General features: G+C 32.2%; 2 protein-coding genes and 1 pseudogene across 2 annotated transcripts; 1 reads left to right on the top strand and 2 right to left on the bottom strand.

Moving 5' to 3' along the window:
* The first annotated feature begins 2,993 nt into the window (after positions 1-2,993).
* On the top strand, positions 2,994-10,392 carry LOC114188453 (annotated as a pseudogene).
* Positions 10,393-12,800: 2,408 nt separating this feature from the next.
* Positions 12,801-15,215, bottom strand: LOC114187702 (60S ribosomal protein L18a-like). The gene is made up of 4 exons (XM_028076020.1): positions 15,080-15,215; positions 14,733-14,848; positions 14,229-14,292; positions 12,801-13,404 (listed from the first exon to the last, which is right to left on the bottom strand). Exons 1-4 carry the CDS (start codon positions 15,092-15,094, stop codon positions 13,063-13,065), a joined length of 537 nt encoding a protein of 178 aa, XP_027931821.1. The 5' UTR covers positions 15,095-15,215; the 3' UTR covers positions 12,801-13,062.
* Positions 15,216-23,840: 8,625 nt separating this feature from the next.
* On the bottom strand, positions 23,841-26,151 carry LOC114187701 (aspartyl protease family protein 2-like). The gene has a single exon (XM_028076019.1). The coding sequence runs from the start codon at positions 25,805-25,807 to the stop codon at positions 24,137-24,139; it is 1,671 nt and encodes a 556-aa protein (XP_027931820.1). The 5' UTR covers positions 25,808-26,151; the 3' UTR covers positions 23,841-24,136.
* Between the last annotated feature and the right edge of the window lie 35,172 nt (positions 26,152-61,323).

Below are 61,323 nucleotides of genomic sequence, written 5' to 3'. Positions count from 1 at the left end.
TATGTGGGTAACACCACAACAACAACACCACCTACCACTACAATTCTTCTGTAAGTAATACTAATGAACCAACTCAATATATGACTATACACTTTTCTACCTAATTACTTTTATTTCTTAAGGTCAAACTTCTATAAACAAAATCTAGTTAAATGTCATTCTTTGCCTACAATCATCACATAACTATCTGTCAAAACTTCATGACCCAACAAATGTTATGACAAATAAAGTTAACTAATAACAACCATGCCTACCACGAGGATTCAAAATAGTATCATGTGTTCACATTTTCTCTTGTAGAAATCAGTATCATGCAACAATGTATAATTCAATCATCACACTAGAAATCAAAGTTACAGGTACCCTAAGTTAGCAAAAATATTCAACATAGCCTAAGTCACCTAGTGGGTCAGTTCTAAATAATATGAATTCAACACTCTAGTATGTGGATTGTAAACACCTTCAATCTACAAATTTATATGGTATACCCTAAGTCGCCATTTATATACATTCTTGTCTCTGAATTAGAGCAAGGTACACCTTTCGTGCATGATGAAATTAACCACAATCTCACACCAACAAATCAACCAGCCAAATTTCAGACTGAATGGCATAATCACACGCATACATAAAAGGGCCAACAAGTACCAAAAACCATAAACAAATTTAACCCCAACAACAAATCTCAATGCAATAATTTTGGGGCCAACAAGAACCAAAAATAAATTGACTACTATAACCCTAACCTCTAAAATAATCATTTCAAACTACAAACCCACGAAGTGTTTGACTTTTACAAAAACGAAAAAAAAAAACTATAACTTGTGATACAAAAATAACACACACACAAAATTAAACCTTCCACCAAGCACAACCATTAAGGCTCCTTTGAACTAACGGAAGGGAGACACAAACCTAACACAACTCCAACGACAACAAAAATCCTTGCACTGAATGGGTTTCCGTTAGGGTTCAACAAATACAACACTTGCAGAAGGTTTCAAGAAGAATTTGATTTGAAAACCATGTTGAAGACAATAGAGACACTCAACTTCAGTGATTGGAACGACAAAGGTTGGAAAGAGACACTATTTAATTTCATCTTCTCCATCACCATTAGTAGTGGTCTGCGAAGAGAGAAATAATTGAAAAACCACATTTCCCCCTCTTCACTTCTCACTATTAGCTGCCACAATGTCTTTTTGAAAAAAAATAAAATAAAATTAAAATTAAAATTCACGTCAATTACCATTTTAGAGAGTAAAATTGTTGTAAAAAAAAGAGTCAAAATATCATTTTCTTTTTTTCTTCCTAGACCCCCATAAATTATAATACTCTTATTTGACCCTTCATTAAAAAGATATTAATATATTTTTATCTAAATTTATTTTATCCTTTCTTCCTCAGCGTTGCATACTAACCTATGTCTTCTCTTCTCTTACTACAAACCACTCTTTCTATTCCTTGATCCTTAACCACCCAACCATATAAAGAGAAGAGACGTGAAAATGAAGATGGATGGTAACCATGGGTGGTGAAGGATCGAAGAGAAGGGAAATTTAGAGAAAAACCATGGTGAAATAATCTGTTTGATGTATTTAAAAGAAGAAAAAAAAACTTCAAAATGTTTTATAAGGTATTTTCATATCTAGAAATATCTTTTGAAACACTCATTCTCGAAATACTTTCCTAAACACTCATTCCAGAATTTATTTTATATTTCAAAATGACTGTTTCAGTTTTAGATTGTAGAAGATATTTTCAAATCTTGAAATACCTTTCAAAACATGTATTTTGAAAGAAAATAAAAACTTCAAAAACGAGTGTTCTGATTTTTTTTTTATATTTTCTGAATTTTGTGTTTTCAAAATTATTTTTGAATCTAAAAATAACTTTGGGAACTCTCAATCCAAAATTTAAAAATATTTTTTCGAAAGAGATATTCCAAAAATATTTCTAAATTTATAAATAACTTCAGGAAAAGTGTAGAGGAGAGAAGATATGATAATTGTAGCGAAGGAGTCATCCCTACTATTTTGTTATTTTCCTTCTTCTCTTCGGTGTTGACATTGGCATGGAGGAGGGGCTCAAATCGCAGATAAAAACGATTAAGAGTTTTGATATATTTTTAATGAAAGGTAAAATGGAAATATAATACTTTATAATGGTGCAGGAAGAAAAAATAGAAGTACATCAAGAAAGAAGCACCCGAGTTAAATTATCTTACTAACATCAAGAGATCTACCACTACTTTGATCATTTTGTGCTCATACTAAAAAGATAACATAATTTGTCTTTGAAATAAGTTAATCTACTATAACTATAAGAAAACAATGTACAATTGAAAAGACCAGAATACCCATTATTATTTCGTTGACAGCTGTCCATTTCGATGGTTATTTTGTCATTTTGATGTGGTTTGTGATATCTTTTATACTTTCTTTTATTTTACCTTTTTAATTTTTTTCAATCTGACACAACATTGAAATTTCCAAACAACCCATAGTTTCTTCTTTGCAGTTTTTGTCTGTGATGGTTTTAATGTCTTTTTATTTTGTTTTGTTTGGCGGGAGTACTGTGTATGTATATGATGTATGTGATTGACGTTAAGTCGCTGCTTTCAGTCCCTGTGTGCATTTATTTGATGCTTTTCATTTGAGTTTCTGTATTTGGTTTCCTTCCCAGTACATAGGTTCTTATTTCTGTCCACCACCCTCAAGTGCAAAGGTAAAAATGTTAGGTTACTGAAATTTTCATTTAATTTTCCGTTGTTCTGGGTTTATATAAGGAATGGTGACGGTTCAAATTTGTTGGGTCAATGTTTTTATTGCATGTTAGTCTTTGCGTCTTTGTTTCTTCCAATATTGTAAGACACCACCACAACAACATCCAAACTTTTTTTCTTACTTATAATTTTTTTTTCTTATGCGTTGTGGGATAACTTTGCCACAAACTTTTTGAGTAATTGGAACTGTAAAACAAAACCTGAAGCAATGGCCATTATTTTGACTGAAGCAAAAATCAAACCTCCTTCAGGTAATGGATGATTTATATTTCTTTGGTTATGAATGGATTGTCTAATATATTTAATATTTTAGGACAATGGCCGGTTTCGTATTTAGGATGGAGAAGATGATCGATATGTTTTCCGGATGACTTGAATGTGTTGTTAGATTGTACTATTATATTTAAGGTCAGAATACAATCAAGAAATAACAAATTTTATGAACTCATATTTTTGGTGTGGATAGAATGTTGAATGCAGTGCAATAGCTATTATTGATTTAGGAGCACACACAGATAGTTGTATTATAAGTATAGTTATATAAATATACTTTCCCAACAGGGTAACTTTGAGAAATTGGTCAGTTATACTTATATTGCTATTGTATTATATATTGCAGCATAGTTTATCAGTAACAACAAATCATGATCCAGAGGTTCTCTGTTTAACACGGACTAAAAGATTGTGTACTGAGGTTAGAAATGATGACCAAATATCAGAGGAAGTTCACTCAACCCAATTATGTACAAGCAAAATTTCCATGGCTATTAAAATAGAGAAGGATAGGTGAAAGGATGATGTAATATTGTCCCGAGCTTTACCAACTTATAATGTATTTTGGAATCTTCTCATCTGTATTACTATAATTAGTGATTAGGAATGACCCAACTCCATGAGTAGAACAATATAATTTGTCCAAGTGAATATAATTTGTCCAAATCAATACTCATTTTAGATTTGTAAGAATTACATACGAAGAGAAATAATAGTAATATATATTGACTTCATATTTTATTATATTTCCATATTTTCTTTTATGAGTCTTTGTAAAAGTATGAAAAAATTTTAATGTTCTATATGTTATTTCAGTGATTTTTTTAATCTTATTTTCATATTTTAGACTTTTTGAGCTTTTATTGTCAAAAAGAAATAAGATCTAATTATAAACCTGAGTCTTATTAATTTTAACGCCGTGTACTTATTGTATTAATTGATGCCGTGTACTCATTGTATTAATTGATTAATGTTTTATTTTATGTCTAGGAATCCTTTACAAAAAGGAGAAAACTAATAATATATAATTCTCTCTTATAAGAACAATTAAAACGTTAAAGTGTGATCAATGAATGACAAATGTGGCATACTTCAACAATATATATATATATATATATATATATATATATATATATATATATATATATATATTAGGTATGTATTAATGCAAATTTAGTTAATTATTTTCTTCAATTGTAATAATTATGACAAGTTGTAGTAACATCAGTAAGTCATAAAAGTAACATCAATACAATCACAATTAAATTCTGTAATGAAATTCTCGAATATCCAAGAAATTATCTCATTTTAGATTGCCGCGCTTTTGAAAATATTTCCTCATGCCAGAAAAAATATCTCTATTAAGTTATCTTTCTATGAAAAAGGTTGAGTTACCACTTAAAATACCAGCCAAATAATATGAACTGTTATCTGTAAAAAAAATTATCAGCTTCGTGTTACGAATGATAGAAAGATTGAACGGAGCTTTGAGGAAAAGGGCTGAATAGAGTTCTCCAGTGCACTACTACAACATCATCGGTGCACTACTACAAGATCATAAAATAAGAGGTTAACCTGAATACTTTTTTGAAATATACATGTTTCCATTCAAGATATTTTCTTTCATGTATAAAACATTTGAACTTTTCAAAATTTTTGGATAATGTATCGAAAATTCATTCGGAATTTATGCTATCATTGTTTTTGCCTTTAAGCCAACAAAACTTTTTACTCATAATTATGAAAAAAATTGGAGAATATACTGGCAAAGTATATGAAAAGTTTTGTTTTGATCTTTAGTTTAGTATTTTCGATTCTATCTTTTTCAATATTTGGGAATGCAGTTTAATAGAGAATTTACAATAAGCTTCATATTTGACATGTTGAGATTATTGTAGGAGTTATTTAGAGATTCATTCGACGTAGTAAAGCTTTGATGACATACTCACATATTATATGTTTATCATTTCAGTTTGTATCCACCCTCTTATGTACATATGGAAGAAGAAAGTAGAAAAAGCAATGAAAAATTTGTAACAGCAAGATTGAAACGAAAAAATATCATTGCTCAGAAAAGAACAAGAGTTAGAAACATCGTACCTGAGGATGAAGAAGTTCACCCTGTAGACAAAAGAAGACAGTACACACCACTGTTAGATGTTACATTTCGCGTGTTAAATCAGTACATGGGAGAAACTAACTCAATGGATCCATGTCATACTAAAAATACATGTCAGTCAGCAAATGCAATCCAATGTTCAACAATTTCCCAAAACCTTTCACATAGGCAAAATCTGATGGATAAGTTTGAAGCAGTTCATCAATCATATACCAAACCGCCTCAAGAATATTATAATACATCACATACCAATCCACAAGGTTTATTCAATTTCTTACTTAATTACAACAATAAATTGATGTCATCTCTTTATAGTTAACCAATTTTGAATATGTTTATGTTTTTTTATATGAAGATGTACCACAACATTCAAATTTCATGCCTGATAATGATGAACTACTTGGAGATGAAGATCTACAAACAGGACTGGATTCGTATGTAAGACAAGATGGCATCCTTATTTCTCCCAAATTACATTTATATAACTTCATATACTGATTACACTTTTACCTTTATAAGGGTTATGAAGATATAGGTGATCCTCTGTACCAGTGTCAGCATTGTAAAGCGAAGATGTGGTATCCTGAAAGAATAAGAAAAAATATAAATACAAATAATCCAAGGTTTCAACTTTGTTGTGGGGATGGAAAAGTTGAATTACCACTGCTAAAAGAAGCTCCACCTATACTACATGAGCTTCTGACTGATATGACTTCAACACAGAGCAAAAGATACCAGCAAAATATTAGAACATACAACATGATATTCGCATTTACTTCTCCTGGAGCAAAGATAGATAGGTCAATAAACAATGGTCAGGGGCCACCAAATCTTAGAATACAAGGACAATCATGTCATAGAATTGGAAGCCTTCTACCACCAATTGGTGCAGTACCTAAATTTGCACAACTTTATATTTATGACACTGACAATGAAATACATAACAGAATTCAATCTTCCAGGTCAGATTTAGTTTTAGCACATATGTTGAAATATACATAACTATCATTCATTATTATAATTACACAATTTATAGTTACTCATCTATACTTTTTTTACGATTGTAGGAATCAGAACAATGTTGATGTTGAAATTGTCACAAAACTAACAGAGATGTTGGATACACACAATGTACATGCTAAATCTTTTAGAATGGCAAGAGATAGATACAAACACAAACCTTTTGATGATCTTAAGCTGAGATTGATTGCAGATAGGACTAAAGATGGACGTATTTATAATATCCCTACAGTAGCAGAGGTAGCAGCACTAATTGTAGGTGATGTTGACTCCGCTTCTCCAAGAGATATTATTATGGAAAATAGAAGTGGTAAATTGCAAAGAATAAATGAATTGCATACAAGTTACTTAGGATTTCAATATCCATTACTATTTCCTTATGGTGAGGATGGATATAGGCAAGATGTGATTCATCGGGAAACATTACCTTCAAGAGCTAGCAAAAGGAATCGACTAACAATAAGAGAATGGTTTTGTTTTCGTATCCAAACAAGACAAATAGAAGCCAGTACTATATTGAGATCTAGAAGGTTGTTTCAACAATTTGTGGTAGACGGTTATACCATGATAGAGTCAAAACGACTATCTTTTATAAGGAACAATCAATCAAAGTTAAGAGTTGACAAATACAACAATCTCTCTGACCGAAGTTCGAATTCAGAAAAGGAAGGGGCAAGCAAAGGAAAAAGAATAGTGTTGCCTTCAAGTTTTGTTGGTGGTAGACGATTTATGGATCAATTGTACTTTGATGGAATGGCCATTTGCAGTTATCTAGGTTTTCCGGATTTTTTTGTTACCTTTACATGTAATCCTAAATGGCCAGAAATAACAAGATTATTGAGTGATTTAAGTCTCGCAGCATCAGATAGACCAGATATAGTTTCAAGAATTTTTAGGATTAAATTTGAACAACTATTGGAGGACTTAACCAAAAAAGATTTGTTAGGGAGGGCAGTTGGATGTAGGTATCATGATTGTGTGTTCATAGAATTGTTGTTACAATTTATAATTGACTATGATAACAATAAATATTATTTTTTTTCTTTTGCAGATATGTACACTATTGAGTTCCAAAAGCGCGGACTACCTCATGCACATTTATTACTTTTCCTACATCCAACAAGCAAATATCCTACTGCGACTGATATAGACAAAGTTATCTCAGCTGAGATACCATGTCCTGTAATGAACACATTGTTGTACAATTGTGTCAAGGATCACATGATTCATGGACCATGTGGAATAGCCAAAAAATCATCTCCATGCATGAAGAACGGAGTATGCTCACGATTCTATCCAAAAAAATTTCAACCCATGACTGTTATAGATGAAGATGGGTTTGCACATTACAAAAGAAGGGACAATGGTGTTAGTGTTACTAAGAATGATATTTCATTGGATAATCGTTATGTCGTTCCTTACAATCCGAAGTTATTATTAAAGTATCAAGCACATATCAATGTTGAATGGTGAAACAGAAGTACTTCAATAAAGTACTTATTTAAATACATCAACAAAGGATATGACAGGATAACAGCGGCTATAGTTCCTAATCATCATGATATGTCTCAAACAGTTGAAGATAGAGATGAAGTCAAACAATATCTTGACTGCAGATATATCTCCCCATGTGAAGCATGTTGGAGAATATTTTCATTTCCGATTCATGGAAGAAACCCAGCTGTAGAAAGGTTATTTTTCCATCTACTTGGAGAGCAGTCCATATATTTCAAAGATGATGATGATATTGAAGAAATAGTGGGTCAACCAAGTATTACAGAATCAATGTTCACAAGTTGGATGGAATGTAACAAGACATTTCCAGAGGCTAAAAAATTAACATATGCTCAATTTGTTTCTAAATTTGTTTATGTAAAGAAAGATAGACGTTGGAAACCGAGGAAGCAAGGAAACACAATTGGGAGATTGATATGGGTACCACCAAGTACAGGAGAGCTTTTTTATTTGAGGAGGATGTTAACAGTTGTAAAAGGCCCTTGCTGCTACGCAGACATAAGAACGATCGACAATGTAATATACCCAACATTCAAGGAAGCCTGCTTTGCATCAGGATTTTTAGCAGATGACTTAGAATACATACAAGCTATTAAGGAGGCCAAGGATTGGGGTTCTGGACATTTCTTAAGAAAGTTGTTTGTGACAATTCTTTTATCTAATAGTGTTAATAAACCAGAAGATGTGTGTAACAAAACCTGGGAATATCTTGCTGATGGAATTCTATACAATGAAAGGAAAATGGCTGGAATACCAGGTACAATATATTCATATAGCATATAAGTCATCTTATAAAGTATTGCATGACTATTGAAATACATTCTTTTTTTCAGAACTGAATTTAAGCAGTGACCAGTTACAAAATTTAACTTTGGTGGAAATAGAGAAGTTGTTGCAAACAAATAGAAAGAGCTTAAAGGACTACCCATGTATGCCGTACCCAAATAACTTTGTTCAAACTCTGTCAGGAAACAGATTGATATATGCAGAACTTGATTATAATGTAATTGAGCAACAACAATTGTTTCAATCAAACTACAAATGTTTGACAGGTAATTTCTTCTATATCTTAAAAATGTCAAATTTCGTCTTTAAGGTCAGAATATTAAATTCATCGTAGCTCATATACTATATTTTTATTTTCCTAGATGAACAAAGAAAAATATTTGATACAATAATGTTGGTTGTCAAGAATAATAAAGGCGGAATGTTCTTTCTGTATGGATACGGAGGAACAGGAAAAACTTTCATGTGGAAAACATTATCAGCTGCCTTACGTGCTGAACGCAAGATAGTTTTAGCTGTGGCATCAAGTGGAATAGCTTCATTATTGCTTCTTGGAGGAAGAACAGCACATTCAAAATTTAAAATTCCAGTCCCTACACTAGAGAACTCAGTTTGTAATGTTTTACAAGGATCAGATCTCTCACAATTGTTAAAGAAAGCTGATTTGATAATTTGGGATGAAGCACCAATGGCGCACAAATATTGTTTTGAAGCATTGGACAAAACTATGTGCGACATAATGAGGACAGAAAATAAATCTAACACGATCTTTGGTGGCAAAGTAATTGTTTTTGGAGGAGACTTCAGGCAGATTCTCCCAGTGATTCCAAGAGGGAGCAGATCTGATATTGTTCATGCGACAATTAATTCTTCTTACCTATGGGATCATTGTCAGATATTAACTTTGACAAAAAACATGTGTTTAGCACAAGGGGAATCACAAAGTCTGAATGATACTACAATTAAAGAGTTTTCAGATTGGATAATAAAACTAGGAGATGGCAATTTATCTGAACCAAATGATGGTGTAGTAGAGATACACATACCATCAGAATTCTTGATATTAGAGTTCAATGACCCTATTGAAGCTATAGTGAAGAGCACATACCCATTGCTAGCACAAAACTACTCAAATGATAAGTTTCTACAATCGAGAGCTATCTTAGCCAGTAGAATTGAGACTGTTAATGAAATTAATGATTATGTTTTGTCTTTGATTCCAGGTATGATATGTACATTAATTAAGTATTGCATATACTTTATATAAATATATCAACACTTTTATTATATGACGTAAATTGTATGAACCTTTATAGGTGAAGAAAAAGAATATGTTAGCTCTGATAGCATTGACAACTCAGACCAAACAGAATTTGATGCATATGAGCATATTACACCAGAATTTCTGAACTCATTGAATACATCAGGTTTGCCAAACCATAGTATCAAATTGAAGATTGGGGCACCCATCATGCTTTTGAGGAATTTGGATCAATCTGAAGGTTTGTGTAATGGAAGCACATTGGTTGTAACCAGACTAGCAAATCATGTTATTGGAGCAAAAATTATCACAGGAAGTAAATCAGGTAATGAAGTATATATTCCTCGAATGTCTATGTCACCATCACAATCACCATGGCCTTTCAAGCTTATTAGAAGACAATTTCCAGTAATATTATCCTATGCCATGACAATAAACAAATCACAAGGTCAATCTCTAGCATCAGTAGGACTGTACCTACCGTCACCAGTTTTCAGCCACGGTCAACTATATGTGGCTGTGTCTAGAGTTCAAAGCAAATCTGGGTTGAAAATACTAATTCACGACAAAGAGAAAAGACCTCTCAATTTTACAACTAATGTAGTTTTTAAAGAGGTTTTTCAGAATTTGTAGTAACTAAGGTCTTAACTACTTATAAACTGTAATATGTCATTTGAAACCTTATTTGGTTAATGTTATTAATATTTTGTACTTGCTACATATTCGTAAATCACCAATTACATCATCAGTTTTACATTTCCACACATCCTCATCTGCAATATTTTCTCTCAGTATGACTAATATATATATATATATATATATATATATATATATATATATATATATTTCTTTTGTTTCAGAATGCAATTGCCACCGAAAATCCATCTTAGCTTCATCTCAAACCAACAACACATTAAATCTTTTTGTACACACTTAGGATAACTTCAAACACTAATCATTACTTTTTTAAATCTATTAAATATAAATCTTCGATTAAAATTAATGAAATTTATAATGTCTTACATATCATAACTATTTATCTTAACCAGTACATAACTATCTTTGCTCAGAATAATTATAATTAATATGTAATACAACAATTTTGCTAATATCATTTAGAAAATGGTTATAAACATCTGCAGATCTACTCAACAATAAAAAAAAACAAAAAACAGAATGAGCAATTATTAGATTTATTGAAAAACAGCAAAAACAGCAATTGTGAGTTGTGAAACAAACTAAACATATCAATTATTGAAGTAAATATGAAAATTACCTGCCACAACTCTTCTTCACAGAGTATGCCAAATTGTGTCATGGAATCCACATGTTTTCACAAACAGCGGCTAACCTAACGAATGTATAGAAACCAAGAAACATTTAAGTTAAACCATTAATGTGCACCCTACTATCCAACACAACCGTATAGACTTTTATAAGTTCACCCCTCCAATTTTTATGCACTACCCTTTAATATGAATATTATGTTTTAAACGAATTCATTTTGATTACAATGTATTTGGTTTGTATAACTACTATATCCAAAATATAAAACTGGATAATCTAACTATTATTATTTCTTTAAAGAGTACAAACAATCACAACAAAACTTAGAATCTTTTAATATCAATTATATATAAAAGATTATTATTTCGGTAAGTTTCATTTAGTATTCAATCTAAATCCCAAAACATTATAATACTCGATAGTCTAAGACAAATTATACGTAATTTTATTTATAGTAACTCCATTTCTAAGAGAATTCAAGATGTAATTATGAAATAAAAAACCTGCTCAATTCATATAATTATGTATCAACGAAATTTTAAATAACTAACGGATTCATAAATTAATTTTGTACATATTTACTATTTTTTAACTACTGTTTTTTACATAATTACTATTATTTTAACAATTATGATACAATTTTTTTAAACCAAATCATTATTCTAATAACAAACTTTTAGTAATAAAAATATAATATGGTAATTAAAAAAAAGACCGACCCGTGCGTACGCACGGGTCTCAAACTAGTTTTAATTTTTAAATTAATGTTTCAGTCCTTATAATTTAAAAGTAAAACATTCCGGTCAATCTGTGCAACATCGTTATGGAACTAAAATATTTTTAAAAAATTTGCAGTTAGATTGATTTTCAATCTAAGAAACCATGAACAAACTAAGTCCAAAAAATTTAAACCTTTAAAATTGTATTCACCAGTAAATTAATACAATTGAAATAAGTTAAAAGAAAATACACCTGTACATAATACTTTATTGATAAGTTTAGTTAAGATGAATTTTATTTTCCATGTTATATTCTAATCCCTATCATTAATTTTGTATTTAGATTGCAGTGGGGTGTGCCAAATAAATGTTGCTAACCAACCCAATTCGTATTTTAAATAAAACATTTTTGCTTTTTGTCGACTTATATATATCACGTAATAAATTTGTTTTAGTTCAATGTAAATAATTTACAATTTTTTAACTTTATCTGATAGACTAACAGACCACCAAACCAAATCATTTTGCACGCTCTTAAAAAAATTAAAAATAAAACATTCCTTTTTAAAATTTAAGTCATATTGATAAAGTTATTATATAAATTATAATACAAAAGTGTTTTTTAATCAAATAGTTTTCTAAAAACTTATAATTAACATTGAAGTCATCATCCTATTAGCCTCCAACTCGACTCAAGCTTATTTAGACAACTCCAATTAAGAGTTAACCAAAATTATTCATTTCATGGCCGCAACAGGTAAGTTATTCACTATATGTTTTATACCAATATCTCATGTGGCTTGAAAATCAGGTAGTATAAAAACAGAAGATAAAGCTTATAAAAAGATCAAACAGCTTTTACACATTGTGGATGATTTTTAAACATTCTGAAAAATCATCTAAAGGATATTATTTGATAATAAGGGGAAAAAAATAGGCATTATTATTGGAGAACAACCGAAGTTCCTTGTGATTTGAGTGAAACTTTTCTCTTGTAATTTGCTCATCATATGTTCGAAAATACTCCTCAGTCACTAGAAGGGAAAAATTAAATAAGAAATGAAAAACCAGCATTCATAATAGAATTGAAACACTTGATTTGAACCAATCCTGATCAGATTCATGGAGATGAGCAAAACAAGGGCTCAGAAAAAATATTCAAAAATAAGAACACAAGCAATCTGTGGTAGCAGGAAATGAAGTTGTTGCTATGTGATTACCTTCTCTATGCTCTCTTATGTTTCTAATGAATCAAGCAGCCTCAAGATGAAAAGTAGAAAATGTGACAGACTGAGAATTACATGAACAGGTTCGGCTTGGATGCCTTGTACGTTGTTTTGAGCTTCCTAGTTGGGGGCCTAACCTTCTTGAACACCAAAGGGAACTTGATTTTGGAGTTGAGGAATTGCTTGGTGCTCTCCCTTTTGCAAAGTTTGGCTGGAATGGTGGCAGTCTTAATAATCTGGATGCATGGACTCCTCACTCTATGACGAGATGCCATTTCGTTGTACATTTGTTCAACAGCACCGTTCAGAGTAGTATCTCGGTATTCCTTGTACATGTTGTGATAACCGGTTCGGCTCTGATATCGCAGCCAAATTCCATAGTTCTTGATCTTGGTAGGATTTTTCTCAAAAATCTGCAATTGGCATAAGGAAAAATATACATCGCTGTCTGCTTTTGGAGCCTAGAATACAAAAGCTAAAAACAGGAAAACAAATCATCTACAAGTACTCTTTTGCATAGCAAAGTTAAGGTAAATCCTACAGTACATGTTACATGAAGCACACAATACTGTGATCAACCTGTGTCCAAACTTCAATATTTTTTCCCTACCAAGATTTCCTAGTATCTGACCATATCCTCTATATGTATATCAAACAACTGAGGCAGGGGGACTATGAAAAAAAAAAGTCAGTTACAATCTTGATTTAACAAATATTTCACAAGTTTCAGGCTTAAAAACATCCTCTCTTCACACAGGTTTTACAATTTTTATAATTTCACACGATTTTCCAACCACTACAGAGACTGGTATCTAAAATTAAATATCGGTAAAGAAACATAAGGACTTAAAAGATGCCTAGTAACTTAATAACAAAGTAAACAGATCCCCAAGAACTCTAAGAACTTCCAATTCATTAGAGTTCTTCATTGAATGAGAGAGAAGAGTCGTGCAATGCGTTCAACATAAGAAGATAGTCAAGCAAAAATTACTTTGCCTAAGCCAAAGTAATTTTACCAGTCTTACAACGTATAGTCTTTGTATCATCCTAATTTGTCCTTGGGATGACAGGTTTCCAAGCTGAAGTTATATGCACCAAGTGATTTTTTTATAGAGAAAAAATTAACAAAAGCACTGAAAGAAGGTACAAGCTTCAAGTAGAAATAAAGCTTGTTTGCAACCTGCTGCCATAACCAGTGTTATGTGATAAGGAATATATTGGGTCAATTCAGAATTACCTCATTGATGGCTAGCATTTGCCCGTTGCTTTTCTTGACCTTCTTTAGCTTTCTCAAGAAATACCTGCAAAAATTAAAAGGAAAAAAGAGATATGGTCACTGGTCATGCCTTTCACAAACAGTTTCACAGTTTTTATGTATGCTGCATTGATTACTATCCAGAAAATGAAACAGCGATTACAAGCTACAACTGTGTGGGTGGAATTTGGAATAAAATTATTCTTTGATGTGAAGGGTGAGGAATTAAAAGGAATTAATTACAAGACCTATGAAGTCCACACCACAATAACATTCCATGTGAATTATGCCAATCAGAAAACTTCATTAAAAGCATCTATGCATATCTTTTCAACAAACCAAAATGCACTATCCGTGTCTATCAATGGTGCAACCCTTCCAGCCATAAACACAGATAAAGTCTAAGGTTGAAAATTCCCATGTTTTTTCAGCATTTTCACACAATTCCATCATCAAACAGATACAGAAGTTAAGGTTGTCACATACCAGAACTTAGATTTGGCACGGACCTCATTGGTGGCCCAGAGTTTCATTCTGTAGATCTTTGGATGCACATCAGTTTCAGTGGGAAGAGCTCTCCCCACAACTTGGTACTGGTGAAACTGATTCAATAAAACCCAAACAAAGAAAAACAAAATAAAGTGTCACCCATTATAAACTCTTCAAAGCACCAGAAAAACGAAATCAACTAGAAAACAAAAACTAATTCAAAATATAAATTCTTTTAGTAAAAAATCAGAAAAAGTCCCATTTTGCAAGGAATTGAAAGAATATATAGAACGGTTGCAAAGTTAGAAAATAGGAAAATGGTGGAAAATCCATGACAAGATTACCCTGAAGGTGACCATGGTTGCAACTGCTTAGTGTTGTCTCAGTTGCAGGTATTTTTTCTGTGCATAAACATAAACTGCAAAACCCTAAACCGAAGGGTGAGTTTAGCTGCGTTTTTGGTCAACGTTGTGAAAGGAAAACAAAAACCCAAGATGTGCATTTTGGGCTCCAATTCGTGAGTAATTTTGTACGGCCCTGTTTCTTCATGTTTTTTCTTCCTGCACCCCTTGAAGTTATTGAATACTTTTTACTAATTTCGGGGTGTGTTTTTACATATATCACAACGACTGAAATTAGAGTATATTTTAAAGGTGTGAGACATTGTTTATGGTGTTTGGTAGATTGATTACAATGATATAGAACAATATAATGCCAATTTTGTTATATTTGGTTATTTAAAAAATGTGAAAAATAATACATTTTGCTTTTGTTAAAAGAACACATATCATTGGATTTTTGGCCCAACTAGCATAAGTTGTTATCTTGACCTAAAATATGTAAGCCCCGTAATATTTGCTGATTAAAATCTCAAATAAATTATTCACTCCATTTGGAAGATAGAAATAAAATATTAAAATTATGTTGTTACTATTACTGTATGTTGGGAAAAAACTAAAAATACCATTTTTGGTAAAAAATTTATTTAAAGTAATTTGACATCACAAAAATAAGTAAAATAAGTAGTGAAACATTACTAGAATTTTTCATATTTTGTAATATTTTTTTTTTGCAAATTTGTTATAAAATTTTGTAAGAAAAGATTTCTTTATACTATTTTTCTTACGAATTTTAATTGGTAGTTAATTCTTTCGTGGATAATAATTTCCTACAAAATTATAAAATTTGTAAGTATTTCTTACAAAATTTTCTAAAAAAACATTTTGTAAAAAGTATTTTGCAAAAAAGTTATTAGTAAATTTTTTGAAAACCATTATTCATTACAAAATATGTAAATGTTTTCTAAGAAAAGAATTTCAAAAGAAAATTGACAGAAAATATATAATTTTTAATAGTGAAAAAAAACATAATATTATTATTTTTCAGAATTTTTTTTCTAATGTGTGAAATATTATATATATATATATATATATATATATATATATATATATATATATATAATGTGTGAGAATAACAAATATAGAATACTACACAAAGTTGTGTTGGTCATAACAATATTACCACGTACATTACCAAAGATTTAGAAGGTAATAAAAATAAATGGAAAATGTCAACTATATGCCTGGAATTTGACAATATGGTTATCTACGCCAATGATTTGTAAACACACGCTGATTATAAATTTCTTATTATTATTTCTATGTCTCTTTTTTCTATAATATTATGTATCACTTATTATATTTATATTTATGGTTCTTCAATCTCTTTCTCTCCTTAGTTGTTAAATAGAATTGGGGTTTCCACCAACCGTTTGTTGTATTATGTAATATGATGCAACCCTCATTTGGATTGTATAAGGTAACGGATAAAATAGAAGAATTTTGTATTGGAGGGTCATGATCAGGGAAATATATTATAAGGAATTTAAGTATGCTTTTTCTATAAAAGAATTTGAGAATAAACTATAAAACTTGGAATTTAAAAAGGTTTCGATGGTCACAACCTCTATATGGATACATTTGCATTCTACCTTGATACATCATAATATGCGTATGAAATTTATGTTCTTTTTTACTCTTTTTTTTAATGAAAAAAAAATATGTATTAAATAACGTGCAAGTCTTTACAAAATATGCATACTGCATTAAAAAGTCAGACCAAACTTTTATAGATTGGAATAATACAACTAAAAAAACAAACATAAGAAAAAGAAGTGGCATCTATAAAGGAGATACGATAAGTAAGTGTTATATCAATATGCAAAAAAATATTATTGGATGTTCATAACTGTGTTGAAAATTTCATATCAATTATTAATAAAATTAATTTAAAGTATGTAAGTGGGATAATTTTTATCAAAGAAAATGCTTTCAGGGTAGAATTGGACTTAAAATTCACTTCTTAATATGGTATCAGGAGTTATCTTAACAAACTTTTGGACCTATCGTGTCATCCATTATTAAGTCGTTATTGAACCACCTACTGATATTTAATTATGTGCATTAGATGTACATGTCTTAGCGTGAGAGGATGTGTTGTAGATCCCACATTGAATAGAGACAAGATAAGACCCATTTACAATATATAAGTGAGACAATTATCCATATACAAGCTCGTCTTAGGGGAAGAAAGATAACATATTGTTATCAGTTTTGTTACCCATTGATGAGTTTTTCGAGGGGAGAATTCATTGGGAGAGACACCACACCAATGAGATATGAGTCCAATCGACATAACAAATTGACATCATTTCAACCCTAAAATATTAAGGCAATGGATTTATGGGTATTGTAACTCATATGTTGCTCAGTTTTCTCATTTCTATCAAATGTGGGACTTAGACTCACACTTGGATTTCCAACAATCTTCCCATCAAGGATGAGTCCCTTCTACATTGGTATATTTCCCCTCGACCGGAAGCATTCTCAACCATGAATACCCCTTACGTACCGTCGTTCATCTTGATAGGACACACTCACTTAAATCTTTTATTAGGAAAACTTTCGATACAAGGACTATATTGTACTTGTATGAGTCGGTCACCAAGAATAATTATCGTCTCTAATATCATTGATGGGTCTATCGAAGAGAGAATTCATTAGGAGACAACACCACCAATGAGACCCGAGTCCAACCCACATAAGGGATTGACATCACTTCCAACCCAAAACCTTAAGGCAATAAGTTTATGGGTCCTCTTTCTTATAAGATTCTCAACTTTCTCATCTTTACCCAATGTGGAACTTAGATTCACATTTGCATTCTCAGCAGTCTCCCCCCTCAAGGGTGAGTCTCTTCCACATTGGTACAGTCCCCTTCGAGTGGAAACATTCCTAACCACAATACCCTTTTCGTATCATTGTTCATCTTAATGGGACACTCTTACCTAAACTTTTTATCAATAATACTTTCGATACATTGACCATATTGTAGTTGTATGAGCTAATCACCAAGACTAATCATCGTCTCTAATACTGTTGATAGGTTTATCGAAGGGAGAATTCATTGGGAAGACAATACCAATGAGATCTGAGTTCAACTCACATAAGGGATTGACATCACTTGTAACCCTAAACCTTAAAGCAATGAGTTACGGGTCTTCCTTCTTATATAAGGTGTTCAACTTTCTCATTTCTACCCAATGTAGGACTTACTCACCCTTGCATTCTCAACACCCATTTATCATAGTAAGTGAGAGGTCATGATATTGTTGGGTGATTGTTGATCAACTAATGAAGAATGTTGATCTCTTACTAGTGAGTTTAAAGATCTACAAGTCAAAGCTAGCTTAGTTGTATATCACAGAGGCAGTGAGATTGCATGGAGTACCTTCTAGCATTGTGTTATATAACCATCTAAGGTTTTCATTCAACTTTTGGAAAACATTACATGATGCCTTGGGGCCTAGGTTAAGGATTAGTTATGTGTACCATCTCAAACAAACAACCAATAGAGAAAAATTCAATCTTTAGAAGATATTTTGAGAACATGTTTATTGAATCACTTGGAAAGTTGGCATGAGATACATCCTTTAATGAAATTCACATTCAATTAGTTTTCATGGCAACATTAGGATGGTGCCTTACGACACTTTATACGAGACAACGTGTAGGAATCCCTTATGTTGATATAAGGATAGAGATACTTTGATAGTGGGACTAGAGTTGCTTCAGTAAACCACAGAGAAGGTTCGACAAATGCAGGAGAGACTGTCGACTTTTCAGGGTAGGCAAAAGTCTTATGTTGATCAAAGTCTTTTAAGTAATGTTTAACGTCCCTATGAAAATAGAGAAGTTGTGAGCTTAAGCTTGAGTAAACAAACCTTAACACATACAAAAAACTTGTTAAGGTTTTATAGTACCCTAGGGTAAATGATCCATATGTAAAGGTGACGTAATCACAATAATTGATTTTATGCATAGATTGTGTATTTTTTGAATATAGTTCAAATGTTTGAGCTTTGACATGAGTTTGTTTGATTTAAATAAATGAATTCAAAATGAGAGTTTTTTTTAGTAGTGAAAAGTTAGAATATTTCAATGGAGTCAAATTAATTCAAGTTATTGTAATTTTAGAACAAAACAATCCATGATCAACATAATAAATGAAAAAAAAAAACATTTAGTTTGAACTTGTTCGATCACTTTCTATATTTTGCAAAATTTATGAATTATGTAGAGTTGTTGGGTGAGATATACTTTATTTGGACAAAATTTAATTAATTGAAAACTGTAAAGGATTGGTTGTTAGGCGAGCCAACTCTAGTTGGAAAAAATAATTTAATTGAAAACTCAAGCGCTTTAATTATTATACTTGACTAATATATTGTATTTGAATATTAATGTAATTGATGATTAATTGCAATCAGTGGTGGAGCCACGAAGTAGCGGGCGGGGGCTACGGCCCCTCAACTTTTTTAACTTTTTTTTAAGTTTTATGCATTTAAATTTTTAAAAATTTTTTAATTTATAAATTTTTTAAATTATGTGTATCATTTTAAATTAGATAATAATACAGTGAAAATTAATAAAAAATCAAATTAGGTATTTTTTTATTTCTTTTATAAAGTACAACATTTAATTTTAATAAATAGTACAAGATAAAATTAAGGGTTAAATATGTTTTTGGTCCCTCAATTTTTAGCGAATTTTGGAATTAGTCCCTCATCAAAACTTTTGACCAATTTAGTCCTTCATCTTTAAAAATGTGTGAATTTAGTCCTTTTAACCAAATTTTATTAAGTTTATCTGACGTTTTAAGCCCATTTCATGATAGTATTTGAATTATTTACACCGTTTGAAACATTTTTACTTCAATGTTAACTCAAATATTAATTCCAAAATTCACTAAAACTTGAGGGACTAAAAACATATTTAACCCTAAAATTAAATATAATGAAGAAAAAAATTGTTAAGATAATTTTTATTTTTCATCACATTGTTTTTTGTGTTTTTTCACGTGTTGTACTTATCTCTTACTCTTACTTGATTTCTTTTGTTATTGAAAAAAAAAAGTTAAACAGAAACTCATTATTTTTGTCCTCATCTTTTTCATATCTTCTCTTATTCTTAAAGGAAAAAAAATTTCTCTTGTCTCACTTGGTAGTGCAATACTTGTTTAATATTTAGTCCTATTTTTTTTATCTCATTACCCTTTTGTATATTCATTTTTTATGAATATAGAAGAGCAAATAATGTATTATGTGATTTTTTATAGAGGATTTTTAATTGTAACTTGATTATCATAATTTTTTTTAGTAATTATGTCTCTCAATTTTTTATTATATTATAATAAATTACTTTTTACTCTTAAACTTGTTTTATAAATAGGTATATTAATAATAAAAAAATAAAAAAATAAAATTATTTTTTAAAATTGATAAAAAAAAGTGAAGATGAGAACAAGACAATAAGGTTACTCATCGCATAAACATAACAATGATGAAATGAAAGCTTGTGATGACTTTTGAATCGATATGTGCATATTAGTAAAATGAAAAATGAATATTTTGCAGATAATATGATTATTTACATTGAACAAAAAATAGCTAAAAATGTAGTTATGATTAAATTATTTGATAAGTTCAAGAATATGAAAAAACGAATGACAATATCATTTAAATATATGTATTTTCTGTTATAATTATAGCTATATTAAATTATGTATTAATTTTCACTGAATTAGTGACAAAAATATTAAATATATAATTTGAGTATATTATTTTGGCTCCCTCAAAATTTTTTGCCAAGATCCGCTACTGATTGCAATTTATTGACATTTAAAAATTGAGTTAGATGCATATATGTGAATGAAATATGGTTGTGATATAATATATGGTGTGTCGTGAACATAGTTCTAGGGAAGAAATACTATGTTGAGATATTTCGGTAATGTGTTAAATTTGGAATTTTGAAGGAGGTAATGAAAACAAATTAGGTGAAGAGTTGAAGGAAATTTTTATAACTTGGTATGTAGTATGAAAAAGGATTGTTTAGTAGGTCATAAGAATTTACTTTGTCACATGAGTGAATTGAGTTTCTATTGTTTACCAATGAAACTAGTATGACAAATACAGATCTTTTGATATAATGTAATGTATGAGCTTTTCGAAAGTAAAATTAAGATGTACTCTTTTTCCTTATAGATATACCCTTGATTTCTAATAAATATAATGAGATATGAATGTAATAAGTGTGTATGGTAAATATATGCATATATGCAAATTTTTAAAATTTTCACTTACCGTGTTTTTATGTGATTGTATTGTTTATCGATATCATGCATTGTACGAGAAAAAAAAAATAATTTAGGAGAATAATCTCGAGATATATATATATATATATATATATATATATATATATATATATATATATATATATATATATATATATATTATGTTTTATGTGATGATGTTAAGATATTTGGTAGTTAATATAATTGTTAAAAGAATTTTAGATGGTCAAACTATTGAAACAAACATACTATAATGGAGAAGTGAGTACGTGAAAAAAGATTAACTATTAAAAATAAAATATAATAAAATATTAAAAAATATTTAAATACATATCATTCGTCTTAAATTATTATTGTGAGTCGAGTATTTACGTATAAAATAATAATTAATTATTTGATATCTCTCGTTGTCCATAATTTTGTAACAAAATTTGATATAAAAATTGATTTTTTAAAATATAACTTAGATTTTAAATAATTTCAAATTAAAATAAAAAATAATTATAAAATCTTAATAAATAAATAATTACATTTAGAAAGACAAATTAAAATAAATTACCTTACAAAATATGAAACATTAAATTACTTTATTTTCTTATTATTATAATATTTTTTTTAATTATTTATTCTATTATATTTAAAATTTAATATTAATACAATACCAAAAGTAATAAATTATTTTAAAAATAATGGAAAAGTTTATTATAATTGATTATATATATAATAAAATATTTATAACATATCAACAAACTAGGCTATAAATATTTTATACATATAATTATAGTTTCTTAATTAATTATATGTACTTTAAGTTAAACACAAGAATATGACAATGTTTTTAATATTCATTCGTGTTTTATTCTTTATTTTTACATTTTTTTTAATTTCCCTACTTTTTACCTATTTGTATTTTTCGTGTTAAAAAAAGCGAAATGTTAGAAAGACAGATTTTACTTATTCCAACATTTTAAAGCGAAATTTTATTTGGATTTAAATATTAATATTGTAATTTAACTCAAGTTTATATTCAAAAAAATAATTTTATTTGAAGCTCACTATTTTTCAGTATTAATAAATATTTCAACAGTTATTCATAATATAAAAAAAAATACTAATAATTTTATGTGTAGATAGCTACTATACTATGCAAAGACCCTTTCTCATCCCTAAAATTGGTGGTTTCCTTTTTATTGATGCATGTGATGTGTCCTTGGTGTGTTCCCAATTCACGTGTATCCCACAATGAAAGGGTATTCTAACTATTATTCATATTTACATTAAACATGGTTCACGAATTGATTTGATTCATGACTCACTCAACTCATTGATAAACGTGTCTCAAAAGTTAAAAAAATAAAATAAAAAATACTATAACTATACTATTTGCTTACATGCTTCTAACAGTGTTGCTTGAAGGAGAAAACTATGCTTCCTAGTCAAAGAAGATTATTATTCTCCATATAATACACGACCAATTGAATGCACTCACAATTATTTAGGTCACTAGTGAACAATCACTTTTCACACCTCATTATCGCAACCCTTTTAAAATAGGGTTTTCGTGTGGATACTTTTCTGCACTAACTTGGAACAAATAATACAAGTCTTTGCTGTGAGGGTAGAAATTTAATAGCAAAAGGAAAGTAGATAAAACTATTAGAAGAGGAAAAAAAAAAGATACTAACCCACCTAACTACTATATATATAATTTTTTTATAAATTTGAATTTTTTTTTTTTTGGTGTTTGAAATATAAATTGAACTTGCTTTTTACTAGTCATACAAATTGAGGTTCCCATTCAAACTTTATATAGATGGAGCACTTTTCTATGCAATATTAGTATTCTATGAAGAAGTAACATCACTAAAACTTAAATTGGATAGGAAGAGAAAAAAATTACATTAATAAATTTTAAAATAGATAGGCAGAGAAAATTACATTTATAAAATTTAAAATAGATAGGCATGTGTTATTTTTTTAGGGTACCCTGAAATTCCCAAACGCAATAAATAAAGGAAGATGGCACAATGTGTGATAAAGAGATACCTACCAACAAAGCTGACCAAGTCTTTGTTTGCATGCTCATTTTCTTTGTTTTTGTTAAACAATTGTGGCACATACCTAACAGAGTAGCCATTGAATAATATATGGTATTGCTGGCTGATATTGGAAACAACCATATTCCCTTTGACCAGTTATTCAAGAAGAAAAAAAAACAGATTATAGAGAAAAGAGAGTAGAATACTAGAAAATATTGCAGCAAATCATTGCTTGAAATGTAGAATCTAGACATAAAATAGAAATTGTTGGTATTGCCAGTTAGTGAAATTAATATTATGAGACAATGTTTCTTGTAAACTGAGTTAAGGAGCAATTTTCCTTCAGAGAATGGGTAAACAAAACTTGGCAGTCAGAGATACAATATCATATTGAATTGAAAGGGACAAGGAACTCAAAATTGATGCAGTTAAATGTGTACAAAACAATGAAGCTTTGGTGTTTGTAATAATGACCTTGTTCCTGTAAATTACCTAGGACTAGTTTTTATACCACCTGAAGAAACAAAACCTGATTTTCTTTTCTGTCTTCTGTGTATATCACTTTCTAGTGTTCATCAATGGGAAAACCCCAAGGTAAAAAAAAAAATCAACCCCAAGAATTGCCATGTTCATCCTATACATATTTTTGTTTACCACTAAAAAAAGATGTCAAACATCAGCACAGTTCATTGGTGCATATCCGAGTCTTGATTTCTGCACATCATACAGAATGTGAAAATTCTGCTGCTGATAGTTTCCGATTATGGAAAGTGCAGACCTGGGAGTCCCCAAAATAGCCAAGCAAACAACATCTTCAGGTTCAATCTGGATGAAGTAATTCTCCACAGGGAAATCCCAGACAGCTCCATCAGCAAACAAGATTGAAAATTCTGGCAGCTCAATTTTCTCAACTCCAGAAACATTGTAGCATGGCTTTAGAGGGGGGAACGTTTCAACGAGTTGATAGCCCTTGATTTTCCTCATGAATGCCTCCTTGATTGTTTCGTAAGCAGGTTCAGCAAAGTAAGTCAAAGTGGTGCCAGAATCAATAATTGTACCTCCACCACCTTGTGCTGACAGATGCCAAGTGTCCTCTGGAATCTTCAGCACCTCACTACCAACCATGATAGACTTTATCTGGACATAGTAAAAGGTGTCAACAGGGTTCTCTTTGCCACCAACAAAAGAAGTGAAATTCAAATTGGGGTGGCTGAGAAGCTCCTTGTCCTCACCAAATATCAACTTGCTACTAACACTTGAATTGCTGTTTCTATCCACAAGGCAATAAGAAAAGGAATGGCCATAAAGTGATTGTAGCTGAGTAGCAAATGACAATGGCCCTCTCCCTAACCCTAGTAATCCTGCAGCACCATGGAAAAGTCCTCTATTCCAATGGCCACAACCAAACATCACATTCTCAACAAGCTTCAGTTCAGACTTTCCCTTTGGGGTGGTGAGATTCACAGTGAAAGTTTCAATTGCCAAATCCCCAGTTGTGTTGGAACTATCCCCATACCAATAGAAGTATGGACAGCTTTGAGTCTCAGCCTTGCAGGGCTGAGGAGGGTCTGGTGATGACACCAATTGGCACCTTGGATCATGACAAGTTATATTCTTAAAAGAACTAGAATCCTTAGGATCGTAATACGGTCCATTTTGCTCAAAACAAGCATAACAAGGAACACATTGAATCCAATTAAGATCACTACCGGTATCAAGTATCAGAGAAAAATGCTTAGGAGGTGTGCCAACAAACACATCCATGAAATACTCACCAGAGCCAAGACTCACCCCTGACTCCAAGGTTGCTACAAGCTGACCGGAGAAATACTCCGGCGGCGCCGCTGGAGCAGCCGCCTCCGGCTTGTAGAACTTCTTTGTCTGCTCCTGTGCTTTCTCCAGCCTTGAAATTGTGTTTTGGTTCTTCTTCTCTATGACCCTTCTGCAAAGGGTCTGAATTCTCTTCAAGTCTCTGACTGTAGAATCAACCACAGACTTTTTAGGCTCAGCATCTTTGCTCTCTGAGTGGTGTCTCAAATTGAGTTTCACAGATTGCTTGTGGTGTCCTGCTGCCAAAGAAGCTTCTCCGTTTTCACCATCAGTGCCTTCTTTGGATGTCATGGTTCCCACAGAAGACTCAAATTTCTCTGACTTGGAGAAACTACACCCAGTTTCCGAGGATGAAGAATCAGCATTGAAGTGTGCATGATCAGGAAACTTCACTGCTGCAAGAGAAGATCCATTGAGATCATTCTGATTGAGATGCTCAAAAATGGATTCCACAGTGCAGGAGCTGTGTAACACAAGGAGAACCAGAATGAGAGAAACCCTCAAAACCATATTTGTGAAGTCCTATGATGGTAGTACCAACATCAAACACCTTGTGGAATTTCAGAGTGGAAGTGACAAACTTCAAAACCCAGAAAAAGAACAACACTTTACAACAATCTCTGAGCTTACAAAAGAGAAGAATGAAAGAATAAAATTCTAAGGGAAATGATAATGGCAAAAAGATGGAAGCTTTGAAGGCGAAAAGAGTGAGAGAGAAAAGAGAAGAAGGAAAGAAGAAGAGGGCAATTTAGGCTTGTATTGGGGTGACTCTGTCAAGAACAAGTGTGAAACACCAAAAACGCGGTTTGATTAGCATAGCATAGATAAATAAAGTCATCAATTTCAAGGTACACATAACGAAAATGAATTTTAAATGAGAGTATATATAATAGGTGGTGTTCCTCTTGCAGGGTATTTTCCTCTCAGTTTCCTACTTCATGGGTATGTTTTTTCATTAATTGTATGGTGCGATGGTGCAGACCCATGTCACATATTTAATACTTTACGTATGGAACATGTTACGAAGAAAATTTTATCTTTCACAGACTCCACATAAATAATGCAACAAATAATAGAGAAACAAAAGTTAATAACTTTAAATTATGTGGGGACTGGTTATCAAACAAAATTTGATATTAAATGATTGTTTACTTAGTGAATAGAAAACTGAGAAAAATATATGAAATTATGTTAAATTATTTATTAAATTTAATGTAAATATTTTGATTATCTTAATTAAAGATTTTACTTTATTATTAAACTAACTGTATTTAATAATAAAGATTAACAATGTAAGATTTTTAAAAAAAAAATTAAAGAAATAAAATAAAACCAAACAGTTATACGTTTATAAGAATTTAAAATGTCTTATTTTAAAAAAAAATTTGAAGAAACTAACAAAAATAAATTTGGAATACATTTCAGTTAATTGTTATATTGTAATATATTTCAAATAAATTTACAAAATATTACTTTATTACAAAAGTTGATGGCACCCTGTTTTAAGGATACTTTTACAAAAATCAACCCTTCTTCAGATTAAGACCACTTTTGAATCACATTGAGTCAAGAATGAAAAGTATTAAAATCATATAAAATGTGTTAGAATATATAACATCTTTCACACATGAATTGGACTATGATTCTCTGATAATAATTTATAGAACATGTTCTTAAGAGAAATATTTGAATTAGAATAATATTTTTAATAACAAAAATCTTATTAGATATGTACATGTCTTATCCACATGGACTGGAAGTACAAAAGTCAAAGTGGAAAAATGGAATTTTGTGAGCAATGTTGGAAGTTAGGAAGAGTGTGTGGTCGTTGGTCAGAGTTTGTGAACCTAATGTGTTGCTGTCCCATGACACGACCAAATGTGGAATCCGAGATAGAAGAGAAGAGAGAGAAGAGAGATATCTAATAAATAATATTTTAAAAATGGAGTAACATTTTCTTATTTAAATTAAAATACAGTCAAATAATTTTGAAGATTTAAAGATGTTTCTAAAGTTTTTGCATTTGATTTCATTGAAAAAAGATAGTCATCTTTAGTTGTTGAAATGAATTAGGTTTGTTATAACATTAAATTCTTTTCAATACTCATTTCTCATAAATTTATTTTAAAACATAGTACATTAATGTGCATGTATAAACAATTTTAATGTATCAAATAATATCAACATAGCTCTTGGGATCAAAATGAACCTAAATTTAAATAATATTTTTAATTTGAATCTTATTGATAAAAAATACTAAAAATAGCCAAAATTTTATTATATTTTGATACTTTACTTTATATACCTAAATTTCGAATAAAATTGATTTGAAGAAGAAAAAAAATAATAGGCAAGTAAAGTTGTTTATATTTTTTTATAGATTCTTAGGATGGATAATATGAATATGAAGATGTCGTTTTCATATTATTTTGAATTTCATACAAGATTATGTGTTGTTTAAACTTATTTTTAATGTTTGAATTTATATAGTTTGAATAAATGAAATATGTTACATGTTATCATTTTTTAATTAGATTATTTCATTTATATAAATTAATTCACATTGTTGTTATTTGAAGCAAAATATTTATTATTAGATTATGAGCATTATATGAAAAGAAACATATGTAAAGTTTGAATGACTACAATTTAATTGAAATGAGTGAATCATTTTGAAATGTTTGGAAGTCATATTTGATAAAGTGAATTTGGATAAATCATTTGAAAACTAATGTGGTATGATACATGAGTTTGATTTTTTGATAGTTTCATTCAAATGAAAATAAGACATAAGTTCATACCTTACTATCAATCTTATTTTCATTCAAGTAAAAATAGAATTCAAAACCCAACTTGTATTTCAATTCTATTTTTTCTCAAATGATTTTTTTTTTTATTTTTGCACTCAAACGAAAATAGTATTGTAACAAAACTTATGGTACAGTAATATTTTCACTTAAGCGAAGAACATTTTTCTCAAAGAACATTTTTCTCAAGAGAATTAGTTTTCAATTAAAAGAAAATAATATTTTTACGTAATATAAAAGTGTTATTTTATTTATTTTTCTCTTGTGAAAATTTTTATTTTAAAGAGATTTAAAAGTAATATGTAAAGAAGATTATAATTTAATTTATGATTTTATTTTTGCAAAATATTTATATTTAAATATTTACAATTAGTGTATATTTAAATTATATTTTGAAGGAATGTGTTTTATTTTACTACACCCATATTAATCAAATCAAAAACTCAAATCATACCATTCAAAACTTTAAATCAAAATATATTCAAATAAATGCAAAATCATATTAAAATATGCAACGAATAATACTTAAAACAAAAGATCAATACAAAAATATCAAGAAATATTCATGAACTTACTCTTATCTTTAACATTTGTTTCAATAATCATTTTAAAAATACTTAATTACGTATCTTTAGATGATATGTTGAATGTTGTTTAATAGACGTTTAGCTATGTGTGTAATAGAAGTAATGTCACACCACCATAAGTAGGGTGTTACAATTTACAAAAAAGATTAACTTTATTTACACTTCAATTTATTCTTCGCACAAGATCTCAAATTTGTTATTATTAATTAAAATTTATTAAAAATAATAATTTTCACTTCAAATTTAATTATATTCTCTCTCGTAATTTAAGAGTTAAGAAATTAAAATTAGTGTTTTTTAATAAATTTTAATGAATGATATATTGTATTATAAATTCCATATGACCCATTAATTCATTTATTTCAATTTTAAATAGATGGAGCTTAAATTTAAATAAATTATCCAATTAAATTTTTGAATAAGATAGAAACAAAATATACACGTACTATTTACGTCATATTCCATACATTCTTCTTAAAACATTATTATTATTATTATTATTATTATTATTATTATTATTATTATTATTATTATTATTATTTTCCTCGTTTTGAAAATGAGTTGAAAAATTATTAATGACCAACTCTAGATATGGGACCAACAAATTGTTATCTCAATACTCTAGCAAAATCAAAATTAGTAAATTCAAATTCAACACAAAAATAGGTGAGCCTTCATTATCAATTTGCAAACTTCTATAAGACTACGCAACTTATTAGAATTCAAGTCAACCTTTATATATATATATATATATATATATATATATATATATATATATATATATATATATATATATATATATATATATATATATATATTTTGATTCTCAATAATCCGAACCCTTTATAGATTGGAAGTTTAATTTTATTGAAGTTCGTGAGATGGAAATTTCTTCACGTGATCACGAGAAATTCTACAACTATGTATCTAGTGATGATGGATGAACATAAATTAATTGTCCCCAAGTACACGTTTTAGGCTTTATTTCTTAAAAGACCCGATAATACGTTTGGAAGATTTTTTTTTTTTAAATAATAAACATAACAATAGTTGGTTATATTGAATATATAATTTAGAATATTAACTATTTATTTATTCATAATTTTTATCATTTTTTAAACATTTTCACTTTTTTTTTCTAATTTCTTATGATAAGTTCTTTTTTTTTTTTTTTTGCTAGAGATAGTGTTAGTGAAACGACAAGAGAGGGAAAATTGGTTTTAATGAATCACAATTTTATTTAAAGTAAATTTTTTACTACTTCTTTTTCAAATTTCAAGTTCTTTTTTTATTGTTTTGGTTGTATGTAAGTTTTTGTTTGGAGATGGAGTTGAATAGCTTAATCTTTACTAAATTAAGTTTTTAATTTGTTTCGTTTGTAAATTAGATATCCTACACTAAAGTTGTGATTTTTCTTTTCTTTTTAAAGCTTTTGAAACAATTCTTTAATAAACACATTAATTAAGCTAAGAAGAATTATTTTGAAGCATTGCTAAAATATTAGATATCATATATTTTACACTATTTGATGGTAAAATGTTCTATTAAATTAAACTTAAATTGAAATTTAGTTTGTATTGAACATTTTATCGTATACTTGGTTTAATTTTCCCTAAGCCACACCCGATCATGCAATACATGTAGAATTGTACGCCAAAAGGGATTATTTTTATTTTGGTTTCATAAATTGTACTACCCATTGAGCTCTAATTAATTGAATTAATTAAAACATTTATATTTATTATATTTAGACTAAAGTGATGCACTTGTAAAGTCCACTCTCTATTTTAAAATTTTGGGCCCAACTTTAGTAAATGGTCTAAGTCAGCCACTTGTTTCCTACTCTTCTGTTTTCTCTCAACTCTCTCCTCCATTCACAGTCATTGTTCCTTTCCTTTTAACTCAGTTGAAAACCTTTCGTGAAATAGAGGTTGAATATGGAGTCCCTGCTTCGTACTCCACATATTAAACTGAACAGTTCATTCCTCCAAGTAAGTTGAACATTAAACCTTCGTCTTTTCCTTCTTTTCCAATTCGATTATGTTGGTTATGTCTTGAGTTCTTTCTTTAGAGCCTCATTTTCGTCCATGTGAATCATGTTTTCAACTCTTTAGTTTATTTTTGGAGTTGTGATGCTCCTTCCATTAGGGCTCTCTCCCTACAGGTTCGCTTCAGTTTCGAAATAAGGGAAGTCAGGGCTTTAAAACTTTTTTTAGTGTCTTGCATGTTTTAGGTCTTGAATCGTGCTTAAAATACTGGTTTGATGTTTGTGGTTGTGTTTTTTTGTTGTTGTTTGGGATTTTTGGTTTTTGCATGCTGAAATCAGTGAAAACCTATTATTCTAGCTTAAGCAAAATTTTTTAGCTTAAGCGAGATCAGTTTAGCTTAAGCGAGGAATTGCTACAGAATTTTAATTCCTTATTTTAATTTGTGATTGACTGAGTTAATGTTAAAAATATGATGTATGAAGCTATGCATGAATGATGTGTCATGTTTTTTTACCTGTACTTGATGTGTTTAGCTTGGGATGATAATTATTTTGAGATAACATGTGGAATGCTGATGATAAAAGAGTTTCAAGGAAAATTCTTGGTGATGGTGTGGTTAGTGTATGCCTTGATATATGAGATGTATAGATAAGGAAGGTATTATGAACTCTAATAACCACTTACACTCACGTAGAGTAGAGTGATTATGTGATGATAGTGACAGGAGATCCTAGTCTTGGGAGGTGTTTGAGCCTGAGACATATTGTGATTTATCTTGTGATTGATTGGATAATAACCCTTTGTGGCTAGACTCTGTAGAGTTTAGAAATCAACGCATGTGCATACTTCCTTAGAATTCTATATCAAGCGTATAATCCGAATATCGAGTGAAGGGTCAATTGGGTGTTTAATTGAGTGAAAAATTTGTGAGTTAATGTTTTTTTTCTCCATGTATGTGTTTCTTGGGTGATGTACTTATGTAACTATATTTACGTATGAATGCTTAAATACACTAGCTTACCCTTCTTTCTTTCTGTTTTTGTTTTCTTGTTTTGTTTTCCTTTTTGCAATGATCACCAAATGTTGCTGTGAGCAGATGTGAAGACCCCTAGTGATCATACAGACGATGAAAATGTTGTTGTGTAGTTTAGGCATGTTGGTTATTGCTCTTTGAGCGTTTTTTGAAAAATTGGTCTTATGTAATTCCATGCTCTGTTGAACAATCTTTTGCCAATCTGTTTTATGTTTGAAGACATGTTTATGGCATTATTCTGTGTCCATGGTACTTCTGTTTTAAGTATATTTTGAGATGACTATAATGGTTAAATTCTGATATACTTTCTACTATTTGCTCTATTTTATTATGATATGTGATGTTTTATTTATTATAATTATTCTATTAAATAGGATGTCACATCACTTGTGGGCAAATTTTAGGTCTTTATAATATCATTTTTTATCAATAATATAACAAACACATACATTGATTATGTTGTATTAGTGTACTTAATACATAAGTATTAGATAACAATCCTTAAGATAATAGAACAACTACTATATAACTCTTAGTATATGTTATTTTTGGTAACTATATTTATTGTTACTTTCCTTTTATGTTGTTATATATATTTGACCTTTGTTGGCACTATTCAAATCTTTGTCATTACAATCAATAACTTTTTTTTTGTTGTATGTTTTTCCCTTTTAACATTGTTCTCCAACCAAAATAATACAATGCTAACAATTCTATTCTTGTGCACCATTCCCTCTTCTATCATTAAACAAAACCCTTGATTAGTAAAAAATATATATTTCTTTTAGTAATTCTTAAGTTCCATTCACATATATGGTGTTGAGTTTGTTCATGACATGCATAACTTTGGACAATAGCATCGTTATATAAATGAGTGGGAATTTAGGGCATTTATTTTTTTAATACAAGTCTAACAAGATTTTAACTTGTTGTACTGCGTCCTTAATATCCAATATATATATATATATATATATATATATATATATATATATATATATTCTCTAAATACACATCGATTCATCTTCCTATAAATACTCCAACTTATCATATACAATAGTATATTAAATATTTTTTTTTTAAATAAACCCTCCAACAATGTATATTACCAAAAATGTATCTCTTGGAAAACTAGTAATTTTGTGTTTAGCCTAACCCATCCATAACATGTTTCATTTATTTAATATGTGATATGAATTTTTAGTTTTAAATCAAAATAGAGGGAAATAAGGTTTCCTGAGGCCATGATAGAACATCCTACACCCATAGTTGCCCCTTCTTTGCTTAGTTGAGGTCGTCGACGACAACACTAATCACCATTGGTGGTCTTGCCGGCATCCTCGCTCCATCTTCTTCCTCTCACCTCTGTAGCTTCGACTGGCATATCCATCAATGACTTTCTCTTCTCCAATACTTTCCTCTACTTCCTATGTCAGGCTCAAATCACTCCCCATTATTGTTGCGCTTTCGACCAAGGGCATTATAACGTCCTAGATGAAAATTACATATTTAAAATTTAAAATAATATAAAACATCAATAACTGCATTTATTGGGGAAATCCTTTTCCCAAAACGCGGAAAAATTTAAAACTTTATTTCAACGCGCCAAAATATAAAATCCAAATCCTAAGTGGTATTCAAATATTACAATCATAAACTGTTCATAATATCCATTACAAAATAATCTATAAAATTCGTGAAGGAAATTAGCATAAAAACTCCCATAGCTAACCCCACTCTGTGTCTGAGCATCCACACGCTCACTTGCATCAACCTCTGCTCTCATGTAACAAGTTACATGATCATCGCCAAACACACACAAATAGGGTAAGCTCAAATACAAATAACAATTACAACATGAAATAATAAACATTTCAAAACCATGACCCGTGTTAACACCCCAATCCTAAATCCTCAACTTCCAAACCTTCTATTGGACACCTCTTGATTCTACACCCTTTGATGAGTACACGGATCGATCTTTGCTGCCTCGAGTGTCTACTTGCCCCTCCAATTACAGGTCACCACCTAATATTCTGCATGCAGGAATAAATTACCACGACCACGATCCGCGACACCAAGTGAAGTTCCCCAATACGAACCACAGTCCGTATTTGTCCCAAGACTACCAAACTCAATCAATTACACTAAAGAGGGTAATCTCCCGGACCCATCTGTACGAGCCACGATCTCGCACACTCCACTGGACTTCCAAAACCACCATGCTACAACCTCGAGTGGCCACGTGTTTCCCCAATACAAGTTACACTCGTAACTAGGCCCCTAGCCAAGCTTCACATCATGACCTCCATCCAAAGCTGTGTAGAAATCCTTCTCGCATTGCAACTCTACATCCAAAACCGCTTGGCGCCACGCACCACGTTGTCAGGCGCACTCACGCTCCAGGCCGCCTGGCGACCATCCCACGCCATCAGGCGCCAAGCGCCTTACAGTGCTTTTGTCAATATTTTATGCCTGAAGGAACCACCCTTGCCGCCAGCCGCCACGTAAGTCCAATGGCTTCTGCCATTGTTTTAAGTCCCTACCACTTGGCGACTTGCCCCACATTGCTAGGTGCCATACCAGTAGCACAATGCTACTGGATTTGGGCACTTTGGAACTGGTTATAATGAACCTCAAACATGCATCACACAATTCCTATTATCAAACAACTCATCCAGTCATAATCATATGGTTGAATCACAATTCATACATTAAATTACCAACATTTCACCATTAGAAAAGTGCATTTTCTCAATTCATTATGTATTCACCATAAACTTGTTCTCTTACCAAAATAAAGCATACTTCACTAAAATTTGCTACCAACATCCACAACAGGCACTACATAACAATAAAAAACAAGCAATAAACCACCTCACAACTAAGGCAAAACATGACTTTTACATGCATATAATTCCAGTTTCTAACACCCCACCCCTCTCCTCGATTATCTTACCTTTTCATACATTATGCTCATTTACTTAGTTAAATCGTAATTTTAATCATGTAAGATTACATAAAACCCCTGAAACACTCCACTCGAACAAAAACTGAGAGCCTCTCAGCTCTGATGTGTCGCCTAGCGGCAGATAACATACCGCCAAGCGGTTCATATAGATTTTGGGTTCTTCCCAAATTTTTTAGCATTCACGATCACTCTGAATCCCCCACTTCCCAATAATAGGCAGACGTTTTAACATATTTTTAACAACAATCAACTTATTCAGTTCCATTTTAATAAAAATTCGTATTCTTTGCGTACCACATAACACCAATCATATATATCAGATACATATCACATCATCCTCAATCCCAACGTGAACCCTAATTCCCACTCATACAAAAATACATATCATATCAATGAGAACTTTACTTGTAGTCAATTATCCGTAGTCAAATTCACACACGCATATGTAATAATTCAACTTGAGCATCTCAAATGTAGCAGAAATCACCAAAAACCAAAAAATTGGGTTCAGACACATGCATCGCCTGGCGGCAGTTCATGTGCCGCTAGACGATTTCTGGAAAAATCCAGAAACACGAAAAGAACTCGAGAATGGAAAGGACATACACTTCAAGCATTCCATAGAATATATATTCGTACGATTAAAATCAAAACACGAAGTGGAACTCCCCTAACCTGGTATTCCTTGCTTCCACTTGCAAAACTTAGCTAGCCTTTTTGATTCCCAAAGCCTCCTTTGTTCTTCCACCTTTTAACACTTCCTCTCAGTCTCTACAGCCCGTGAATATTTTGAAAGTTCTCTCCTCACTCTATGCATCAATGGCAGCCTCACTAACACTTTCTCTCACCCTTAATGGAGCCTTTAACTATGCTTTAATTTGGCTTAATGGTAGCAAAACGAAAATTCCATTAAAGAGAGTTTAGGAATATTCAATGACCATTCAATCATGATTTTCCAGCCCTCCTATTTGCCTCCCAAATATTTAGGGTTTTTGGCTCTTCACATTCATGCAAAAAATGATTTTAGCAAAAAAAAGTTATTTTGCACAAATCAAGGTTCAAACACACAACCCTCCAATTACAAAGTAAATGCACAACCAATTCGTGTTTTGTGATAATTTCTATAAATCTAAAAATTTATAATCTCTTATCACGCTCAAGCATATCCTAAAAATAATACAATTAAAACCTTCACACAATTTGGCATGCATAGGACTTGAACCCAAGTCCTTTCGACACAACTAAGTACTCTTACCCACTTAAACTAGTACTTTTTCACATCATAAAAGTTAACATTTAATGCCATAAAGGCTCCACGACCCGCATTTATTAAATAATGATTTATTTAATTATTTAAATTCCTTGAGTCTTATAGGCATCTTCAACTGGAAATACTACCGACTTCACTGGTGAGTCACTAAGGTTGCAGACGAATCACTGGTGTTGTTACCCACGCACATCCCTCCTCCCACTTTGTTTTCAGATGTAATTGTGAATGTATGGCGATAGAAAAACATAGAGATCAATTTCAGTGGTTCTTTGATTTTTCTATCTGTCTATAAAAATGGTTTTTGTATTTTTGATAGTTAAAAGAATGAGTATGGAAGTCAGTGATGGGTTTTGGAAAAGGTTGCTTGATGGAGGGCGTGGAGGGGAGAAGAGGACATAGGTTGTTTGTGATAGTGGAATAGAAAGGTGATGTTTTGCATACTCGACACACCCACAATGATTCAACCACAAAAACTTGTTACTTTCCCTCTTTCACGCTCCCATAAACGAAACAAGACCCCATGTTATGCAAAATCATCAATTTCCTCAAAGGAAACACATGGTGTTAGGAATCCAAGTGTGATTCTAAGTCCCACATTGGCTAGAAATGAGAAAGTGGAGCACTATATAAGAATAAAGACCCATAAACCCATTGCCTTAAGGTTTTGGGTTGAGAGTGGTGTCAGTGTCTTATATGGTTAGGCTCAGATCTCATTGGTGTTGTTCTCCCCAGTGAAATTCCCTCCTTGTAAAAACCTAACAAGTGGTATTAGAGCTGATGGTTAAAACCGGCTCAGACGGGTGCAGTATGGTCCTAGTATCGAAAGTCTTCTTGACAGTGTGGGTCAGGTAAGCGTGTCCCGTTAAGATGAACGGCGATACGAGAAGGGGTACTCGTGGTTGGGAATGCTTCCGCTGGAGGGGAAGAGGTTTTGAGTTGAGAGTGGTGTCAGTGCCTTATATGATTAGGCTCAGGAAAACTATGTTTTGAGTCGTTGGGTTCCTTTTGTTGATGGGTTCATTGAATCTAGGGTTTATGGAGAAAATTGGGTTGGAAAAGGGGAATTTTGATTTTTAGGTGCAAAAGAAAATGAAGAAGGAAGTGAATATAACAACCAGATAAATGAAAATACCGGTTTGTTTCCTTAATTCTAATTTTAGTTTGTGTTTTGGTTATATGATTTTGATAGTTGGAAAAATAGTGGAAGCTTTTTTGAGGATATGGAAGTTGAAGCAAATGAAGCTCCCATTCATGTTAGATAAAACAGACCATGTTAGACGAATTGTGCCATGTTGTTCACTGTATAACTATTTAAGCATCTACTATTTAAACATCGTTACAACAAATAATTAAATTGACGAAAAAAGTAGACTTAATTAAACAAGAAAAAATTAAAACTAAATTAAAAAAGCTCAACAAAAATAGAGACTAAATTAGAATTCAAGCCAAAGAACATTATATGTTCTAACAATTTCAAACTCTTCATCATAGAACGAAAAGTTCAACATATAATGGGTAACTTTTTAGATACTGATTTGGTTGCCTCTAATCTTTAACTTATGCATGCCATTATGTATCAAATAATCGATTATTTCATATAATAATTGATTATGTTAGATATTTATAAAAAAGATCTCAATTTGTAAACAATTGATTAAGTCTAGTGATAACTAGTTATGTTGATTTAAATTAATTTTTGAATAACACGAAGAATGTATTAATCAATTGTATTTAAACATAATCAATTATATCAGCTAATTACTTCAAAACCTCTTTAAAAGGAAAGATTTTACTATTTCAAAAATACAATTTTTATATCTTTCAAATTTAGAGAACTTTATTATGATTTAAATATTTTTGAAGAACATTTTTACATATTTCCTTTTTTTGAAAGAAATATTGTTTAAGATTCATCAAAGAGGAGGTGACAATGCTATAGGTTTTTCATTGTATAACCAGTTTCAAGATATTATATCTTTCTTTTGTTTTTTCTTCTAATTTGATTTGAATTTCGTGCACGTGTGTGATGTGTTAATGTAGGTAATTAAGTGTTCCTTTGTAAATCTTCTTGAGGGTGTTTTAAGGAGTGATTTGCATATCTTGTTCTAGTTACATGTGTTTCTTGTAATTGAATAATTCAAGATTATAGTAGAAAATCCAAGTAAAGTTGTTTGATTAATTAGATATACATTCAAGTAGAATTGAAATAGTATAAAAAAAATTTGTGTTGATTCTTTATCATTTTCTTTTAAGTTTTTCATTTTGCGGTTATTTATCAAGGTTGTTAAACATTTGAATGAAATACAATGAGGGATAATTTTCTTTATGATGATGTTTTAGTGGATGTGACAGAATACGTAATTATTATTGATAATCTTTCATATTATTTGTAATATTTTACATTAGAATGTTATAATATTCTTAAATATTCTACAACCTTAAAATGTTGATATTTTATATATAATTATTTGTAATATTCTGTATTAGAATGTTATAATTTTCTTAACTATTCTATTTAAAACGTTAATACTTGTATATAAATTAATATTTTAAATGAAATATACCCTAAGAATAAAGAATAAACATTATTATTATTTATAGAGTTTAAACTTCACTTGAAAAGATTAAACGTATATCACTTAAATATAATTCATCATTAACTTATTCATTTATGCTAATACAGTATTCAAAATACCTATTTATATATGTTTTCTGGAAATATTACCTATTTTAAAAATAGATATCGGTTATTACTCCAACTCTCTAGGCCTTAATATAAAAAAATATATAAAACTAAATAGTTTTACTTAAAAATATGAAATAAATCACATTATTTGGAGGCGTCAATATGGTCCAGCCCACAAGGCTTGGCCTTGGCCCATGTGGGCTAGGACCAAAAAAGCCCACGTTAAAAAAGAATCATCAAAGAAGCCCACAGAGTCAAAAATATTACAAAACCCTATGGGTCAGGGCCAACCCATGGACTTTCATCTTCAACATGAAAAATATATTATTATCTGTGAGACAGGTCCAACAAACCGGACAAGCACGACGACCTGAATAGGCTGGACGGCCCAGACGAGCCTAACGACCCGGACAAGCTCGACGATCCGGACAGGTCTGACGACTCGGACGAACTCAACGATTCGGACGAACGAGCCCGACGACCCAGACGACCCAAACGGGCCCTAAACATTTTTACTTAAAAATATGAAATAAATCACATTATTATTCTCACTAGATAATACTTCGTAGACTTTCTTTAATTGAGAAATAATAACCACTGTTATTCTTTTACAATATGAAATTATAAGAATAAAATAATATTTTTATTTTTAAATATATATATATATATATATATATAATAAAATTAAATACTAATTAAAATATAGATCTTATAAAAATTTCTATTAGGATAAAAACTTTGAGGTACCAGAAGAAACAATTTCCACAAAATTTAAGTTACATACAATTTTAATTTTTTCTTTGTATTTTTCTCTTTTGGAAATCCTGTGGAAGAAACTCATCCAAAAACACAATTAATGTTTCTATCAACATCACATATATATCATTTTCAATATATTACTACTAATTTAGTAGGTTTGAATTTATGACTATTTTCCAATTGATTTGTCCAACTAGAAACATTCAAGTTTAGATCGATACACTTAACCCTACTTACACGGAACATGACCAAGTGACTTTAGCTGATACTATTTACAAACTTCATCAACATCTTAATCTCTTTTTATCTTTTGGAAGATAACTTCTCCAAATTTAGTTGACTTTCTGGTCGTGGGTCTGTGGTCACTTCTTCATGCAAGAAACTAAACTTGAACATATATTAAAGCTATATTTCCTTAGTATAATTCAACAAGTCAACATGAGAATTTTGGAGAAGGTATACTAACACTAGTTCATGTAGCACTAGAGGACAAAATCTTTTTTTTTTTTGTTTAAATTAGCACCAATTGGACGTCTGGTCTTTCCATAATCCATCGCTAAGATAAGTCAGTTGTAACCGACTTTTATAATTGACGTTCTTGAACATCGAATTTGCATTATAACGTCAATTTTGACATCATCGATATAGCGTTAGAGTTTGGACAGACGTCAAAGACAAAAAATGTTGGACGTTAAAACCATTTTTTGTATTAGTGGTAACAAGAGGGTTTTAATTAAATTTAAAATTTTTTATAAATTTTGATGTATCAATTGAATGTATGTCAAATTTTTTTGTCTATTAAATATTCTAAATTTATATATATTTTAATAGAGTTTCTACTATTTATAGGTAATGATGTAGAAGTTACAAGAAATACGACGATCTCGTTATTTAATACCTTTTCAATGAAAATAATAAAAGTCACTCATACATTAACAACAAAATCATTTTTATAATAACTACAAAATCTTATAATTTTTTAATTCATGAATACAAGTAAGATAACATAATAAACTAACTATTCATAACATGCACATCGAAAATATTCGATCTATTTTTGTTAACATTATGCATATTAGATACGAAGGAGACAAAAAATTAAGGAAAAATACCTTATATTGGGTTTGAGAACTTTTCCCTTCAAATCCATGAAGGCCCTACACATGTATACACACCTAGATCGACCTTTGTTGTGTCAACCCTTTAGACTCGTGGAAAACTGTAACCTATGATAAAAGCAATTCTTTTTGAAAGAGAGATTAATTTTTGAAACTATTCCTTTTCTTTCCAAAGTTGAGCCAACGTATATTATCTTTTATGTTACAAGAGTCTCATATATATATATATATATATATATATATATATATATATATATATATATATATATATATATATATATATATATATATATATATATAATCTCATCTTATGAAAACAATAGAAAAGCCCACATAATAATTTTTCTTTTTATTTTAAAATCTCTCTCTAGGTTTATTGCTTTTAGTAATAAATAAGATATTTTTATCAATCATATTAATAAAAATATTTATTTGCTTACAATTTATAGATTTTCAGATTTTATATTAATTATAGTTTTGAAGTTAGCAAAAAATTTAATAATATTCCACTTAAAAAATAATTATTAATTAAAATTAAACTCTTCAATTTAATTAATAATATCTTTTTGTCCAACAAAGATCAAAACTCGTAGGTTTGCTACTAAACCGGTAATTAATTAACTCATTAATTTATTAATCAAGATTGACATCTGTTCTTATAGGACCAAGTTGTACTCCACAAGTCTACTGAATTGCTCTAGTGCTCGGTTGCTGGCTTGATGTTCCTACTTTGATGAAGCTTCGATGACGGCGCATGAATGCTTGCAAAAGACACTCTGATACTTAAGTTAGCATTGATGATGTCAGGGATTCAGAGAATATTTTAATGCGTAATGAATGCATAAAACAGTGTGCTATTTATACCTTTTTACCTGTGGGGCCTACCTAGAGTAGGCTTTTGGGTCCAAAATACCTTTTTAACTCCTTCTAGATCTAGTGGCAATGTGGGATTTAAGGGCTGGATACTTTTTACCCGCGTAGTTAGCTGAGTGGATAGGGATGATTACCTATAACTCGTACAAATTCATAATGTATTGTTTATGGAGGCTTCCTTATTGCATGTCAGTTCAACGCTTAGGGCAACCTACTGCGTACTGGTGTATTCCTCAATGTAGACTGAACAACATAAGTGTTGATGGTGGCTTACTGTTTACAAAGGGGTTCCTTAGTATAGAGTAACCGACCTTGAAGGTTGCTGGTGGCTACTTACTGTGTACTACTGAGTAAACAACCTTGAAGGTTGTTAGTGGCTGCTTATTGCGTACTAAGGGGTTCCTTAGTACGAAGTAAGTGGCCTTGAAGGTTGTTGGTGGCTGTTTACTGTGTAATACACAGTAAGCAGCCTTGAAGGTTGTTGGTGGCTGCTTACAGTGTATTAAGGGGTTCCTTAGTACAGAGTAAGCAACCTTGAAGGTTGCATGTGGCTGTTTACTGTGTACTACAAAATAAGCAGCCTTGAAGGTTGTTGGTGGCTGCTTACTATGTACTAAGGGATTTCTTAGTATGACGTAAGTGGCCTTGAAGGTTGCTGGTGGCTATTTACTATGTAATACATAGTAAGCAACCTTAAAGATTGGTGGTGGCTGCTTACTGTGTACTAATGGGTTCCTTAGTACAGAGTAAGAGGTCTTGAAGGTTGCTGGAGGCTGTTTAGTGTGTACTACAGAGTAAGCAAACTTGAAGGTTATTGGTTGCTACTAACTGTGTACTCAGGGGTTCCATAGTATGGCGTAAGCGGCGTTGAAGGTTGCTGGTGGCTGTTTATTATGTACTATAGAGTGAGCAGCCTTGAAGGTTGTTGGTGGCTGGTGACTGCATACTAAGGGGTTCCTTAGTACAGAGTAAGCGGCCTTGAAGGTTGTTGGTGGCTGTTTATTGTGTACTACAGAGTAAGCAACCTTGAAGGTTGTTGGTGGTTGCATACTGTGTACTAAGAGGTTTCTTAGTATGGCGTAAGCGGTCTTGAAGGTTGCTGGTAGCTATTTACTGTGTAATACAAAGTAAGCAGCCTTAAATTTTGTTGGTGGTTGCTTACTGTGTACTAAGGGGTTCCTTGGTACGGAGTAAGCGACGTTGAAGGTTACTAGTGACTGCTTACTGTGTACTACAAAGTAAGTACCCTTGAAGGTTGTTAGTAGCTGCTTACAGTGTACTAAGGGGTTCCTTAGTATAGAGTAAGTGGCCTTTAAGGTTGCTTATGGTTGTTTATTGTGTACTATAGAGTAAACAACCTTGAATGTTGTTGGTGGCTGCTTATTTTGTACTAAAGGGTTCCTTAATATGGCCTAAGCTGCCTTGAAGGTTGCTGGTGGCTATTTACTTTGTACTATAGAGTAAATAGCCTTGAAGGTTGTTGGTGGCTGCTTACTGTGTCCTAATGGGTTCCTTTGTACAGAGTAAGAGGCGTTGAAGGTTGCTGGAGGCTATTTAGTGTGTACTACATAGTAAGCAATCTTGAAGGTTGTTGGTTGTTGCTTACTGTGTACTCAGGGGTTCCATAGTATGGCGTAAGTGGCCTTGAAGGTTCCTGGTGGCTGTTTATTGTGTACTACAGAGTAAGCAGCCTTGAAGGTTGTTGGTAGCTACTTGTTGTGTACTATAGTGTAAGAATCCTTGAAGGTTGTTGGTGGCTGCTTACAGTGTACTAAGGGGTTCCTTAGTACAAAGTAACTGGCCTTTAAGGTTGTTGGTGGCTGTTTGCTGTGTACTACAGAGTAAGCACTCTTGAAGGTTGTTGGTGCCTGCTTACTTTGTACTAAAGGGTTCCTTAGTATGACGTAAGCATCCTTGAAGGTTGCTGGTGCTATTTACTGTATACTATAGAGTAAGCAGCCTTGAAGGTTGTTGGTGGCTGCTTGTTGTGTACTAAACAGTAAGCAGCCTTGAAGGTTGTTGGTGACTGCTTATTGTGTACTAATGGCTTCCTTAGTACAGAGTAAGCGGCCTTGAAGGTTGCTGGAGGCTGTTTAGTGTGTACTACAGAGTAAGCAATCTTGGAGGTTGTTGGTGGCTGTTTACTGTGTACTCAAGGGTTCCTTAGTATGGCGTAAGCGACCTTAAGGTTTCTGGTGGCTGTTTATTGTGTACTACAGAGTAAGCAGCCTTGAAGGTTGTTGGTGGCTGCTTGCTGTGTACTACAGTGTAAAAATCCTTGAAGGTTGTTGGTGGCTTTTTAATGTGTACTACAGAGTAAGCAACCTTGAAGTTTGTTGGTGCCTGCTTACTTTGTACTAAAGGGTTCCTTAGTATGGCGTAAGTGGCCTTGAAGGTTACTGGTGGCTATTTACTTTATACTACAGAGTAAGCAACCTTGAAGGTTGTTGGTGGCTTCTTACAGTGTACTAAACAGTAAGCAACCTTGAAGGTTGTTGGTGGCTGCTTACTGTGTACTAATGGGTTCCTTAGTACAGAGTAAGCATCCTTGAAGGTTGTTGGAGGCTGTTTAGTGTGTACTACAGAGTAAGCAATCTTGAAGGTTGTTGGTGGCTGCTTACTGTGTACTCAAGGGTTCCTTAGTATGGCGTAAGCGGCCTTGAAGGTTCCTGGTGGCTGTTTATTGTGTACTATAGAGTAAGCAGTCTTGAAGGTTGTTGGTGACTGCTTGCTGTGTACTACAATGTAAGAATCCTTGAAGGTTGTTGGTGGCTATTTACTGTGTACTATGTAGTACATTTGATATCAAAGTATAATAAATAACTTATCATTTCTATGATAAAGTCTAAGAAAATTATATATTTCTTCAAGAGAATTTTCCATTGACAATTTGAAGACAATATTAATCATTAGGAATTCTCCTTTTAGTCAATTCAATGTCATATCTCTATATGTACCATTTATGTGTAATTTAAAAAATGAGATATTTTAATCTTTATCTTATAAAGACCACTACATATTTTGATCTATATGGATTCATGATATCCTATTCCAATAATCATATATCAAGAATTATTTAAATAAAAATGATATAAGACTTATTTCTCATTATTATAATCTCTATCATAATAATAAGTTTTTAGTTATAATAAAGGACATTATCATATGAATTCAATAAATCTGATAATGAAATAAATAATAATAAACACAATTTCATTATTATTAATGTGACCATTTTGATCCATGCATAACTCAAATTTAATACTAACAACTATGTCTCACAATTAAAAGAAAACAATATAAACTAAATTGAAAAATATAAAAATTTTAAATACTAACATTTAACATTATCTCAATTGAAAAAAAAGGTTAAAAGTGTCATGATACATCATTTATTGTTTTTTTTTTTGTAAATATCATAAGAAATTATAATATTTTTAAATTTTAACCCAAGACATTTTATTTTATTATTAAATATTCATTTTATCAATATTATGTTTCTGAACAAGGAAAGTTTTTTTTTTCTTTCTTATTGTATTCTTTTATTCAGTTTAAGTGAATCCGAACTGAATTTCTCGTATAATATTTTTTATTTGAACTTTAAAAGTAAAAAATATGATTGAATAAAAACAGCCATTAAAATAATCAACTAATATTCCTGAAAACCTAATTAAATACTTCCCATCGATAACATAAGAAGAAAAATATTCCTCAAGTTTCCATTTTAACTTTGCCGGAAGGTTCACTTGCTTTATTTACTCACAAAAATGTTTAAATGTATGGTTTTACTTTAACTGTTCATATGTACTCTTTTTGAATCAACAATGATTCTCAAGTTACACTTGAAATCGAATAATAAGAATTAAGTTTACATATTGTTAGTCTCTTAATTTTAGATATGTCTTTTTTTTTTTGGTTTACTAAATTTGAAATTATAAAAATAAATAAGATTAATTCGGAATTTATAAAAATTTAAAACTTATGTAAACGTTAAAAAAATTAAAATGAGTGAAAACTATATAACTCAGCCACAAATTCTCTTTATATTCTCTGTTTTATTTCACGTTAATGTTTTATTTTTTGGGGTTCTAACTATTTTCACTTTAGGTCGTTTCGGTTACTGTGTTTTGGGTTAGTGCAGTTAAGCATACAATAATTTGAACTAATTCGTAATTGGGTGTGCTTAATTTGCTAAATCAGGTCCTAAGTTGTTTGTTGGGAACAATAATCAGGTTAGGGCATTTTTTATTATTTACACACACTCTATTAGTAAATCCACTCCCCTATTCCTTGAGCCATTTCCATAAAGTACCTTGTAAAATGGTCCCCAGAATTATTCTACATAACTCTCTTAAAAGGTATTTTTCGATATTACGAAAATAACAAAATATTTCCAAATTTTGTGATACAAAAATAAAAAATGTGACCAAAAAAGTATTTTTATATTAACTTACTAGAATTACAATAAAACTAAATTAAGAGAAATATGTAATATTGATAGAAAAAGATTAAGGTAATAACCAAAGTGGAGTTTAGGGTTTATATTTTTTTTGATAAAACGGTATATATGGTAATAACAGTAAAATAAAGATTTGGGACGTGTAAATAGAAATCTAAGAGTGTAAAAAGTAATAGTATCATTCTGAAATAGTTACCTTCTCCACCCAAAAATAATTTCCTACAGCTGTCTTTTACCATTAGGATTGGGTAATTCGGAAGGTAAAAATAATTGGGGGTGTAAAAAGTAATTTTTAGGATGCAAAAAGCAACAAGCTGAAGTTAGATTAACGGGGAATTATTTTACCAGTTAGGGAAATAAATTTCTTGAGCATTTTTTTTCACTTCCCTTTTTTGCGTTTCACAAAATATTTTTAAAATATAAAATTGAAAAATACTACAGATACATTTTTTATTATTGGATGGTTTTATTAAAAATCACATTATTTTGTGGTCCATTTTATATTCAAGGAAACCTACTGATAATTGTTTCATAGAAAGTACTTTCTGAAAATCGGAAAGAAAGGAATGCAATTAATTTACAGGCAACACTGACTTACTCAAATCATAATTTCAGTTTGAGTCATGCCTTTTATACTTTCCTTTTATTATATGCACTTCCTTTTCTGTTTTTTTTTTTAATTTAAAACGACATATCTTTTTTTTTTTCTTTGTCAAGACACTAACTTCTTTTATTTTAGAACACTCCCATTATAGTTAGCAATGATAAAGCCAACGAGTTGGGTGACTAACTTACTACAAGAAAATAACAAATTTGAGATGAAATAATTCTTAGATAAACTCTTGTTGATTTCTCGTAAAATTATTTAGCGAACAATTAATGAGAAAGGATCGAAGATACTATTTCGTCGCTAAATATAAGTAACTAAATAGCAAGGGAACTATTCCGTCGGTAATGCTCATAATTTTTGTTGCAAATATCTTTCTAAAGCCCTGCTAATGAATTTAAAGAGAACATATTAATCCCTAGCTACTTTCTAGCTGAATTGCAAGCTAGAAAGTAGCTAATTCCAAGCTAATTCCAAGCTAGTTTCAAAACAAATTATCCGGAGCTAATCCTTAACTGATCCATAACAAAATATAATAATGTATCCCTAGCTAACTTGTAGCAAAATATAACAATATATTCATAGCTCATCCCTAGGTAATCTGTAGCCAATGACCCATGACAAATCCTTAGTTGATTCATAGCAATATATAATAACTTATCCCTAATTAATCCATCATTGATCCCAAGCAAATTGTAACAATTGATCCCAAACTAATTGCTAGCAAAATAAAAGCAAATTGTAACAACATATCCCTAACTTATTCCTAGTTGATTATAGCAAATTATAACAACGTAACCCTAACTAATCCCTAACTGATTTGTAGCAAATTATAATAACTTATCTCTAACTAATTCTTAATAAAATCGTAGCAAATTGTAACCACTTATCCTTAGTTAATCCCTACCAAAATCGTAGTAAGTCAATCCATTTTAATTTTACAATAATAAATATACAAAATAATTTGGTAGAGCAAAACATCCTTAAGTGGGTTAACATACTAACCCACCAGTGGTGAGTCAAGCCAGATTACAAAATTTTTGGCTCATTAAAAAGTGAAATGGGTTTAAGTTGACTTAGTTAGCTCAATCCATGGTGAGTCAAGCTGTGTGAGCCGAGTTGACTAATTTTGACACCCCTTGCCTATATTATTATAAAGTAGGACTTAGAAAAAGCTTATGAATTTGTTAAGATGAAATCCTTCCACTACATGATGGTGAAACTTGGGTTTTGCACAAAAAATGATGACATGGATAAAAGTGTGCATATAATTAATGATTATATGCTTCTTCATGAATGGTAGCTCGATAGATGAGTTTAGACCCCTCAAAGGACATAGATAGGGAGTCCCTTTAGCGCCTTTTGTAAGACCCAAGAAATTTAAATAATTAAATAAATAATTATTTAATAAATAAGGGTAGGAGGAGCCTTTATGGAATTTAATGCGGATTGTTATGATGTAGAAAAGTACTAGCTCAAATGGTTGAGAGTACTAAATTGTGTAAGAGGACTTAGATTCGTGTCCTATGTATGCCAATTGTATGTTATTTTAATATGTGTATTATTTTAATGTATGTTTGAATGTGAATAGTGATAATATAATCGTAAAATTATAGGAATTATCATGAAACATGAATTGGTTGAATGAGTTATGCATTGACTGTGTAATTGAATGGTTCTGTGTTCAAATCTCACTAAGAATGAATTAAACTTTCTTTTTACCAAAAATTTCCTTTGGCATGAATGTGAAAAGGCATAGGAACCCGAGATGCCAAGGCTGAGAAACACTCTGTTAATGATCATTGAATAACCATTAAGCATTTTTATTTAATTTTCGTTTTGGTGGAGTAAAGGGTGATTAAGGGGGTAGTAACTTAGAGAGAGAAGGGAATTAGAGGGGAGTGAAGTACTGCATTTAGTATGGGTCATTGGGCAGATATTTTTCCAGAGAGTTCGTGCTGGTTTGCAGAGAGAATTGAAGGTGGAAGCCATTGTTGGAGTGGAAGCAAATGCTAAGAGAGTTTTCGTTTAAGGACACACACCAAACTCAAATTCGAGCAAGGAATCTAGGTAAGGGGAGCTATTCTGATCTGTTTTGATTCGTGAATACTGTGTTTAACATTGCCATGACTTATTGCATGAAATTCCCTCTCTTTTACGCGGTTTTTCGTAGTTTCTTGGTTTCTGCCCAGAAACCGCTTGGCGGTCATGAGTAGGGATGTCAAAATGGATTAGGCCTGCTAGCCCACCAAAAAAAGGGCGGGCCAGGTTAAAATTTTCAGTCCGCCAGCCCACTGTAACCCGGCCCACCTAGCCTGCCAGTTTAGCGGGCTAAAACAGGCCAACTCGCCAACCCATTTTTTATTTTCTTTTATTTTTTTATGTTTAAAATAAAAAATAATTAAAAAAATAAAAAAATAATATATTTTTTATATTATATAAATAAATTTATATATATATAATAGATTTATAAACAAAAATTTATAAAAAGTTAAAAAAATTACAAAAAAATTAAAAAAAATTAAAAAAATTAATTATTTTTTTAAAAAAAACCAGTCCGCGGACCCGCCAGCCCGCCTTAAAACGGGACGGGTTACAATATACAGCCCGTTTTTGGGTGGTGGGCCAGCCCGACCCAGCCCATTTTTGGCGGGCCACAGGCAGGCCGAGCCAAAACGGGCCGGGCCGACCCGTTTTGCCACCCCTAGTCATGAGTGTGCCGCCAGGCGACACATCAATTTTCTTCCCAGTTTACTGGGTTTTTCTATGAACCGACTGACAGGTATTCAAAGGCGACGCATCACTTTTCTACCCAGTTTACACGTGCACTTTGTGTGTTTTGGTTGTTTTTAATTTACTTTTGATGCCTTAAAATTTCTGGTGGAGCATTGGTCATGAGGGATACTATGATGATAGTTAACTGATATTAAACGAAGTTGGAGATGTGTTATGATGTAGAATTATGAAATGCAAGATTTTTGGTTAGGAAGAACAATGGTGATTCTGATTATCAATGTTAAGTATTATATAAAGGGTAAAAACGACTTGTGTAATGCGTTCCTTGAGTCATCTATGAAATTGGTCTAATTGTATGATGAGAGTGGGCTGGGACAGATTTGGGGTTATTGTAGGGATAGGGAAATTTGGGTTTCTCCTGAATCTAATACGCCGCCTGGCGGCGCATAATCCGCCGCCAGGCAATGATTGGATATTTTCTAGTTTAGCGTATGGCTATTTGGGATGCAAAAGGGGTGTGCTGCGATCTTAATGTAAATCTGTATTGATGAGAATTAGGCAAGAAAACTTCAATAATTTGGAACGAGTGAGGAATAGGAGGGGATGGTGTGGATTATGTAATGTGTAAGTGTGAATTGATATTAAAATGGTAATTAAAAATGGAACAAAAGAATAATGTCATGAGAATTTTAGGCTCTAGAAAACATGGTTCTTTCAGTATGTATAGTTGGATACTAAATGATTATGCAATATTGGGTTAGGTATCACTCATGAATTGTATAAATGTAATTAAAAGGATATTTGAAGGTAAGTTTGGATCATTGCAAGGTAGTAGAAGTAGTGTGCCTAAATTTGTAAGATACTGGATTGGTGATCACTTCCATAAGCTTGATTGAGGTATTATGCAATGTTAAAGTACTTGGTAAAATCATAGGTCTGGAATAAAAGAATTGACAATTATGAATTAAAGGCACTTGAACCATATGAGGGCTGTAGAATACCAAGAATTTAACCTTGATTAACGAGTGTATTTTTGGACCTTTGGAAGTGCTTTGGGTTGTAAGCCAATCTGTTTGGGGGTGCTAAAACCAATGGAGTTTCGCTAATGATATAGCGCTTTGCAGCACGGGTGTGGCCGCTAGGCGATAGGAGCAGCATGGATGTTCCTGCCACGTGTGGTGCCTGACGACAAGGTATGATCCGCCAAGCGATAGACCTTAAAACAATGGGTCTGACTGGATCCTGGCGCTTGGCGACGAGGATGCCCCGCTAGACGGTCTGCACAGTATTACTTCCTAGCGGCACTTAGGCAGCGCCGGGCGATAGCGTGTAGGTATTGGCTTGCGTGTGTTGCCGTACGCATTGATGCAGGACTTGGATCACGAGATGCTGTGTCATGAGCGGGTAGGTTCATAGATGGTGGTGAACACGTGACCATATGAGCGATGAGGTTCATATCATGTTACTCTCGTGTGAGGATACGAGCGGGGAGGTTCGTATGTTCCGTGCTCACACTTGAGAGATGATGTGAGCAAGGAGGTTCGTAGTTGGTGGATCACGTGTGTTGGACTACGAGCGGGTAGGTCCGTAGAGCAGGATGAGCGGGGAGGTTTTTAGAGTAGGACTACGAGCGAGGAGGTTCGTAGAGGTAGGACCACTAGCGGGCAGGTTTCTGTGAGCATCATAAATCCTGAGTCCAAGGTTAACTGTTTTGTGTGAATTGAAGGTTGTAAAGCCTTGGGGTATTAAGGTCTTGGTCAATAACTAACTAGAATAAATTAGTTGGGTGTTTTTAGTATTATTAACTTACGTGTTAATTTATTATGAGCTCACATTTTTTGTTTGTTTTTGGCGATGATCGTGTGAGTTGTCACACGGGAGCAGATGATATTACAGGTGATGTTGTTGATGCATAGCGACGGAGAAAGGGCTAGCTTGGGGAACTTTGAGCTAGGGATTTTATTATGTTTTCTGCTATTTTGTCAGATTTTGGAACTTGTAATAATATTATTACTTTAGTTTGGTTTAAATTATGGCGCAATGAATAATTTTTAAATTTTCCCGCATTTGGGAATAATAAAATTATGGCATTTGATTTTCAATTCTTATTTATTTATTTTAATTAAGTAATTCCTAGTAGGGACGTTACATCTTTCCTATTTCTAATTGTGGGTGAAGACCTAGTATGAATAATGAGGCAAATTTGTGGAGGCCATTAACAAGAGCCCACCTCTTGTTCCATCTCATCTTCTACTTCAACATAATTTGCCTTCTTCTCGCACATAAGGCTTTTATATTGAAAGTGCCCAAGTTTGTGTCATTTAAAGCATTCAACTTTAGCTTTGTAGAATAATTGTCTTCCACTACCTCTACCTCGGAAATCCTCCACCTCTTCCTCTTCCTCTATGTAACAGGTGTCAAGAAAGAAGGGAAATTAGTGTCAAATGCTGTTAGAAAAGGTGGACACGTGGCTGCTGATCCAGGTGAGAGGAAAATCAGGAAAGGCACTAGGCCAAGGAAAGAGAATATACGGCTAAAGGATTACGTGGGAAGACAGTCCAGGTGTTGCTCCCCTCTGCTTTGCCTCTCTGCTATTCTTTTCCATTCCTGAAACCCTGATCATTCTTCTTTTACCCATTCTAATACTGGCTGTAATATCCATTGGTACAGGTGAATTGCAGAGCATTAGTGGAAGAAGGCAAACGGCTGATAGAATAGATTGAGTGTTGATATTCTATTTCACTGTTTTATTGAACCACTGCACTTTGTGCTTTCCTTTTCAATAAAATAATCAACCTACGTTTCATTGGTGCTTTCATTGAGCTTCCATGGCAGACAACACTCGCCTAAAAGAGCTTCAAGCGGCGGTTAAAACCCATTCCGAGGAGATAGGTCGTATCGCTAATACGATGGATGTTAAATTCTCAGAACATAATGAACGTATGAATCAAATACAGTTATTGTTGAATCAGATCTTACAAAATACGGCGAAGACGCATGGAAGTCCGTCGAGCTCCGGGGTCTCAGGAATATCGGGGATCACAACTTCCAGTGGAGTAACGCCAGTTAAGGAGATTTCATTGGGTTTCCCCCACTTTGATGGAACTACACCAGTCTTGGAGTGGATCTTCAAGGCAGAAAAATTTTTCATGTATCACAATACTCCCGACGCTGCTAGGGTGGATATCGCTGCTATGCACTTCGACAAAGAGGTTGTTCCATGGTTTCAAATGTTGCACAGGATTGCAGCGATTAATAGTTGGTCAGATTTGACTAGAGCAATAGAGTCTCAATTTGGCCCATCTCCTTATGATTGTCCTATGGCTGACCTGTTCAAATTGACGCAAACAGGTTCTATTTCGGAGTATTATCTGCAATTTATGGCTCTCGCCAATAGATCTATTGGATTAACAGATGAAGCTTTGTTGAACTGTTTTGTTGGGGGATTGAAAACTGAAATTAAGCGTGACGTGGTAGCTATGGTGCCTCCTACATTGCTCAGAGCAGTGGCTTTGGCTAGATTATATGAGGACCGATATTACCCTACATCGAGATCTGTTAATACAAATTATACTCATCGGTATTCTGCTGTCATTGCAAATACAGCTAGACCCAATGCTGTTATTTCCAAGATAGCCAGTAAACCTTCCTTACCAGGTCTGTTACCAACCCCTGTTGCACCACCATTGAAGCATACAAATGTGAAACGCATTAGTCCCGCAGAAATGCAGCTTCGCAGAGAGAAAGGGTTGTGTTATTTCTGTGATGAAAAATTTTCATTCAATCACAAATGCCCAAATAGACAATTATTATTCTTACAATTAGAAGATGAAAGTGAGGATTCTACTAAGTCCCAAGTGCAGTTGCAGACTGTTTCAGATTCTGAACAAAATATAGATCATCATTTATCCTTGAATGCTCTCAAGGGAGGTATTGGAATTGGTACGATACGTTTTTTAGCATACATAGATAAATTGGTTGTGACAGTTTTAATTGATGGTGGCAGCTCAGACAATTTTCTGCAGCCTAGAGTGGCTAAATTTCTGAAGTTGCCCATTGAACCAGCCCCCATGTTTAAAGTTATGGTGGGTAATGGTAACTACATGGAGGCCGAGGGATTGGTTAAGCAATTGAGAGTTCAAGCCCAAGGAAATCTATTTCAGCTACCTGTGTTTCTCTTACCCATATCAGGCGCAGACCTTATTTTGGGAGCAAGCTGGTTGAAGACAATTGGTCCACACATTGCAGATTATGATGCATTACAATTGAAGTTTTTAGTGGCTGGAAAATTTCACACATTACAGGGGGATTCTAGCTTGGTTCCTCAACAAGCTCAACTTCATCATATTAGAAGAATGATGACAACAAATTCAATTGCTGAGGTTTATAGCATGCAAGTAAGGGATGAAACTCCTTTACCTAAGTCCATGTTAGACTTACCTACACAGATGGAGCCTGAACTAGCTTTGTTGTTGCACACTTATAGTGTTGTCTTTGATACACCCACCAGTTTACCTCCTCAGAGATCTCATGATCACGCAATTCCCTTGTTGGAAGGATCTCAACCTGTTAAAGTCAAGCCTTACAGGTATCCGCATAGTCAAAAGGAGGAAATCGAAAAATTAGTGAATGACATGCTTACTGAAGGAATAATCCAACCTAGCAAAAGTCCCTTTTCTTCTCCAATTATTTTGGTCAAGAAAAAGGATGGGTCTTGGAGAGTTTGCACTGATTACAGGGCCCTCAATGCCATCACCATTAAGGATTCTTTTCCTATTCCGACAGTAGATGAGCTAATTGATGAATTATTTGGAGCTAAATTTTTCTCTAAGTTGGACCTCAGAGCCGATTATCATCATATATTGTTGAATCCCGATGACAGGCATAAAACAGCTTTTCGTACACATCATGGTCACTATGAGTGGTTGGTTATGCCATTTGGCTTAACCAATGCCCCTGCAACTTTTCAGTCCTTAATGAATGATATTTTTGCTGGGTTGTTGCGAAAATTTGTATTAGTCTTCTTTGACGACATACTGGTTTATAGTGTAACATGGAAGGATCATTTACAGCACCTGGAAGTGGTTTTGAATATCTTGAAACAGCACCAGTTATTTGCACGATTCTCTAAGTGTTGCTTCGGTCTTCAACAAATTGATTACTTGGGACACACATTGTCGGGCTCGGGCATAGCTATGGATGAAATGAAGTTGGAGGCTATTCAAAGGTGGCCTATTCCAACCAATTTAAAACAGATGAGAGGGTTTTTGGGACTTACAGGGTATTTACAGACGTTTTATTAAGTCTTATGCCACAATTGCAGCTCCATTAACTGACTTGTTAAAGAAGGATTCTTTTGTATGGAACCCGTCTGCTACTCATGCTTTTGAAACCCTGAAACAGGCTATGACTTTTGCACCAGTTTTGACAATGCCTAATTTTAAAGAACCATTTGTCTTGGAAACTGATGCCTCTGGCAGTGGAATAGGCGCTGTGTTGAGTCAGAACATGCATCCTATTGCCTATTTTTCCAAGAAGTTATCATGTAGAATGCAGAAGCAATCTGCTTATGCTCGAGAATTTTATGCCATTACGGAAGCGATGGCTAAGTTCAGACACTATCTTCTTGGCCATAAGTTCATCATTAAAACGGATCAGAAAAGTTTAAAAGAATTATTGGAGCAGAGGTTACAAACCCCAGAGCAACAACAATGGCTTCCTAAGTTCTTAGGATATGATTTTACTATTCAATACAAGCCCGGGAAAGAAAACATTCGAGCAGATGCGTTATCCAGGACTTTTTTTATGGCTGTTTCGGGACCCATTCATGCTTGGCTGAACCAAGTGATTGATATGACTCAAGCAGATTCTGAAATGAGGAAAATTTATCAAAGTTGTGTGCAAGGGAAACCGCTTTTCGCAGACTACATTGCTCATAATGGGTTATTGATTTTCAAAGGTAAAATTGTTTTGCCTAAAGATGCAGCTCTGCTAAAGCAAATCATACAGGAATTTCATGCTTCCAAAATTGGAGGACACGCTGGAATTAATAAAACAGTAGCTCGAATTGCAGCACAATTCTTTTGGAAGGGCATGCGCAGCGATATTACTAAATTTGTGAGAGAATGTTCCATCTGTCAACAAGCTAAAGTAGATCATGTCCTCCCTGCGGGGTTGCTTCAACCACTGCTAATTCCACAACAAATTTGGGAAGATATAGCCATGGATTTCATTGTCCAATTACCGGCATCACAAGGGTTTTCCACGATATTGGTGGTGGTGGATAGACTCTCAAAATTTGGATATTTCATCCCTATGAAAGCTGATTTTAACAGCAAACTCGTTGCAGAAGCTTTCATTAACAACATTGTCAAAATACATGGGTTTCCCAAGACCATAGTATCAGATCGAGACAAAGTTTTTATAAGTTCCTTCTGGCAGCAATTATTCAAGGCTCAAGGCACAACCTTAGCTATGAGCTCATCTTACCACCCACAGTCAGATGGCCAGACTGAGAACCTCAATAAAACGCTGGAAATGTACTTACGCTGCTTTATTTTTGAGCAACCCAAGTTGTGGGTTTCAATGCTTCCCTGGGCTCAATTTTGGTATAACTCTTCTCATCATCAAAGTTTAGGAATGACACCATTCCAAGCTGTTTTTGGCAGGCTTCCACCATCCATAAGTCCATACATAGAAGATGGTCGAGATCCTAGTCAGTTACGAGACTCTTTGAAGCAAAGAGATCAATTATTATCCCAACTGAAAGCAAATTTATTGAAAGCTCAACACTATATGAAAATGCAGGCGGATAGAAAGAGGAGGGATTTGCAGTTTAAAGAAGGAGATTTGGTTTTGGTGAAACTTCAACCTTATAGGCAACATTCTGTTACCTTAAGGAAGCATCAAAAATTAGGAATGCGATATTTTGGACCTTTTCCAGTGTTGGCGAAGATTGGCACGGTTGCATATAAGTTGCAATTACCAGAATCAGCAAGGATTCACCCGGTTTTTCATGTGGCACTACTTAAACCATTTCAAGGAGTGATTTCGCAGCCTTATGTTCCCTTACCTCTTACATCAATAGAGATGGGTCCACTCCTCAATCCTGTTAAAGTGTGGGACGTCAGAATTATAAAAAGAATTAACAAGGAAGTTTCACAAGTATTGATTCAATGGGAACACACTAATGCCATGGATGCTACGTGGGAAGATTTTCAGGACATTGTTGATTCTTATCCTCTGTTCAACCTTGAGGACAAGGTTTGTCTCGATGAGAAGGGCAATGTAACAGGTGTCAAGAAAGAAGGGAAATTAGTGTCAAATGCTGTTAGAAAAGGTGGACACGTGGCTGCTGATCCAGGTGAGAGGAAAATCAGGAAAGGCACTAGGCCAAGGAAAGAGAATATACGGCTAAAGGATTACGTGGGAAGACAGTCCAGGTGTTGCTCCCCTCTGCTTTGCCTCTCTGCTATTCTTTTCCATTCCTGAAACCCTGATCATTCTTCTTTTACCCATTCTAATACTGGCTGTAATATCCATTGGTACAGGTGAATTGCAGAGCATTAGTGGAAGAAGGCAAACGGCTGATAGAATAGATTGAGTGTTGATATTCTATTTCACTGTTTTATTGAACCACTGCACTTTGTGCTTTCCTTTTCAATAAAATAATCAGCCTACGTTTCACTCTACCTCTCCCACTCTTCTCATTTGATATAACCTACAACTGTTCTTCGTCTACCTCTAACATCATTATCTGTTCGTGAACCAGTAGGCTACTTTGGAGTTCGTCAATTGTCATGTCTTCCATGTCATTGGATTCTTCAATAGAGCATACAACATAGTTGAACTTTGTTGTCATTGACTGCAAAAGTTTTGCAGTTATGACTAGGGATGGCAACAGGGCGGGGTGGGGACGAGTTTTGCTACCCCATACTCATTTCCGTAGAAAAAATTCATTCCCATCCCCATACCCAAACTCAACGAGTATCAAACTTTTGTCCATCCCCATCCCCACCGGGTAACGAGTATAATCTCATACCTATACTCGTACCCATTTTCTTAGTACTTCAATATTAATTTTAATTAATTTTTATAAAATAATAAAAAATTACGATAAAGAAAACATAATATTATCAAATATTCAATATTGGAAGGATGGTTATTTTTTTGATATCAAATACTTTGAAATAAATTATAATTGTTTACATTTTAGATTAGAATACAAAATAAAATTTCATCAGAACCAAAACATTTATTAAATTTGCAACATTAATGAAACCTAGTTGATAAAATTTAAAAAGTATTTTAAAAAAATATAAAAGGAAAAAAAATATTCAAATTAAAATATATTTTAAATGTTTGTTTACTTCAATTTTTTAAATTCTAATGAATATCTTTTTTCTACACTAATAAAAGTTATAATACACCACTTGATCAAAATGACGCAAAGAACAAATAATAAACATAATAATAAAATTTTAACATAGATATTGCATCTTTTGAACTCCAATATATGTTGGATGGTGATAAAAAAATATCCATTACAATTACATTAAATTTTTATATTGTAGTAAATACAAGTTATTTATATAATTCTAGTGAGGAAATTACAATATGATTGATACTGAGTTAAAAATAAAAAATAAATAGATAAAATATATCGATATAGTATTTTACATGATGAAAATAAACAACAAATAAAAATATTAAAAAACTAACAAATGTGTGTCTTAAAAACAATTAGAGAGACTATTGAAAGAAATCGCACAAAGGAAAACAACTGTATAATTAAGGGTATGATATGATGAAAAATACCTTAGACATCTAAGAAAACTTTTCAAATATCAACATATATACTCAATGGTTGAGAAATAACAAAAATTGTTTTAGGGAAACAAAAGAGTTCTTCAAATCAAACAAAATTTAATAATAATAAGTAAAGATTTTTTTATATTACCTAGTAAATGAAAGGTTTATGCTATTAAACACTTAAATCGAGAGTATTAAACATTCTCATGTGAAAGGAAAATATACAATAAATAAAAATATAAAAAATTAATAGAAATATTCAAGTGTGAGAGATAAATTTTTTTTAATTGACATACATCATTTTAACATAATTTCATAAAGGTTATGATAAGATAAAAAATATATTAAAGATGCGAATGAGTTTCTTGACAAACCAACTAATTAGAAGAAATAAAAAACAAAAAGTATATATATATATATATATATATATATATATGGTAACTTAATTAATTGTGAATATTTTAATAATTTAAACAGGACGAAGATATGGTGGGGACAGGTATTATGGCGGGGATATGTACATTCCTATACCCAATTGAAAATGTCAGTGATTTCTCATATTCATATCCAGTCAATGCAGGATTCTCCGTCAAAATGGAGACGAGTTCAAACAATACTCACATGAGCGAATTTATTTGTCATCTCTAGTTATGACATTCTCTTGCATGTTTTCACCACATGCTTTCATACTTCTAACAATATGCAAGGTCCTGGCAAAATAGGAATTCAAGGATTCTCCCTCCTTCGTCTGCAGGAATTCAAAGTCTTTGCGTAAAGCTTGTTTAACACCAATTAAGCCTTGGAATTTTTTCTTCATTAAGTCCCATCTATTTTTGAACGTTTCATCATTCAGAAGAATAATGTCTAAAATTTCTCTATCAATCGCTTGATAGAGATAATTATTGATCTTCCACTAGTGCAGATATGTGATTTTAGATCAGCATATTAGACCGGTTGTGGCGGAACCGAGCTAATATATGGTGCGATGGCAATTTTGAAAATAAAACGAGTAATATTAGATCGGTTGTAAGGGGCACCGATCTAATATGTAAATATTAGATCGGTTATGGGGGGAACGGATCTAATATTACTTTTTTAAATTTTAAAAAAAAAATCAGCATGGTGTATTAGATCACTTATTACCAGAACCGATCTAATATCTGGGTTTTTGAAACCCGCGACACCCTTTTCTCTTCTTCCTTCTCGCGCCTCACTGTTCCAAATAACCTTCTTTGTTCTCGCCGCGAGCCTTGCAGACCACCACCGCGCCATTCTCGCACCTTCGAACCATTACCGTTCAAGCAATAGTGAGAACCACCGAAGGTTCTTCGCTTCCCATCGTTCACCTCCACGAGAACCACAAATTTCTTCTTCCTCCCTCGCCTCCTCCACTCACCTCCTCCACCACGAACCACTATTGAAGCCGCACACCGAACCTCCGTCGTTCTCATTGCATTGAACCTCTGCCGTTCACGCCGCACTAACACCTTATATTAATGCGTAAGTTCAACTTAGACACTTAAGCTATTAATTAACTAATTCAAATCACTAATTAAATTTCTTGTTTAGGTCTCATTGGCAATTGGTGATTATTTGTCCATTGGAGAATACTGTAGTATGGTTATGCTCATTGCACAAGCCCATACCCTTAGCCATGAAAAATATTCTACAGAGGTATGTGGTGGTGACTTTATAATGTGTTATTTATGTCATCAAATATGTTGTAAATGACTAATGCCTTAACTTTGTAGTGCTCTAAATGTGTACAATATGTTGGGTGGTAAATCAACTTCATCTACCCAAAGCTTCAAAGTGATTTCTCCTAAGGTATAATTTTTCATTGACTGTATTTTATGTTGTATGATTTGGTCATTTTTTCATATGTTAATTAATATAAATTTCATTATATATTAGTGTAATAAGCAACAAGGAAGTTTTGAGTGTGGATATTATGTCATGTACTGGATGTGGACCATAGCTCGTGCTGCTATCAAAGATTCTTAGAATGAGGTAAAAAAATAAAAAAGAATCCTCTTTGAAGCATGTTATCAAATATTTAACTAATATGTTGTGGATACTAATATGCATTGATTTCTTTGTACTTTAGGTTTTCGACAATGCTGAACCATTGGGATTTGAGAAGATTGATGAAGTGAGGACTGAATGAGCCAATTACTTCTTCCAGTATAAAAATTAGTTGATAGGTTTCCTTTTCTTTGTTGGATAGATGTACTTAGGAAATATTTTGGTCAAATTCATTGTTGGATTTGAATTGATTTTAATTATGTACTGGATAAACTGTTGTGCTGCCTGGTTCTGGTTTTGAATTGAATGCAACAAGTTATGGTTAACTGTAAAAATGAAGCAAACTTAAAAAAAAAAAAAACAGGCAATATTAGACTGGTTTCATCGTTAACCGATCTAATATAACTTATCTGATGTTTCTCTGTATGGGTATCTTTAGATGGTTATTTGAAATCGATCTAATATGGAATTATTAGATCGGTTTATTACAACCGATCTAATACGTAAAAGACATATTACATCGGCTAATATTAGATCGGTTTTGGAACCGATCTAATACACGCTTCAGAACCGATGTAATATAACCTTTTTGCACTAGTGTTCAAATCCTTCAACTTTTGTTCCTCCATTAATTTAATTTCTTCTTCTGTTGTAATGGCTTTGTTGGAGACATCTGCAATTCAATGCTATGCCAAATGCCAACACTCCTTCTGATCTAAGAAAATTTTCTATCAATATTGCCCGATGATCATAGTGTCCATCGAATTTAAGAATGGCTGGCCGCACATACTTACTGGATATGCCATTTCTTCAAGACGTGTCCAAACACTCACACACGTTTTGCACTCCACAAGTGTCTTCACTCAATCTCACCTTGATTAAGACTCCTCGCAGGTTTCTCTCACTCTAACCCAATTTGCGTTTTTGGTTCAGGCTACTGAAGTAATTCTGATACCAATTGTTGAAGAAAAGACACGTAAGATTTTTCTGAAAAAATTCTGCACTGAATTTTGTTATTGAATGCTGATAAGTGATACAAACTTATAGCCTAGAAAAATAAGAAAGTAATAACTAAACCCACTACGTTCAGGCAGGAGACGTGGGTTAGAAACACTATTTAGATTGAGAGCTTTAATATAGCTCCACTCCCCTAAAGACTCGGACACCAACTGCACACTTTTTAAATAAACCGAACTGCAAATAAGAAAAAATACAAAGAAATAAATATCTCCTAACAAAAACAACGGGTGTTGCTTCTTGTGAATATCTTGATTCCCTTTTCATTCATATTGAATCAAA

Source organism: Vigna unguiculata, chromosome 6 (assembly GCF_004118075.2).
Source record: "Vigna unguiculata cultivar IT97K-499-35 chromosome 6, ASM411807v1, whole genome shotgun sequence".
Lineage (NCBI taxonomy): Eukaryota > Viridiplantae > Streptophyta > Magnoliopsida > Fabales > Fabaceae > Vigna > Vigna unguiculata.
The sequence above is the reverse complement of the archived record's forward strand: the minus strand, read 5'-3'. Positions and strand labels throughout refer to the sequence as shown.

Coding starts and splice junctions, on each gene's coding strand:
- LOC114187702 (XM_028076020.1), bottom strand. Junction 14,293..14,732: donor CGTGCCAAATCTAAGTTCTG/GTATGTGACAAC, acceptor TAATTTTTGCAG/GTATTTCTTGAGAAAGCTAA. Junction 13,405..14,228: donor AAATGCTAGCCATCAATGAG/GTAATTCTGAAT, acceptor TGCCAATTGCAG/ATTTTTGAGAAAAATCCTAC.
- LOC114187701 (XM_028076019.1), bottom strand. CDS start 25,807: ATGGTTTTGAGGGTTTCTCTCATTCTGGTTCTCCTTGTGTTACACAGC.